Source organism: Nuphar pumila, chromosome 2 (assembly GCF_984573655.1).
Source record: "Nuphar pumila chromosome 2, dmNupPumi1.hap1.1, whole genome shotgun sequence".
In the NCBI taxonomy this organism is placed as follows: Eukaryota; Viridiplantae; Streptophyta; class Magnoliopsida; order Nymphaeales; family Nymphaeaceae; genus Nuphar; species Nuphar pumila.
Genome location: NC_143250.1, coordinates 138,365,827 through 138,419,967, shown reverse-complemented (window position 1 = coordinate 138,419,967; position 54,141 = coordinate 138,365,827). Strand labels below are relative to the sequence as shown.

General features: G+C 38.4%; 3 protein-coding genes across 3 annotated transcripts; 2 read left to right on the top strand and 1 right to left on the bottom strand.

Annotated features, from left to right (window-relative positions):
- The first annotated feature begins 8,699 nt into the window (after positions 1 to 8,699).
- LOC149847296 (serine/threonine-protein kinase SAPK7-like) lies at positions 8,700 to 12,013 on the top strand. The gene is made up of 10 exons (XM_089996915.1): positions 8,700 to 8,964; positions 9,107 to 9,267; positions 9,414 to 9,488; positions 9,638 to 9,739; positions 10,061 to 10,114; positions 10,246 to 10,338; positions 10,443 to 10,535; positions 11,013 to 11,117; positions 11,227 to 11,325; positions 11,433 to 12,013. Exons 2-10 carry the CDS (start codon positions 9,148 to 9,150, stop codon positions 11,775 to 11,777), a joined length of 1,086 nt encoding a protein of 361 aa, XP_089853041.1. The 5' UTR covers positions 8,700 to 8,964; positions 9,107 to 9,147; the 3' UTR covers positions 11,778 to 12,013.
- Positions 12,014 to 26,676: 14,663 nt separating this feature from the next.
- LOC149847295 (G-type lectin S-receptor-like serine/threonine-protein kinase At1g34300) lies at positions 26,677 to 28,687 on the top strand. The gene has a single exon (XM_089996914.1). It carries the CDS (start codon positions 26,891 to 26,893, stop codon positions 28,370 to 28,372), a length of 1,482 nt encoding a protein of 493 aa, XP_089853040.1. The 5' UTR covers positions 26,677 to 26,890; the 3' UTR covers positions 28,373 to 28,687.
- A 17,082-nt stretch (positions 28,688 to 45,769) lies between these two features.
- LOC149847294 (subtilisin-like protease SBT3.4) lies at positions 45,770 to 50,830 on the bottom strand. The gene is made up of 3 exons (XM_089993890.1): positions 50,628 to 50,830; positions 50,339 to 50,436; positions 45,770 to 46,321 (listed from the first exon to the last, which is right to left on the bottom strand). The coding sequence occupies exons 1-3, from the start codon at positions 50,828 to 50,830 to the stop codon at positions 46,248 to 46,250; spliced, it is 375 nt and encodes a 124-aa protein (XP_089850016.1). The 3' UTR covers positions 45,770 to 46,247.
- Between the last annotated feature and the right edge of the window lie 3,311 nt (positions 50,831 to 54,141).

Below are 54,141 nucleotides of genomic sequence, written 5' to 3'. Positions count from 1 at the left end.
GAGACTCTCTTTTAAACAGTATTTTCACTTTTCAAAAACACAACCAAACGATAATGCAATCACATTAAACCTAAGAGTGTCAACAGGTCGGGTTTGGTTTGGACCTAGGTGAAATTAACCAGACCTGGCCTCAATTTTTCGGTATGGCATCGGGTTCAGACCCATAATAAGAGAAACCATAACCTGAACCCAATAAGAACAAAATGAACCAGACCTGGGGCATACCCGGTAAAATAATATTTTTTATCATTTTTTACATTAAAAAATTATGGGTCTTAATCAGATCTCGGGTGTGGCCCGAGTCTATTATAAAATTTCACAAAATATACCCAGCTTCATTATTAATCGAACCTTATAGTCTGGCGGGTTTTGACTGGGTCTTCTTATTTATCACCATATCCAGACCTTATAGGGTCTGTTACGGGTCGGGTCGGGTCTGGGTAAACCCTAGCCGTAGACACCCCTAATCAATCACACCTGATTTCAATTCAACCGCCATAACTTATGGTTGTATACGCTAAATTTATGCAGATTTAATATCCTCAAGCAAAAACTAAACTTTGAATCACCTTAAGCATGTTCACTTACTATGTTCATGTGTTAAAATTGACTCTAAGTTGATGGTTTAGACCATTTTTAATATCTTTTCGAATCTCAAGAATCAAATCATTAAACATGATAAAGCATCTTGCAACAGTACGTTCGGTTGGATCATTCAGAACAGCTTTCCTGAGAAAGCGATTCTCATAGCCTCAAATCTCATGTTCAACCGAACATGAGTTTTTAGGCAACCCATGATTTCGATCAAAATTACTACAACCCATGAGATTTGGCCCTGAAATTAGGGGTGGCAAAACCTGACACGACCCGCCAACCCGCCTCTTAGGCGGGTTCGGGTTTGGAAAAAATGAACCAGTTTAATAAACGGGTCGACCCGCCTAACCCGTTTATTAAACGGGTCGGGTTCGTGCTAGGGGTACGCCAACCCGCCTGACCCGTTTAATAAACGGGTTAGGCGGGTGGGTCGACCCGCCAACCAGCCAACCCAACCCGTCGACCCGCCAACTCGTCTGCCAACCCACCAACCTGACCCGTCAACCCGACACGCAAACCTGCCTACCTGCCAACCCGATCCGTCAACCCGCCAACCCGACCCGCCAACCTGAAAACCCGTTTACCCGACCCAACCCATTTATTAAATGGGTTGGCGGGTCATGTCGGGTTACCCGTTTATTAAACGGGTCGGGTTCGGTTTGAGGTATGCTGACCCGCCAACCCCACCCGATTGCCACCCCTACCTGAAATCATAGAACCCTCACCGAAGAGAGAAAAACCCTAGGTGAGGCCTCATGACTACCTTTAACTTACGTGACCCACCTTTGAAAGCTACAAACACATCCATGTGTCATTGGGGTTTGATCTGGTGCTTTCACCTCATCACCCTCTCAACAACCCTACTGGCCACGTGGGCGACCTGATGGTACCTTTTGACCAACCATATCACTATCCATATTATTCATAGGCCAACTACGTGGAGCCTTCGTTGGTATTATGGTTGCCAGCCTAAATGGGGGTGCAGCTGTTGGGTTTGGTTTGGATCAAAGTAGAATCATACCCAGACTTGATTTGAGGTGATGGTATCAAGTTTGAACCCAAGTCTAATGGGATTCGCTATAAGAGAAACCATACCCAGATGCTAAAAGAATTACTTGAACCAGACTCAGAAATACCTGAAAAAATAATATTGTTTTATCAATTTAATCTCAAACAAAACTCAGGTTGAGCCCCGGTTTGGTATGAAATTTCACAAATAGTATCTGGCTCCACATACTAATTGAACCTTTTGTGTTCAACCTGGATTTTAATTGAGCCTTCTTTTTTATAACCAAACCCTGGCCCAATAGGGTTTAATACGGGCCAGGTCTGGGTCAAATCCGACCCATTGACACCCCTATGCATAGGCATGCACACAAGCATGAGTTCAACCTGGTGTTCGAACTCTGTCTGTTTTACAATTCCTGTGTTCAAGCTTGGCTCAAGTTTGGAGTCCAGCTTGAACAACATCGTTCAGACTCAGCTCAGTTCTTAGCTCGAGCCTAACTGAGCTTAGCCGTTGTTCCAAAAAAAAAAAATTACCAATAAAGGGTCCTGCAAACGTGGGATTCGAACTCATGCGAGCTTTATTGAACTTTATCGAATTCAAATACTTGATCAAACTCGGCTAGTTTATCTACACCGAGCCTGAACTTATGTTCAAGCTTGACTCATTTATTTTTTTGAACAAGTTTGAGCCGAGCTCGGTCGAGGTAGAACCGAGCCCGAGGTCTCACTTTACGTCCAATAAAAAATGGGAATACGCGAGGTCAGTGAAAAGGCGAAAAACAAAAGGTAAAATCTTACCTTATTTATCTTTATTATTTTTCGTTTGATAAACTAAAATGATACTGTTGTCAGGTAGTGGGTTGTCCTATTGGTGGCTTTAATGGGATGGGGCCCACATGAGAATTAGAATAAAAGATTCTTTTCGAATAAATGCAAGGAGAAGACGTGGTGCCACGTAGACCTCAATCTTTTTCTGTCTAATTTAAAAATACATGAATTCCGAATAGGGACCCAAGTTTTAACCAAATTTTCAAATGTAGACACATATTTTTAATAAACCACAAAACAGACTTAACTTTTCAAAGAAATTACCAAATGATGACCACCAGTTTGGAGTTTGCATCGCACCGGCCTGGCCCAGGCCCATGCCTAGGACCGTTTGAAGCTTGACCCATCCGTTTTTTAGGGTAACTCGGCCAGAAAACAACCCCGCCCATTTATTAATGGGCTGGGTTTGAGCTCGATCCTTAATGGGCTTGGGTTTGAAAAGCAGGACCAATCTGACCCAGCTCAAATCCGTTTGTAAGTTTTTTGAATTAAATTAATAAACTAATTCATGTGAGATCAAAAGCAATGAATTAAATTGAAAAATCATAAAAATTATTCTATCTTAGAGAATATCCAAATCAAAAGTTTACAGCAAAATATTTCGCCCATGCATAAAAAACAATTAACTTATAAATAAGCTCACATCAATTATCCAAAATAATATAAGCACAATCTAGAATCATAGCCCTCCTACACAAATTATCTTTAGTTTTTATTATTAATCAAGCACTTATCATATAGTTCTGACCCATCGAGTCGCCCCGATAGCCCGTGGGCTAACCCAAGCCCAGTCCATTTGTCTAATGGGCCGGTTTTCAGCTCAACAGTTAATGGGTCAATGCCTATTTGACCCAAACCCAGCCCATGGTGGGTCAGGTTGGCTTCGCCTACCGAGCTGCTTTATTTACGTTTAAATCAAGAAATCAGAACCCAAAAGATAAAGTATGGCGTTAATGGGTCAGGTTCGACGACCTGTACTAAACCCTGTAGGGTTAGGGTTTGGTGATCAAAGAAAGAGGTCGGATTAGAATCAGGGTCGGACTCAAATGGTTTGGGTAGTATATAGAGATAGGGATAGTTTGTAATTTTTCGTACCAGAACCGAGTCTGACTCGTGTTTCAATTAAGATCTGCAATTTTTTAATGTCAAAAAGGTAAAAAAAAAATATCATTTTAACCCGAGTATGGACTAGGTTTTATCATGTAATCTTTATAGGACTCGAGTATGGTTTTTTTTATAGTGAACCCAATTGGATCCGGGCCCGATGCCAGCATCTCAAAGCCATGTTTGAGTTAGGACCCACCCAGGTTTAAACCAGGTCTCATCCATTGCCTTCCCTGCAATGAAAACTCTCTCTCTCTCTCTCTCTCTCTCTCTCTCTCTCTCTCTCTCTCTGTGTGTGTGTGTGTGTGTGTCTGTGTGTGTGGAAAGGGATGGATGTGCAGGGCTTAGGTAAGCATGCTCCAAGTGCACCACTAAAAGCCATGGTCTATTTTTTAGAAATGAACCATTGGTTTGTGTTTGAATATTTAAAATTTTAAAAATTCTAAGCTGTTGATTTTTTAAAATTTGAACCATGGTCTATTTGCAAAATATGTTTTAATGAGGCCTTATCACTTCTTGATCATTTTGGATATATATATATATATATATATATATATATATATGTATGCAAATCAAAATCATCATGAATTGGACTATCTAATTTATATTACACACAATGCATTAATCTTGTGATATTCAATTAGCTTTTCATATAATAAACCATTTAAGGAGCTTAATTTATAATTATTTACCATCATTATTTCTATTAAAAAACAAAACTTAATTGTGCTATCACTTTTCTCATGCATATCACTTTATCAATGTAAAATATTATATATATATATATATATTTCTTATAACAAAACAAAAGTACTTTAATCAGTTTGATATGAATTATATCTAAACCCGATAGAAGATTCTTTTTTCATCTCATCATAATGATTATGTTAAAGGCTATAAACATATTTTTAAGACTTTTGACATATGAAATGAACACATGAACCTTTAGCTCCATATATAGATCTAAGAACAAGTTCATTGAATTTAATTAATATCCAAATTTGAATTGAGATATTCTCATCAAGCCAAACAAAATAGACATTAAGTTAACTGCAAAATATAACCATGTATCATATAGAATTTGACTATCGTCTAAATTCATATGATTGTCATCTAAGTCAAATGGACATAATATCATATCCAAACATAGAACATATCCACTTGGTTATACATTCAATTACGGGTCATACATGATTTGGCTATAGTTCAAAACCATGTTATCAGTATACCCATTCCAATTGATTGATATGGGTCATAAAATTCAGTTCATACAACCTTGAGCAATCCATTAAGGCTCATCCTGATTGAATCATCAGAACGGGTCTAAGTAAACTCTCATGACTCTAATCCAATCACAATAAGCATAATTGAGCCACGTTCAAACCAATTTGGCATACAATCCATCAGGTTTGAACTAAAATGCTGAATCCAAACTGATTTAGTATGAGATGCATTACTTAAATAATTATGATTAGATCTTCTAAATCCAAACACATCATATAGATCCAACTTGTTATTAAATAGATCAAAACAAGATTCACAAGATTTGATATGATCTAACTTTGGTTTAAAACAACCAAAAGGAATCTATCATGTTCAAAATTGAGTCATCCAGTTTCACATGTCCTGATTCAAATGGACCTAATGCAATACATCATAATTAAGTCTAGTTCAATTACTAATATAATCTAATGGATCTAATTATGTTCAATTTTGGATCAATATATACAAACCAATCCAAAATGCATGATTTGATCCAAAATGACTGAATCGATCCAATCCTAATAAGGTGATACAATTTTAATAGATGATTACCCAAGTTATTCATTAGGACCAACTCAATTGTGCATTTTGTTATGTCCACAATATATTTTATCAATCCATTTTTTCAAGATAACATGGTAGAAATCATGTCAAGACCAAATGCATTATCATAACATGATATAAGGAAGGAAAAACTTTCAACACATAATCATGTGTTAATACTCATTTAAGATATTGAACTAACCCATATTACATCATATGCAACATAATATGTATTTGATTATAATGGATCTCAATAACTGTTTTGGGTATGTGCAATCACATATGAATCCAAAACTGATCAGATTTATACCTACAACCAATTTCATTCCAGTTTGATAGGATGAACTTACTAAAACCAAAATTGGTATGTTTGTCATTTGCCTATACATCGAGAAATACTATGATTAACTAAAATAATTTTGTCTAGTAATTCTCAATAATATTTTCTACAAAAATGAATAATTTAAAGTTTTCTATCTCTATTCTAGTTTAGGCATGCATAAAGAATTCACACTAATTATCAAGCAATTCTAACAATAAACTAATACATATGTTTAATAAACAAAACCACTTATTCAAAGCACAATTAACAAATCAGAACCTTGAGCCCCAGACCTAAATTTTGAGTTTATCAGAAAAGAAAAACTACTTTTATAAAATTTCAAAATTTAGTAAACATTTTTTATGAAAAATAACTTGGCTCAACCTAATAACAACAATTTTAAACAATTTTCTAAGTTAAACAAAAAACAGTAATTATTCTATAAATTCAGAAAAACAAATCCACTGTTTCTAAAAAAATATTAATCAGAAACCTTGTTCTGGAATAATTTAGGCCAATATCTAATTAAAATCAAACTACTATTTAGCAATTTCTCAAGCCTTTAATTGAAAATATCAGAAAATAGTAGGCCTTAAGGCAATGATAACATATAATATTATAAAAACAAAATAAAGAGAGGAAGGATCTCAATTCTTCCCTCTTTAAAACCGAATGAGGTTCAGTCAAACTCCATTCTTGTATTCTTGAAAGGGTGCTGGATCGGGACATGTCCAATGAAGTATTTCCCTTCAACCCTAAGGGTTACAACCCTTGAACTAGACTAAGTAGCAATGTATATATTGGTAAGCATTGGAGCTAGTCCTTCCCCAATGACTACCTTATAGTCACATATATTCCTAATATGTATCACATCTATGTTAAGATTTATAAAAAAAAAAGAGTTTCTGCTCAATATAGTAAGAATTGTCTCAGACTTTGAATCGATTTTCAAGGAATCAAGTGATTTCAATTAAGGGCTGAATTGTTTTAAATCAGTCAACTTTGAAACACGAAAAGACAAATGTTATAGAATATTAAAATAATATTAAAAATTATTTTAACCATTTCAAGATATATTTAAAAAATACCCCATTCAAGTAAGTTTTTGTATTGATTTTTTGTCCATACGATACAAATTAACCGATTGGCAATTATAAAAACAACATTGGTTTTGCAGAGTCGATTGTAAGTACAATCAACTAGAAAACATATATGCAGTTAACTTAACAAAAGCCTTTGACAATTTCATCAAAAGCTTTGTTTATTTTTTGAAGTTTTATTAAAAAAATTAGGTATGCATTTGCAATATAGGGTAAAAGACAGGGCTCCAATTGAAATGTTAAAGAAACAAAAAAGTAGGTATGCACACAGGGTTCACAAGTATAGACCCCATGCCATAGTTACCATAAGCTTATTGCTACATGGGAAAGCTTGTTGGGACAAGAAACTCCTTGCTTCCTCAAAAAGATGGAGGCTTTGGGAAACCCACTTTCAAAACATGAGAAATTTGATTTTCTTTTATGGGAAGACAAATTTTTCCTCAAATTTTAAATTGAATCACTTTCGCTTTCTTAACGTTTTCTCTTGTTTCTTATCACTTCTCACTTGCTTTTTCATCACTTTTTATTTTTTTTCATATGAGAACATTAATTCTTTTATCATAAACTTGTGTGTTGGTTTTATATCTATGAAAAAATATACCACCTCTAATGCATCATAAGATTCTATTTTTTATAAAAATAAAAGCAGTTTAAAAAATGATATAAAATGTCATATTTGAGTCAACTTTAACACATAAAAATAATAATAGTTCATGATTTATTGGTTAAAATTTGCTTTTGGAGCTTAGATCTATGTAAATCAAGTGTGTTCCACCATAAGTTAGGACGGTACCACCATAAAAGTGTCTTATATTTATTTATATTTATGTTTGTGTCGTTTCTTATTTGCTTTTACCTGCGCTTTATATTGCTTTTTATGTCTCTTTTTTCATGTTTCATGCATTTACATAATCTTTTCATAACCGTGTCATACTTATCACTTCATACTACTTATTAATAGGGATGTACAATGAGCTGAGCTAGCTCGGGCTTCGCTTGGGCTCAACCCGTTAAAGCTCGGCTCAAACTGATTTAAAAAATAAACGAGCCGAGTTTGAACACAAGTCCAACCTCAGTGTCGATAAATGAGTCAAGCTTGATCAAGTCGTTGAGCTCATGATAAGGCTCGTATAAGTGTGTGTATATATATATATGTAAATTTTCTGGGTCATAATCATCACAAGACACAATCTGGCACAATGGTGGGTCATTTGGATTGAATCCCACTTTTTCTGGTAAATTCTTTTTGGAAGAATGGTCACGCTCCTCTCAGCTCGAGCTCGGACCGAACCGAACCGAACCGAACCGAACCGATTCTGGACAACACTGTTCAAACTCAGCTCCAGACTCGAGCAGAGCACATGCATTTTGAGGCGAGCCAAGTTGGAACAACCTAAGCTCGTCTCGTGTGCATGCCTATTTATTAATAAGCACTTTCCTGCTTCCCCTTCCCCCATCGTCTAAACTAGGAGGTGTCAATGGGCCGGGTATGACCAGATCCGATAGAGTTAGGGTTTAGTAACAAAGGAAGGGTTTCAACTAACTATTTGGGTCACACTGATGAAGTGTATGATTTATGAAATTTTATACCAAACCTGGATCTGATCCAAGTTTCTATTAAGATTTGTAATTTTTGATGTGAAAAAAAAAACTTAAATATTATTTTATCGGGTATGAACCCGGTCTGGTTTATGTGATCTTATTGAATCCGGGTATGATTTTTCTTATGAAAGATCCGATCAGATCTGAATTCGAATTTGATACTGACACCACTTAGTCGGATCCAGATATGGATCCACACATTTTAGCAAAGGTCCGACAAGTTTACACCCCCGCTCTACACACGCCCTCTCCCCCCTTGTTTTTTTTTTTTTACCGCGTTACTGCAGGTAATTAATCGTTGATACGCCTTTGAAATTTTGCAGAGGACCAAGTAGACTAAAATTCCCGGCAAAGATAAAAGGGAGAAGACAAGAAAAATAAACCAAAAGAGGAGGAGCATGTGTGTCTGAGAGAGAGAGAGAGAGAGGTTGATTCCTTGCTCCTCCGCCACATCCCGCACCGTCCCCTCTCGGTGAGCGAGCCCATCAACGCTTTCCCGACCACCCCCTCCTTTCGTACTCTCTCTCACGTGATCGATCTCGCCGTAGATCGAGGATCCGATCAGGGGTGCATGTGCTTTCAATCCCTTTCTCTCTCTCTGTAAGTTCGTAGATCCGTCAATCATGCTTCATCGTGAAACAAAGTAGTTTTTCTTCCAATTCCTTCCTCTTTTTTATTAATGAACGAGGAAGCAGATCAGGAGCCAATTGAATGACCCACCTTGATTTTTCTTCTTCTTCAGCTGGAGATGTGAGATCTGAAAGGTGAGAGAGAAGGAGAAAGATGGAGAAGTACGAAGTGGTGAAGGAGATAGGGGCAGGGAATTTCGGTGTGGCCAGGCTGCTCAGGAACAAGCAGACCAAAGAGCTCGTTGCCATGAAGTTCATCGAAAGGGGTCACAAGGTATCGGTCTCATGGATCTCCTGGCTGCAATTGCTTTATTTCTCTGTTGGTGTTTCCTCTTTTTTTGTTTGCCTTCTTTCTGTTCCTCATTTCCTGATTTTTTTTTTGGTTTTGGATCTGAATTTGTTTCGCGGACGGAGTTGCAGATCGATGAGAATGTCGCGAGGGAGATCATAAATCACCGATCGCTTCGCCATCCCAACATCATCAGATTCAAAGAGGTCAGTTGGATCGAGAATCCCGTAAATCTCTCTGTTTAAAGGGTTTGTTGGTTTCTTGTTTTTTTTTTCCTTTGTTTGAGGGCGAATTGCTTGAGGGAACGATGGAGGATATTGGATGATGATTTGGAAATTTTGGTTTTTTTGCGAAGGTGGTGTTAACTCCAAATCATCTTGGGATCGTGATGGAGTACGCCGCAGGTGGGGAGCTTTTCGAGCGCATCTGCAACGCCGGGAGGTTCAGCGAAGACGAGGTTTTTCGCTTCGGATTGATTCACCATCGTCATCATTTTCATCAAGCCTTATCCCAACTACATGGGGTCGGCTTTACGAGTCCTATTTCTCCACTTAGGACTCATTCTCATGGGGTGTGGCTACAGTTTTACGGCCGTTTGCCACTGACGCCAACCCTCCTTTATCCAGGCTTTCGACTGGCACTAGTCGGGTCGAAACCCCCCTTAATAGCGGGAGTTTCGCTTTGAATTGATTCATTGTCAATTAATTTCGTCTAATTCTGCAACTTTGTTAACCGGTTTTTTTGGTATTCGACCTTATTTTTGGGGGTCTTCGTTTAGGCAAGGTATTTCTTCCAGCAGCTTATTTCAGGAGTGAGTTATTGCCATTCCATGGTAAGATTTTCCCTGCTCTCTCTCTCTCTCTCTCCTGCCGATTTTCCCCCCAAAATCTTCTTTAGGCGGATTGGGTACATCAGCAATTTGATGTTTGAATCTTTGATTTTGTGGGTTTTGGTCGATGCCAGCAAATCTGTCATCGTGATCTGAAGCTGGAGAACACTCTGTTAGACGGAAACCCTGCACCTCGCCTCAAGATTTGTGATTTTGGATACTCCAAGGTCCTATCCGACCCTTTATTCCTGCAACTCTCTCTCTCTCTCTCTCTCGCTGAAGCTTTTTTCCTTTTCCCCTTTTTCTGGTTTGAAAACACAAACTTGGACAGTCTTCTCTGCTCCACTCGAGGCCTAAATCCACGGTTGGAACTCCTGCTTACATAGCACCAGAGGTTCTTTCCCGGCGGGAATACGACGGCAAGGTACTAAAGCAAAAACATACTTTCATTCAGTACGTTTTCAGTTAGGGGGTATTTGGGTGCGGAAAAGTGGGAAATTTTGGGATGTTCTACTCTTTAATGTCATGCCCAAGCTTGTCTGGGTCTTCTTGATAAGTGGGTGCATCCAAACACACGTTTGCAAGTCCACAATAATAGCCATTGAAATTAATGTTCTCCACTTCTCTGCATTCGCATTTAATCACAACTTACATTTTGTAGAAAGTGGATGCACTTGGGGACAATTGGTTGCATCTCATGTGATTCAAAATCAGGTGACCTGATTCCATCTCATATGATTCAAAATCACATGAGAAATGAGTAAAATGTCCCCTAATGTGATTTTTGAATCTCACGGACCATTTTTTCATGTTTGCTTGCACGTGAGAAATGGGGCAAATGAGAATCCATTCTCTCACAATCATCATGTGTTCTCCTATTTTGCTGTCATGGTATACATAGATGGCCGATGTCTGGTCCTGCGGGGTAACTCTCTACGTTATGCTGGTTGGAGCATACCCCTTTGAAGATCCAGAGGACCCCAAGAATTTCAGAAAAACAATTGGGGTAAGTTCCTTCTTCAACCACGCTTCCATCTTCTAGTCCTCCCTAATTCCCTGCTATTTCTCTCTGCTGAAAACTCTTAACCGCGTTCCCTGGATTTGATCGCCCGCAGCGCATAATGAGTGTACAATACAAAATCCCGGATTACGTCCACATCTCTCAGGATTGCAGGCAGCTTCTCTCAAGGATTTTTGTAGGCAATACTGCCAAGGTATCATTATCATGTCCTTGTATTTAACAAACACCATTCTCTTCTCCTCCCTTTTATTGTTAGGAGTAAACAGTGAGAAGAGGGACTCTGTTTCTGATTGTTTGCAGAGGATCACAATCAGGGAGATTAAAACCCACCGGTGGTTTCTCAGGAACCTGCCTAGAGAGCTAACAGAGGCAGCACAGGCTGTGTACTACCAACGAAACAACCCCAGTTTATACCCTCAAAGCGTAGAGGAGATCATGAAGATTGTGAGTGAGGCCAGAGTACCCCCTCCTTCAAGGCCTGTTCCTGGCTTCGGGTGGGGAGGCGAGGAAGAGGAAGAAGAAGATGAAGCTGAGGAAAAGGAGGAGCATGGTCAGGAGGAGGAGGAGGAGTATGGCGAGGAAGAGGATGAGTATGATAAGACCGTGAAGGAGGCACAAAAGAGCGGGGATTTCAAAGTTACCTAAGATTCATCAACTCTGTGGTCATTCTCTTATATATTACAACTGAATAACTGTTGGTATATGTGTACTTTTTTCAATGGTATCTTGTGTTGGGGAATTCTGCTGTGATGATTGGAAAAGGAACAAAATGAAAGGTGTGTAAATTATATTACTGGGGCAGCAAGATGGCGTGGATGTCTATCTGGTGTTCGGAACCCAAAATTTTAGTCATGTTTGTAATGCGTAGCTGGTTTTGCGTATTTGGTATGCTCTCTCTCTCTCTCTCTCTCTCTCTCTCTCTCTCCGCTTCACATTTGTGTTAATCTGAGCTTCTTTGGACTGTTTTTCTTGGTTGGTTTCTATTTTTATTATTATATTTAATAGAATGGTAGGGAACAATGGTAGGTAGTCTGGAAAGAGGTCGTAAGGAAGCTCATCATTCAGTTTATTTGTTGTTTTCTGCATCAAAGTTGACAAAATTAGTGGAGATATTTAGGATAGCAAAGTTTGGTTTCGCTTTTCCAAAGGTAAAAAGTTGATATGGGACCACGCGTGAGACCTGCTGTTAGGGTTCCCCATAAATGGCTGATGGTTTTGTTGAAAGAGGCCCTATATGTGGATGAAGGAGAAAAGTTGAACTTGCCACTGCAGGGTGTTCCAACGCAGTTTTCAACTCTCTCTCTCTCTCTCTCTCTCTCTCTCTCTATATATATATATATATATATATATATATATATATATATATATATATATATATATGTGGCTTTTCACTATCTTTTACGATGTATTGGAGATGATTAAGCTTTGTTAACATGGCAAATAACTAAACATGTCTGTATGGTTAAACACAACATTGGTAGCTGAATCCTTGCAAAAAAGACTCCATACACCACGGTGTATAAATTATTTAATTTTAAATATTATAGTAATGATGGCACCATTCGTTGATTTAATTTATTAAAATATTTTTGAAAAATAATTTTTTTAAAATATATAATTACTTTTAAAAGTAAAATGATTTTTCATTTTTTATTTAAAGCATATAGTTAATCAGGTAGAGTTTTTTTTTTTAATTAGGTAGAGAGTTTGTTGTTTTAGAGAAAAATGAAGCCAAAGAAAGTGACTTTTTTTACCTCAAAAGCTGCCTATGCAAAAACTCGTAGGACTTTTTTAATCTCATTTGACTTGTTTAACAAGTCCTACTAGTCATGTACGTTCTTGGCTGCATATTGTGGACAGAGATCCCATGATCTCTGAACTCCACTTTCGCAACCAATCACATGGCAGCATAAACTCATTTGCAGCCAATCACATGGCAGCATTGAATCCTGTCATCAGTGGATCTCGATTGTGAGTAGGAATGCAAACTGTTAGGATCTGGAACAGCTAAATACGTGGGGATTCTGATGATTTCATAACAGCCAAAAATTGCTAAACCTCCATCTTGAATCTGAGCCATTTGCATCCCTAGCTAATTGTAACCTACACCATACTACTTGCAAGGTTAAACCAGCTTCTACCAAAGGCCTGTTTGCATGTCACAGAAAAGAGAGTTTTTTTTTTTTTGCGAAAATGCATAGGTGCCAGTGCCATTTCTGCCCCCACAATGCAACACAAACATGGGAACTGCTTTCCTCGCAGAAAGCAGCCCCCATTTTACATGCTGGACCACCCTTTCTACGGATTCAGTTCCTGTGTGTGTGTGGATCACGGAAGAACGTGTCGCGACACTTTCTGTGACAAGCAAACGTGCCCCAAGAGTCTACTAAGTCTGAAATTTGAGATATGAATTCAGATGTTAATGGAAATGAGTGGATCCAAGGTGATTGGAGCCCAATGAAATATGTAGAGTCTGATCTCTGTCCTAGGCTTTATCCGGTTGTCTTCATAAGGAAAGTAGATTCAGATTGGGACATGTCTAATAGATCCGAATTGAACTTAGGCGTGCTTAACCAGTTAATGTGCTAAATATTGCTGATTTTTATCAATTTTGCTATTTTTTTTAGGATACCGGATACAGGTCAGATCAAGGCTCCCCTGATGATGTTAATGTCAAGGTAACCAGCATGCCGTGCATCGGTGTGATGAACGGCATCCAATTGCCTAGATGGATATTTTATTTTTATTTTTATTTTTTAATCTCAGCTAGCCATTTGATATATAATCTAGATGCTGTGCATCTAGACCAATGTTGTCAATCCATGCCAACTAAACCCTTAAGGGTTGTATAAAATTGTCAAATTGACTATGTGACTGCCAAGAAAAAAAACTCAGAAGAAAATTGAAAACATAGGTTTGAGTGATAGGTTCATCTAGTTAAGGGGAACTCTCTAGTAGTCGATGAAATCACGAGCATACTTATCCTTTTTGTTTCAAGTTACATACTAATAATTAGGAGTGCATGAATATTGTATTTCAATCGTTTTTTTTTAAGATGGTGATTCTACTATTGAAACCACTAGACTTATTATTAGGGTTAGAATGGATGAGGTCAAATAACTTTCCAAGAGAACCAACTGATCAAGACGTGGTTATTTCTCTAATATTTTGATCATTAAAGAACATAGATGTGCCAATCTATAGACCATGGAATCATTAAACTTTTTTAACATACGGGGTGTCTAATTAGGGGCATAGTCATACTCATTTGATAGAAAATTTTCAATTAATACTGCAAGTTTTCTTTTTCTCCTTTCTCAACTTGCCAAAAGAGTACGATATTTAGCTGCTCTTGCTGTTTTTCTAAAGTGCTTTTCATAACTTCTTTTTTTCCTTTCTTTTGACTCAAATATTTTCCATCTCTTTAAGTTTTGCCTTATAGATCTAGCAGCTTGCGACTCGGCTAGGCAGAGCCGGACCTGTCAAGAGGCCAATGAGACTTGGGCCTCAGGGCCCATGGGCCAAAAAAAATTTTAGGGGCCCATTTTTAATAAGAATTTCATTTTCATTAGGGGCCCCCAAAAATTGGAGGCCTTGCCCTCAAACTCCTACTATTAATAGGGGGCTCAAAAAATTCCAAGGCACTGCCCCCGAACTCCTATTATTAATAAGGGGGCTATTTTAATTAAGGAGCCCATTTTTAATAAGGGCTCAAAAAATTTTGAGGCCCTGACCCCGAACTCCTACTATTAAGGGGCCCATTTTTTTTCTCCGCCTCAAGCCCCATAAAACACAAGTACGGCCCCGCGGCTAGGTTTGTCTTGTCACAATCTCGTTCGAGATAGGCTCATACAGATGGTGAGCCGAGCCACGAGCATCTCATTTAACTTAAACAAGTTGAGCCCAAGCATGGCTTGGGTAAGCCCATGGAGATACAAATATACATATTTTTATGTCAGATACATATTTTAAGTGTAATATTTAGAGAGAAGGATCCATGAAAAATATACATGTAAAATATGAAGTATTCATTTTAATTATATAAAAAAACTATATTAAGTGTAATAAATAGGAAATATATATACTCCATGTATAAATAACATGAATTTTTTTTATGAGTCAGGCATGCCTTGATCAGGGAAGGGTTGCAATAATAGGACCTGTTTTTACACATTGTCTTCCTCTCATGTATTCATCTTCTTCTTGAGGAACATGATTCTCTTGTTCTTGGAGCCAATTTGCTCTTAGTCCATTTTGGATATTTGCCTGTGGTTGAGATGGGACCTGATTTGTTCTCCCTTGATTATTTTCATTTTCTATCATGATCATGACTTGATTAATAGTAACCATACAAATAAGGAAATTTGCAGTAGGGTCTAATTAAATTCACCTTGGACACAAACCATATCTTTTAATCAGAGTTCCTTATATCAGGTTTGATAGCCTTGAATCTCATATCCAAGGTGATCTGGAATCCATCTATTAAAGATCCTATTGGGTTGGGTCTATCCTCATTTGGGTGGTCCACTTTTGTAGAGAGTCAAACTTGGTTTCACTTATAAAGGTACATTTTTGTTCATATTTTAAGTGGTGGTTTTAAATTTTAATTGTCTTTAAGTCTTCTATTGTTGTTGAAAGACATGTGAGAGATAATAGAGTGTGAGGTTCCTCTTCTTTGTGAGAGAGAAAAGACAAGGGTTTTTCTAACACCAAGAGAGCATATGGGAGATTCTTGTAAACAAGAATAGTGTATCCTCAAGCTTGGAAAGTTGAGAAAAAAACATTGTAACCCTAATTCACATAGTGGATTTGTTGCAGTGGTCCTATGATTTTTCTCTTTTCTCTTGAAAAGTTTTTTTTTTATTTTTGTAAATCGGCATATTCTTTCATTTGCTTGGATTTCTCATGTGTGTTTTTTTCATTTATATTAGATTGTATGTTTGCTTTGGTGCAGGTGATTGCATCTAGTTGGGGTTTATGTGATTGTGCCTACCAAGTGTTTGTTGAATTTCTTAAGAGATCAAGTAGAGGAAAAGTATTTTTTGCATGTTTTTGCTACTCTTGGTTTCTCCTCAAGAGATCCTAAGATCTCTAACACATGTTTTTTTTTTTTTTATTTATAATCAAGCTGGGGTTGGGTGGATCCCTACCAGAATAACAGCCACCCCATGTGGCAGAGGGATTCAATCCTGGGCTTCAGCTTGACACAGGACCCCCTTACCAAATGGGATACCACCTCATTGGTGTCTAACATTTAGATATTTGCCAACTAGCAATCAAGCTACAAATCCAGTGTATTTAAGGGATGGGGTGTCTTAAGGAACTTAGAAGTCAGCCAATTGTTTGAGAGTTTTTGTTTGCCAAACATAAGATTTCACGTGGAAATTTGTTATGAGATATGAAACAATCAAAGGCCTATTTTAGCCTCTTTAGAGATATCTATGTTTCTTTCAAGATTTGTTATGGATGCTATTAGGTTAAGATTCTCACTTAAGTCAATCATGCAATTAGGCAAAGTTCAGTTGTATCCAGTGGGTGAGGATGCATGTAGCTCATTGCATCAAGGACTTGATCTTAATTGGGGTAAATGTCATTTTAAAGAAGGTGCATCGAATGCGTGCCGCCGAGCTTACCTTCAGGCAAAGCTCAGTTGCCGGATTTTCCATGTAATTTTTCAACACTATCTATCAGGTTAATTATATGGTGTTTGAGTTGCTGTACCAACTGCAAAGTACAAGTGAGGAATCCAGAATCAATCTAAATCTAGGGCAAAGAGGGATTTAGAAAAACTTCAATGTAAGAAAACAAGAAGCTCTAAGCTCATGAGGGCTCCACAAACCTGGTTGACTGGGTTAGCTTTGAAGGAAGTCATGAGTTCAATATACAAGGTGTATGTGTACCCGTCACTGCAAGGCTGAAGTGAAGGGGAGAAGTTCCAAGAGAGTGGAGGTATGTGGGATGATTGACGAAGGGACAGGTAGGAATCCTAAAGGGTCATTCCCATAAATCCATCCCTAACCATCTTGTGCAAGTGGTTTCCTTTTCTTACAAAAAAAGAAATAAAGCAGAAAGCTCTCGTTCACCATGGGAGATGTATAAATAGGAGAGAAGAGAACACGAAGTAAAACAATGTTTGACACAATGAATTCCCCTATATTTTCCAAGTGTCTCTAATTATGATAAGAAACCAGAAAATGAGATCTGAATCCCTTTAAGTTTGAGGTACGGCGAGAATATCCAGATCCAATTGAATGCCCAAGTCTAATTGGAGTTATCCCTCGTCAGTCGAGGAGGAACAACCCCAGCTTGTAGGTGCGGGATCCCATAATCTTTTCAAAAGAAGGTGATTTTTCTAAAACCATGGAGGGACCTTAGGTATATATAGGAGTGGCAAAATCTGACACGACCTGCCAACCCGACCCCTCCAACCCGCTTCTTAGGTGGGTTCGGGTTTGGCTTAAACGGGTTCGTGTCGTAAATGGGTCAACCCGCCTAACCCGTTTATTAAACGGGTCGGGTTAGTGTTAGGGGTATGCCAACCCGCCAACCCGGCTGACCTGTTTAATAAACGGGTTAGGCGGGTGGGTCAACCCGTTTACCCGTACTCGACCCGCCAACCAGTTTACCCGACCCTGACCCGCCCGCTAAAACGAACCCAACCCGCCAACCCATTTACCCGACCCGACCCATTTATTAAACGGGTTAGCTGTGTCGTGTTGTGTCGTGTCAGGTCAGGTCACCCGTTTAATAAATGTGTTGGATTCGTGTTTGCCACAGCTGACCTGTTTAATAAACGGGTTGGGTTCGTGTTGAGGTATGCTGACCTACCAACCCGCCGACACGACCCGATTGCCACCCCTAGGTATATATAGGGTTAAAGTTTGCTACAATAGTTTGTATGCACAAATGACTTAGCAAACTCTACTTTTTTTATATTTTTGTCCAAACGATACAATTATTGTTTTAAATGAAACTAGAATCCGCCTAGCGTATAAGTTTTTCCAGCTATGCAAAAATTGATAGTTGTAAATACACTACTTTTCCTTACTTCAAAAAACATGTTTTTTTTTTTAACGAACATGATCTATGAATCATTTTCCACTAAATCAAGCATGCAAACACATTTACCAAATGTGATTTGAGTAAAAAAAACAACTTGCGTTGTAAACTACCAACTAAATTGTAACAACAAGGGGGATGGTCCTACCTTTTTTTATCATTAGGTTCAGTTAAGATCCTCTAAAAGTCATACTTTCATGTATTTTTTTTGCTGGATTTGAATCATTAGTTGTCTTTATCATTGCTTATTTACTAAGAAACAAACTTTCTTTCAAATTGATTTGATGTAAAAATATAAATATTTTATCATCAAGTTTTAGTATAATATCAACCATTAATTTTTTTGCCTCTTTAAATTACACATCTAAGCATAAAAAATATTAACCAAATACATGCTATCTATGTAGTAAATAATGACAAACACATCTAACGGTTAAGATCAAGCAAAAATACTTGAAAATATGATTTTTAGAAGTATTTTAAAACTTAAAAAATTAGGTTTCAGATTTTTAAAGGATAAAAAAAAATAAAAATAGTGAAAAAATAGGTCATCATTTTTCGGCCAGTAACTAATCAGAAAATGGCCTAGTAGGTGCCGCCTGGTCAGGGAGGCACTAGCCCGGTTATTTTCTGGTCAGTGGATGGTCAAAAAATGGCCTAAAAAGTAAAAAAACTGAAAAATGTAATATATATATATATATATTACATTTTTTGGCTGGCCATTGGCCAAAAAAAGACCCAAGAGCAATATATATATATATATATATATATATATATATATATATATATATATATATATATATATATATATAATAAAAATTTATCGTCCATTTCCCGACTAGTGGCTGGCCAGAAAATGGCTGGATGAAGATTGGAAAATCAAAAAAGAAAAAGGGTGAATTTTGGCCATTTCCAACCAATCGCTGGAAAAATGGCAGCTCGTACAGCCCGGTAAGGGTATACCAGGCTGGCCATTTTCTGGTCAAACATTGGCTCGGTGTGTGTTGGCCCTAGGTAGGTGATAAGGAATGATGTGGGGGCGTGAGGGTAGGTGGAGGGGGAAACCTGATAAGCCAGGTTAGCGCACCTGAAAAAACTGGGGTAATCCAATTTTTCAGAACTTAGTTTTAACCAGGTTTTGCCAAACCTAATTTTCATGAAAGCCAACTTTGGTGTCTTCCAAACAGCCACCACAAAACTAGGTTTACACCAAAAACCTGTGTCATCCAAAAAGCACCCTTAATTAGGAAAATGAAAACCTACCCAATAGAAAATACCCAATAAAAAACATTTATGGGATTTTTGGTGTTTTTTCAAAATTCTGACCTTAAAGATGTGCTCAGAATATTTGATTTACTAGAAATCGACACTTGAATCATGCATTTTGGATGAAAAAAATGGTATTTAGAGTCTAAAAAATTTAAGAAATTGTAGGCCCTTGATTTTTGAAACCTTATAAAAACATAACCATGCATCCGAATCAATTTCTCCCAGAACTGATTCCTATAAATTTAAGCACATAGATCACATTTTTAAGGTCAGAATTTTAGAAAAAACACCTAAAATTTGATAAACGTTTCTTATTGGGTAGGTTTGGGAGGTTTTCTATTGGTTAGGTTTTCATTGCCTTGGTAGTATTCTACATAGGCTCTTTAAATGCTTCATTGGGCTTTGCACCACTCTCCTTGCTCAATTTTTTACTCCTGAATTTCACTGTTCATTTTGGATGAAACTCCACGCTCCATCAATTTGAATCTGTCTTTTTTTAACCTTACGAAAATATAAAAAGGGAATATTACTCAAAAATGTGAACCAAACACATATTGGGAAGGTATCATGCTTATGGTTTTATAAGGTAAGATATATCAAATATAAGTTGTGGTATTTAAGTGCAAGGGCTTATTTTTAAAATGCATTGCCACATCAAGATATCTTCTTTTGTTTATTTTTTCTCTAGTAACACCCAATAGTAATAAAAGTTTGAGGCCTACCAACGGGGGGCTCTCATTGCTTGGTAGGAGCTGTTAGTGAACTTCACCTTGTGTTGGGACGTTGCAAGTTCAAATCCTAATGGTACGTTGTATAACTGGTGAGGGTCTGCCTAACCTCAGCTTGCCTATCAAAAAAAAAAAAGAAGAAGAAGAAGAAGTTTGAAGCCTACAAGGGCTCCGATCATCTGGTATTGGCGACTTGTGAATGTCACCAAGTTGACGGGACGTCACAAGTCGAAACCCATGGTTGGCGTCCCTTTGCCACAAGGTCAAAGCTGGGTTTACTCCCTGATTGGCAAGGGAACCTCAAGGGTTTTACCAACAGGAGGCCAGCCAATGTATGGTCGGTGATGTAGGGTTTTTTTCCTTAGACTATCCAAAAAAATGTTTGAAATTAAAAAAATATTGACAACAAAAATCTCAAGAGAATTTAACTTTTTTATTTTTATCAGGAGAATGTTTTTAAAAACAAATAAATTATAAAATTAATTCCTAAAAAGGATTAAAAATAATATAGAACCTAAGAGTCTTAAGGCTTCTCTTGCTCATAAAGGGTGGCATGATATGATGCATGAGGAGATGCATGCTCTCGATGTCAACAATACATGGGATCTTGTGCCTAAAGAGCATGAAATGCATATAATCCGAAGTAAATGGGTCAAAAAAACCAAATTAAAAAGTGATGACTCATTAAAATGGTTTAAAGCTCATCTTGTTGCTAAGAGATTTGATCAAATCCCGGGTGTTTGACTTCATGAAAACTTTTTCTTCAGTTATAAAGCCAGCTACTATACGTATTGTCCTCACTATTGCTTTGGCCTATAACTGAGATATTCGACAGTTAGATGTTAAAAATGTCTTTTTACATGGTCATCTGAATGAAACTGTGTTTCTTGAACAACCTCTAGGATTTGAAGATCCTAAACATCTAGATTTTGTTTGTAAATTAAAGAAAGCCTTATATGGACTAAAGCAATACTCCTCGAGTCTGTAATGATCAATTTGACAATTTCTTCTTGTCTCTTGTTTTTTTCTCAAACATTGTTGACCCCTCATTATTTATTTGCAGAAGTGGATCAATGATAGTCATTCTCTTATTATATGTCGTTGATATTATTCTTACTGATAATGATAGTCAATTTCTTAGTCATTTTATCAAAACTGCAAGTCAAGAGTTTGCAATGAAAGATCTAGAGTTCTTGCACTGTTTTCTAGGAATTGAAGTCCAACAGTTCTTAGGGGGTCTATTCTTGAATTAGAAACAGTATGTTTGCGAGCTACTTGATAAAGCCCAGATGATTGATGTCAAGCCTGTATCTACACCCATGATGACTTATGCCACAAGTTCAAAAAATGACGATTTGTCATTCCATGACTCTACTTTTTATCGGAGTCTTGTTTGAGGCCTGCAGTATCTCACAATGACTCACCCAGAGTTATCATTCAGTGTTAATTTTGTCAGTCATTTTATGCATAACCCGACCAATGCTCATTTTCTAATGGTCAAACAAATTCTTTGTTACGTTCATGGCACTATTCTGGCTACTCTCTCAAACCTCTTTTTTATCATATACATTCTCTGATGTTGATTGGGCAGGTTGCCCTATTACTAGGCACTCTACCTCTGAATTTTGCACGTTTCTTGGTAACAATTATATTTCTTCAATTGCCAAAAAGCAACCTATTGTTGCTAGGTCCAGCTCTGAAGCATAATACAAATCCATAGTATCAACCACTACTTAACTTATGTGGATCACATTTCTTTTGCGTGATTTGGGATTATTTCTTCATCAACCACCAATTCTTTTCTGTGACAATATTTTGGCTCTTCAGACTACAATCAAGCTTACGTTTCATTCTTACATGAATCATGTCGAAATAGAATATCACTTTGTTCATGAAAAAGTTGTAAAGGGCACTCTAATTACTTGTTATGTGACCTTCTCCAAACAGATTGCTGACATCTTTACCAAGTCTCTTCTGTGCACTCTTTACCAAGTCTCTTATGTGACTTTCTTGATTTATGAGTCAAACTGGGTCTCTCTGCTCCACCCGCGACCAGTTTGAAGGGGACTGTTAGCAAATAAGATGCAGCAGGTCACGATAATTTTGCTTCAAATGATAAAGTCGAGTTTATCAACTTAGCAGCAGGTCACGATAATCCTGCTCCAAATGATAAACTTGAATTTATCAACTTAGGTCAAGAAATTACTAGAGATAACAACAATAAACTCGAGTTTATCATTCCTGCTCAAGAGGTTAAAGTTACTTAGGATAATATCAGAGCTCAAGAGGTTAAAGCTAATGAGGATAATAATCGGAGCTCAAGAAGTCAAAGTTACTGAGGATAATATCAGCCCAGATCAAGAATCCAATAATACTCTTATCATGTTAAGAAGGTGTAACCGAATAGATAATGATAATCGACTAAAACATAAAAAGTAGTAGACTATTTAACCAACCCGGTAACTATTTTTAATAGTGGAAAACTCCACACTTAGTTGTGTTGAGTAGAGTATGGACGTAGGTGATTAGTTTACCCAACCACGTTAATATCATGGTCTCCTATTCTTGTGTGTTTCTCTTTAGTTGTGTCCTCCGTGCATAATCTCCACCACCATTTAATGAGAAATGTCATAATCCAACGGCTAATGTCTTTGATTCTAATGCACCTATGGAGTCGGATCCAAGACAGTTCCGCTAAAAAGAAGGGCAAGAAGATGGTGAAAGAGTATTAAAGATCTTTGATCCAAGTCTTTAGATTTTATTTTTATTATTTATTGTGTTTGGAAGACATTAGATCTATCCAAGATCCGTTTGGGTCAGGGTTTCTATTTTTCTTCTTATAAATATACTTTGTAGAGTAATGGGTCAGTTTGGACCGCTGATTTTCCTCTTATAAATAATATATATAGGGATTAATGGGTCGGTGCTAAATGAGTTTTTTATATATTTTTTTTTGTTTTATTTTTAAATGCTGACCATACAGATGTGATCTATGTAGTTGATTTTTATAGGGATTAGCTCTTGAAGTATTCAATTCCAACACATGGGTGGGTTTTTATAACATTCGAAAAATTAGCTTTTTTCAGAGGTGGCTAATGGGCATCACTGTTACATGGTAAGCTGGGGTTTGGCAGAGCCCACCAGCTATTATTCGAGGTACCACTGGGGTTTGAACCCGACGTGCACCCACAAGAAGCCTCGATTGGTGGGATGGGCATCACTGCTACATGTTCATACTAAAGTCCTCTTTTTTCTTTTTCTTTTTATGTAAGCGAGCTGGGGTTAAGCAGGCCTCACCTCAACCACAACCATAGCATAGGGTTTTGAACCTGCAACCTTCCAATACAAGGTGACATGTAATGCTCCTACCAGACAAACGGAGCCCCTGTTGGTATGTTCATACTAAATTTGATAGACCGAAATGAGAGAGAAAGTAACAAGCGAGACACCAGACATTATATATATATATATATATATATATATATATATATATATATATATATATATGTGCTTCAATTATAAATGAAAACTAAACATATTAGGCCCCATTTTTCGTTCTGCCCAATTCTGCTTCATAGGTTTTAAGTGTTTTATGATAGATCTGAACCGTTAGATGTGTTTAGCAAGCTCGATTTAGGGGAATTGTCTCTTGGATCATGTTTTTTTGACGAAAAAACATATTTTTCTAAGTTAGAAAAAACTATTATCTTCATAGCCATTGATTTTGGATAACCCGAAAAAACTGTATACAAGTTAGATTCTGGTGATCCAAAAGCCCGTTCCCACTAAAAAAACCTATAGGTCACATCTACGGTGTTAGATGTGAGAAAAAATTACTTAAAACTATGATTTTTGAAGGAACCTAACTAAAAAAAAACATTACTCAATATAAATTGTTTTAACAGTTGGTGAGCTTTCCAAAAACCAAAGTTAGCATTGCTAACTATTTTTAATAAGAGTGCAGCTGTTCGCTTATAACAAGGACCATCACATGAAAAGTAATTACTCGGACTAGGCTCTGTTTGGAAGCTTATGGATAAGTAATCAATGAATGAAATTCACGAAATCCCCAAAGCTGGCTACTGTTTGGGGTCTTGGATATGGTAAATCCCAAGAGATGGCCTTGAAGATAAGATCATGTTTGGTTCCCGTTATTTTGAACATGGGGAATCCATCCATGAGGTTGAATTGGATCAAAACAAGTTGCCAAATGTTACCTCTAAAACTTACTAAGACTTCAACTTAATAGATGTTGTGGTTGGCAACTTGACCGTTGGACCAAGCTTTGTTTCGTGGTGTTTCCTACGCCAAACGTGACCGGTCTCTTTCCATCTTTTCATGCCTTACAAAAGTCTATGCAAATGCTCTTTCTTCCACCTATTGAGTTTGGTGCAACTCACCAACCTTGGTCATGTTTTGTTAAATTAAGTCACAAATAACGTTAATATATTATACAAAAAAATAGATATTTCAAAACATCGCTTACCATATTCTTATCACAAAATTAACCCCATAAAAACACTTTTTTAACAAGTTTTCATACTATTAAAAGTTTATATGTTCTTTGATATTTTTATATAAAATAAATATTTGGTATAATGAATGTAAGAAACTAATGAATAGAAGTCACCTTTTTTACAAATAGGACCTAATGAATGTACCTAATGAATGTGTGATGTACCATGCTTGTTTGGTAGGAAATGGTTTTTTAATCATGTGATTGCTATATGTAAGCAGGTAGGGGTGGCAATAGGGTCGGTTTGGCGGGTCGGGTTGGCGTGTCAGCATACCTCAACCCGAACCCAACCCGTTTATTAAACGGGTAGGCTGTGGCAAACACGAACCCGACCCGTTTAATAAACGGGTAACCCGACACGACCCGCCAACCCATTTAATAAAAGGGTTGGGTTGGGTAAACGGGTTCTCAGGTTCGCGGGTCAGGTTGGCGGGTTGACCCACCCGCCTGACCCGTTTATTAAACAGGTCAGGCGGGTTGGCATACCCCTAACACGAACCCGACCCGTTTAATAAACGGGTTAGGCGGGGTCGACCCGTTTATTAAACGGGTTCATTTTTTCCAAACCCAAACCCGCCTAAGAGTCGGGTTGGCGGGTCGTGTCAGGTTTTGCCACCCCTATAAGCAGGTTTTTCAAGGGTTTTAAAGGATCTTTTTTAGGTCAACAAAAAAAAAAGGAATAAGATCCAACCCTTAATAAACAAACTATACCAAATAAACCTATTTAGTGAGATTGAGATCACACAGCTTGCACATATGATTTCCATATCAATATAGTTTCAGTAATACATTAGTATCAAATATGAACCTTTTATATATGGATTTGTAAATTATAAGAGATTTTTAATTTTTTTTAAAGCACTTTTGAAAGGGAAAGCAGATTGCAGAAAAAATGGCCTCAAAACGCAGACGTGATTTACGGGCGATGATTTCTCGTCTTCCCTGCAAGACCCGCAATCCAAACAGCGACCATTCCCAAGTCACATTTCCTCCTCCTCCTCTTCCTGCTTCTGCTTCTTCCTTGCCATCATTTATGGCCACCCATCTCTTCTTTCCTACTTCATCCGACCATTGCCAACTCCCATTTCCTCCTCCTCCTTCTCCTCCTCTTCCTGCTTCTGCTTCTTCCTTGACATCATTTATGGCCATCCATCTCTTCTTTCCTCCTTCCTCCCTTATTCTTCTTCTTCTGCTGCTGCTTGCAGCTCCCTCGCTGGTTACTGGTGCGGACGTATCCCCGGGCTCCGTTCTCCGCGCGTCGGAGCCTTCTCAGTCATGGACATCCCCAAGCAAGACCTTTTCCTTCGGCTTCACCAAATCCCAGCAGAAACCCATCTCTGTTCCTCTCCGGAGTAACCTATTCATCCTCCTCCATCCTCGTCTGGACAGCTGATGGTGCCGTCGACGGCGCCGCCACCCTGAATTTCTCCTCCGATGGCAACCTCCGCCTGCTCAACGGCTCTGGCACCGTCGTCTGGGAGTCCAGAACCGCGAACAGCGGCATCTCCGTCGCCTCCCTCGACGATTCCGGCAACTTCGCCCTGAAAAACCGGGGCTCCACCGTTTGGGATACCTTCAGCCGTCCCGCCGACGTTCTGGTCCAGAACCAGAACTTCACCGTCGGGAAGACCCTCCGCTCGGGTCTCTACTCTTTCTCGATGTCCAATTCCACCGGGAAGCTGTCGCTCAGGTGGAACGACAACATCGAGTACTGGAGCGTTCAAAACGATACCTTCGCCAGAAATCTCACCGCTCCCGTTCTGATGCTGGGCAGCGAAGGAGTTGTGACGCTGCAAGACCCTTCCTTTCCGGCGCCCTCGAGGTGGGTCTACAGCAGCGACTATTCGTCCTCCGCCGCATTCCGGTTCCTGAGATTGGATTCCGACGGCAATCTCAGGGCTTATAGCGTCGTTTCTGCCGGCGGCGGTGCAGGCCAGTAGTGGTCCGCCGTGGAGGACCAGTGCCGCGTTTATGGATGGTGCGGCGATATGGGGATGTGTAGTTACAACGATACTCAACCCTTCTGCACCTGCCCTTCTCTGGATTTCGTTCCCGTCGATCCCAACGATCAGAGACAGGGATGCCGGAGGAAGCAGCGGCTCGCCCATTGCTCCGGCAATATGTCCATGCTTTAGCTGAAGAACACGGTAATCCTCGCGTACCCGCCGGAGACGCAGAACTCCAACATGAATTTCTTCATCCCCTTCTCCCCCTGCAAAACCAATTGCCTCAGCACGAGCTCGTGCTTCGGCTCGACGTCTTTCAGCGACGGATCGGGGCTGTGCTTCTTCAAGATCTCTGGCTTCCTCAGCATCCACCAGGCTTCCACTGTGACTAGCACTTCGTTCTTCAAGGTCTGCGGCTCGGGCGTCCCGAATCCGAGCAGGAATTCTGATCTTGGTCTTGGCCAAGACGGGAATCGCCGACCTCGGTCGAAGAGGCTCAGCGTTGGTGCCATAGTGATCGTGATCGCGGCGACGCTCTTGTCTTTGATCGTTCTCGAGATGGTTATTTGGTGGTGTATCTGCAAGAGCAACGGCAAATTCGGAGGTCTGTCTGCTCAATTTGCTCTTCTTGAATTTGCTTCAGGTGCGCCGGTTCAATTCTCATATAAGGATCTCCATCAAGCAACCAAGGGATTCAGAGAGAAGCTCGGCGCGGGCGGATTCGGGCAAGTGTACAGAGGAACGCTTGCGAACAGGACTGTAGTTGCTGTTAAGCAATTGGAGGGGATAGAACAGGGGGAGAAGCAATTCAGGATGGAGGTGGCAGCCATCAGTAGCACCCACCATTTGAATCTGGTGAGGCTGATCGGCTTCTGCTCGGAAGGCCGGCACCGGCTTTTGGTCTACGAGTTCATGCGAAACGGTTCGCTTGATAGCTTCCTCTTCTTGGAGAATGCTGCAAGGCTGGACTGGGATGCCCGCTTCAATATAGCATTGGGTACTGCAAAGGGGATCACGTATTTGCACGAGGAGTGCAGAGATTGCATAGTTCACTGTGACATCAAACCTGAAAACATACTTTTGGATGAGAATTACAATGCCAAGGTCTCTGATTTTGGCCTTGCCAAGCTGATCAATCACAAGGATCAGCGGTATCGAACCTTAACGAGTGTCCGGGGCACCAGGGGCTACTTGGCGCCGGAATGGCTTGCCAATCTTCCGATCACGTCGAAATCTGATGTTTATAGTTACGGGATGGTATTGTTAGAGATCATCAGTGGGCGTAGGAACTTCGATGTGAGCGAGGAAACAGGCAGGAAAAAATTCTCATCTTGGGCTTTCGAAGAATTTGAGAAGGGAAACATTGAGAGAATTGTGGACAACAGAATAGCGAAGCAAGTGGATGTGGAAGAGTTGTTGAGGGCAGTTCAGGTGAGCTTCTGGTGTATACAGAAGCAGCCATCCCAACGGCCAAATATGGGAAAAGTAGTTCAGATGCTCGAAGGTATACTTGTTATTGAGAGACCTCCTGCTCCAAAATCCATGGATGGGACTCCCAGCTGCAGCAGCAATAGCGCTAGTGCTGTGAGTGCTTTGTCGACAATGGCAGCTTCAGCACCACCACTCTCGTCGTCTTCTTCGTTCAAAGCATATGGTTCATCAGTTTCTGGGATGAATGCAGACCGAAACTTTTCATCATCATCATCATCTGTATTGAACTAACAGTCCTCTGTTTGGTATGCTGCTTGTTGTATCTGCTCTGTGGAGTCAAATGGGTTACTACTCTCCGTGGTTAAGAGTTCCTCCTTGAAGCCCGTAAGGAAGTGGCATTAGGCAGCTTTGTTTGTTTCCTTATAAAAGTGTGTGTGTGTGTAGAAAATAGCACCTTCCGTTTTGATTGGGAGGAACATGCTATTTAGGTTTCTTCTGTTAATTCTTCAGGTTCCTTTTAACAAATTCAACTATCGGAATCTGCAATATAAGGTATGGGATCTTGTACATTTAGCTAAGTGTGCATACATGGAGTTTTACTTCTTGGTTAGACAAATTTAGTGATATTGATGTTTCCTCTCAACACAGTAATGCTAGTATGTATCATGTGTATGTGTGTGACATGTATATCCTGCTTATAAACGTGAAAAATATCACTTTGGTCCTCATCAAACTTCTATCATTTTCAGTGGAAAAACTTCTCTACTTGAAATCGCAAGTGGAGAGGCATGGGTCACTCATTGATTAGAACACCTGAAACATGTTTTTTATGCTTTTGACTTCATAACAGAGCTCTCATGCACTCAGTTATGTCAGTGTTTTACCATTATCTTTTTAATGATCATTTACCTGCAGTTGTGCTTGGATATCCGAACATTCATGTCAATAGACATGAAGTCCTGATGCTTGATAATATCAGGGGATAAAAGGTTATGCAAGTTCATGAAGTCTATGTTCAGAACCTAGTGACTATGTTCAGAAGTCTATCTTGAATTTTCTTGTGCCGGTGATATATATATATATATATATATATATATATATATATATAGGAAAAGTGGTAGCTGCCTACCATGAGTGAACAGGCATTTTCGGATTGTTTTTTGCAAATTTGACCCTGAAGATGTATTCGGCATGGTCGATTTGCTAGGAAATGACACCTGGATCATGTTTTTTGATAAAAAACATGATTTTTAAGCCTTGAATATTTATAAAAAATTTTAAACCATCAATTTGTAAATATGAAAACCTACCTGCGTGTTGGAATCAGATGATCTGATAGTCTATTTCTATAAAATCAAGTATGCAGATCACATATTTATGGTCAGATTTAAGGAAAACATGGACACTTTCTTCAAAAGTCTGGTAGGTTGGCATTAGGCCAAAAAAGTGGTATGCAGCTATCACTCTCTCTCTCTATATATATATATGATTAATTTAACACTAAACTAGTTGTGTTTAACATTAGATGGATTCAACCTTACCAAAATTACTAAACTACTATTGAAAGAATAATACTTTTTAAAATGCATGGTTACTTTTGAACTTGAAAAAAATTGAAAAGTCAACCATCCTTTTTCAAAAAAATAACTTTATGATGCTATCAAAGTTACCTTTTTTACCTCAGTAAGTAACCTTGCATTTTATAAATGTCATTATTTTAAGAGTCTTAGTCATTTTCATAAGGTTGAATCCATATAATGTTAAACACAACTAGTTTAATGTTAGATTAACCCATATATATATATATATATATAGAGAGAGAGAGAGAGAGAGAGGAATGAAAACCCACCCAATAAGAAACATTTACTGGATTTCGGTGTTTTTTCAAATTTCTGACCTTACAGATGTGATCTATACGCTTGTTTTTACAGCAATTGGCTCTTGGAGCATTTGTTTTCAATGCTTGGATATTTTTTATAAGGTTAGGTTTCAAAAACCAATGACCTACAATTTCATAAATTTTTAAGGCTCCAAATACCATTTTTTCATCCAAAATCTATGTCACATAGGTGCGGGTGCGGCGATTCGGCACTTTAAGAAAACTTGGGTGCGAGGGTGTGGGGAGGGTATATATATAATTTTGAACAGTTTTAAGTTAACCCTAAGTGTATGTGTGTGCATTTATGTATTTCTATACATAATATAGATATAACTGAACTTGGTTAGGGTTAACCGAATCCACTTTTAGACAAAAATGAACCTCAGTGTGGTTGACTTCTCCTGACACAAAGGAAGCCATGTCCAAGTGTCACACCCACATGGGTGCGGGTGCGGTGCCCTGGTAGAAGAGTCCGTGTGACATAGTCCAAAATGAATGATCCAAGTATCTATTTCTAGTGGATCAATCATGCTGAACACATCTGTAAAGTCATAATTTTGAAAAAACACCAAAAATATGATAAATATTTTTTGTTGGGTAGGTTTGAGAGGTTTACATTTTCCTATATATATATATATATATATATATATATATATATATATATATATATATGAAAGTAGTATCTGCCTACCACATTTTGAGCCTACCGCCAGCGAATAGGTATTTTCAGGTTGTTTTTTGCAAATCTTACCCTTTAATTGTGTTTGGCATGGTCGATTTGCTCGAAAATGACACTTGGATCATGTTTTTTTTATAAAAATAAGATTTTTTAAGCAATGAATATTTTTGAAAATTGTAGACCATCAATTTTTAAATCTTATAAAAACCTACCTGCATGTGTATGTCAGAATCGAACAATCCAATAGCTGATTCCTCTAAAATCAAGCTTGTAAATCACATATGCATGGTCAGCTTTTAGAAAAAATAGAAAAAACCATTCCAAAGCCGGGTAGGCTGGAAAAGTGGTAGGCAACTACCACCTAATATATATATATATATATATATATATATATATATGGTACTATTACATAGCTATTGAGCTAGAAATCATAGTTGCAAACTGTATCAACTCAATTTGAGCACATAGATGTATTCAGCATGGTTTGTTTGCAAGTATCAAACCTGGGATTGTGGTTTTTCAATGTAAAAATATAAGTTTTTTGTCACAAAATGTTGGCACATTGTGGGCCATTGACTTTTGAATTCTTTAGAAAACCTACTTACATGCTACAATCGCGTAGAACCATGGTTGCCCGTCGAGGAAGCGGGAGCAGAAAGCGATACGGGAAGTGGGAGTGGGAAGCGAGGCACTTTCAAAATTTTAGGAAGCGGAAAGCGTGGGACGACTAAGAATCGAATCACGAACCGTCTCGGAAGCGACCTAAGAAGTGAACTGGAAGCGACCTAGGAAGCAAGGGGGAAGCAAAAATAAAAAAATAAAAAAAAAAATGAAAAAAGAGAGAAGCGAGGGAGAAGTGCGCTTTCTATAAATAGGAAATGTGTTTCCTATAAAAGGGAAGCACACTTCCCATAAAAGGGAAACGCTTTCCTACGCGTTTCGGAAGCGCGACGTTTTGCGCTTTCGAAATGCGCTTCGGGGAAGCGCGTTTCCCCATATGCCTAGGCGCTTCCGGTAACTCTGCGTAGAACTCATATTCTACGAAACAAACCTTGTATATCGCATTCATAAGGTTGGATCTAAAAAAAATGGAAAGAAGGTGATTTCTACTCGATACTTCTATACCTTCATTAGTACCAAAAATATATAAATATATATGTGTGTGTTTATTTGTTTATTCATTTGGCTACACTTGTGGATTCCAAATCCGTAAGTGAAAAACTCTTGGTTGCTTTTTACTTTTTTTCTCACATCTGTCCCTCCAGATGTGTTCCACATGCTGATCTGATTTTCAGGAAGTTGGAAAAAATGGCCTGCAATAGTGTCAATTTTTCACCCTGCAGAAATTGTACTTTTACATCAACAAAAATACGATTGAAGGGTCGATTCCTACTATTTTTACCATGCCGACACATCCTTGAGGTCAGATTTGGTTAACATGACGTGCCCCTATGAGTTTCAGCTAAGGGGTTTGGAACCCACGAGTATAGCCAATATTTTCTCATACACCCCACACGCCCATGCTTTTAAGTTTTAAAAGTTCCCATGTTGTACACTATGTACCTGCTCCTGTACCTATGAGATATAGATTGCAAGGCTATTTGCTATATTACAAGTTTTCTCCTGCATATCATTAACTTCTTTTACATCTTAACCTAAAACATTTATGTAGTTGCAGGACCACCAAGTGGCGTGTCACTTGGCATTTTATTGGTGCAACTTTCAGATATTTGATCAGTCAGTTACCTTGGGGAGAAGTGCTCTGTTCTCTTGCCTCGACATGTTTTATACCCTTATTAATGTCTGAGATGTGCACTTGTTGAAAAGCTGACTGCTTCCTGCATTGCCACTGTCAGCCTATAGGTTCCTTCCTGCATTGTTGGCCTCTTATGGTAATTAAGTGAAAGCAGCCATGTAAATTATGCGCATTAGAAATTCTTTGAAAATGACAAAATTTGTCTTTAAGACGATGGCATTTTCAAATTATGTGCATTAGAAATTCTTTGAAAATGGCATAATTTTTGTCTTTAAGAGGATGGGAATTTTAGGATTGGTTTGTCTTTAAGAGGATGTGCATTTGATAGACTTGGTTTAGTTTAACTAATGTAGCCATAATAGCAGAGCATTTTGGTTATTTTGATTTAAAGAAAATGCTGCTGATTGGTACATGACTGTTTAAAGCAGAGTTACCAAAAGCTTCTTAGATAGGTGGGAAGCTAAGCTATGTCACATAGGTGTGGGTGTGGGTGTGGGTGTGGGTGTGGATGCTGCGATGCAGCACTTTAAAAAAACTTGGGTGTGGGGAGGATATATATATATATATATATATATAACAGTTTTAAGTTAACACTACGTGTATTTGTGTGTATTTATGTATTTATATATATAATATAGATAAAAATGGACTTGATTAGGGTTAACTGAATCTACTTTTGGATAGAAATGGACCTCAGTGTGGTTCACTTCACCTAACACAAAGGAAGTTGTGTCCAAGTGTCGCACCCACCTGGGTGCAGGTGTGACGCGGGTGTGGTGCCCTGTTAGAAGAGTCTGTGTGACAGGTGGGAAGCCCTCTTTCCGGAAATTCTCTTTGTAAGCGTGATACTCTTCACTTCCGAAACTTAATGGGAATCTCAACTCCTATGCTTTCCACACGCTTCATCTATTTTTCTTGTATGTTTTCTTACTCTATTTTTTATATTTTTTGTGTTTTCTCTCACGCATCTCAATCACTTTCATGTGCTTTCTCTAAATTGGCAGTCATCATTTTTAGATTTTGTTAAAAATTTAATTCTTACACTAAAAAATCATGATCCCATTCAATTCTTATATTGTTTTTTATTCCTCGCTTCCCTCGCCTCTTGCTTCTGCTTCTCGTATCGTTTTTCGCTTCCGCTTCCGCTTCTTAATCTGGTAACTTAAGTTTAAAGTTGCTTTATGTTATTTTTGGGTCAGAAGGAAAATCATTGAGGATTCTGTATTTTAGATTGGGAATTTTCATAAAAGAACAGCAGACTTCAAATTATTGTCATTATATGGGTTCAACTTTTTCTTTTTTCTTTTTCTGTTTTCTGTTTTCTAATGATTTGATATTCCCAAGTCTTTTTCTCTTTTATGTGCAGCCTCTGTTATCTGTTCATCTTGGTTCATTAAAAATTCTTACAAGCTTCCAGTACACAGCTTAGTTTTTGTAAAGATGAAAAATGCGAGCCAATGGGTGTGGATTTTCTATCCTTGTGGCTATGGTAGTGGGGTTGGAAGCTGTACAATATCAAGAGTTTATGTCTATTTGGTGGCTCTTGATTATGATAATAATAAAGTTGAAAACTCGATAGAAATGATTGCTGGAGGGCTGAGCTTACATTGTGGCTGTACTTTTTGTTGGCTTGGTCTTTGTGATATTGGATGTCAAAGACATGGTTGTAGGTTAAGTTGTCCGAAAGTTTGGAGGATTCCAAGGGTGTGATTTGATTTCTCTTGGGGAGGGTATTGCTTGAGGCTACCTGTTTTCAGTTGTTGGTTATTGTTTACTTTCAAACGGATCGGGTTCGGGTCTTGTTTGGGCTATGATGTAATAGGCTATGACTCACTTGGGCCTTGTAATGGGGATTTTTAGCATAATGTAGGAGTAGTACCTAATTCTCACCATCTAAACTTCATCCCAATCCCACCTAATATCATATTTGGCAATAGATCCATTGGAAGAGGAAGTAATAGATTTGAAGTGTAGCAAAAGAAAGTGAGCTTATCATCTCGATTATTTGGCTGAAGAACTTTCTCAAAACATGCATGAACTTGGCAAGAGTCCTTCACAAGAATAGGGATGGCAGTGGACCGGGGGGATATAGGGTGGGCCCTGCCTCGCCCCGTTTGGACTGGGGATGGAATACATGAAATGAGAATGAAGGCGAGGATGGAGGTTAAAATCAAAACCTGTGTGGGGACGAAGGCAGGGATGGAGGGCAGAATTTTGAGATGGGGCGCAGTTCACTACCATCCCTACACAAGATGAAAATAGTGCAGCTAGGGGTGTCAATGGGTCAGGTTTGGTTCGGACCTAAGTGGAACCATACTTGGACCAGATTTTTGGGTATGGTATCGGGTCTGAACTTGGGTCTAATCGGGTCCACTATAAGAAAAAAACATACCTGAACCCGATAAGAATTACATGAACAAAACCCAGACCATACCGGATAAAACCATATTTTTTTATCATTTTTACATTGAAAATTTGTAGGTCTTAATCGGAACTCGGGTCGGGTCCGGTCTGGTATAAGATTTTATAAACTATACCCGGGTCCATGTATTAATCGAACCTTTGGGTCCGAACCCAGGTCTTAATCGGGTCTTCCAATCACATTTGTCTATCTGGCCTTGTACTCTATGATGCCGTCTTCTTGTTTCCCAATGTTTTCCAGGCATTATGGTTAGGGCCCATTTGTTTCATATAGTTTTCATGGGAAAATGATGAGCTGGTGTACATTTTCTTTCCTATGGGTGAAACAAATATCCAACTATCCTGGTAGAAAAGTGTTATACTAGTGGTACAAGTTAGCCCCAGTTTTTCCTAGCCCTCTTTTTACATGAAGGGTATTTACATGAAGGGTATGGTTGGTTGCATCTCATGTGGTTTGGGATTACATGAAATGGAATCAAATTTCAAATCACATATTCCACTATATGATTGTAGGAGGATCTTCCATGGAAATCATCTGTTATGATCAAAGTCTATCAATGTATTTGTCATGATATGCAGGACCCTTTGGTCTAAATTTGCTATTACACACTTTGCTCTAAGCAAGCCCCAAAAGGGTTAGGTGTAGTAGGAGGCGGCCTTGTCCACTAGTCAGGTGGTCAGGTTTTCATTCCCATGATCATCTGCCCTTTGCATATAAGAAGAGGCAAGGGCATTATGTCTGTTGCTCATGCTGCAGCAAGGCGATTTCCTAGAGGCAAAGGTTGTGCCACCGGTTTACACCGTGAGGGAATAACTTGCAACAGTATCTCAGATTCAATTCAAACATTTACCATTCCTACTGTAGGGGGCCGAATGCGGGGACCGGGGCAAAAGTTGATTCACACTCCATGTTCTAAGAAACTTTTACCATCTTCAAAAAAATGGAATCGTTTTCTAAAGAAATGCGTTGAGAAAGGGCAAATGTATAGAGCCTTTCAACCAGATAGTGTTTTTTCAAATCTCTCAAAAATGGAATCTGTTCTAAACGTATATGCCATGGTTCCTTAGTTTGGCAGGGTGCAAAAATATAAATTTCATCCTTTTAGAACCGGCTACGTCTCTTGTTCTGGTGGTGGTTTTTTCGTTTTTCATTGGAAAAAAAAACTGTCTTACCTGCTATTTGCAAAAACCACCTAGCATTTTGGTTATTACATGTAACTGCCTGCTTTTATAAGTTATGCTTCGAAGACAGTCTTGGTCATATATAAAATCAGTCGGTTGACCTTAGTTGAAAATGCGTTCATTGTTGATTTGTTAAACAGAGGACCATAAGATGGCCTAGGATGAGTTGTTTAATAGAGAAGGGGAAAAAATGTCATCTCATAGCTCAGGTGGCTATTCGAAATGCATTCATATAAAGTAAAGTGGTTAAGTGTAATAACTCAAACGTTGGGTATTTTTGTTAATATCTAATATTTTCAGCAGTGTTTTGTAAATTACTATCTTTTAACAATCGTTCTTGAATTTTTACTTTCAGGTTTAAGGTGTAGTGAAACTGGGTTGACATGTTCACTGTTGTTTAAAATGCTTGGACTCCGTTGAGAAGGACTGCTTATAGCTTGCAGAGACTCGATATTTGACTCCTTTCATAAGTTTCTTTTTTTAGGGCATTTTTTATTCAGTGGCGCTGCATCATGCAGTGCCGCTGCCACCACTGACTAGGGATGCACAACGAGCCGAGCTCAGCTTGAGCTCATCCATGAAAGTAAATTAGTCGAGCTTTTACACAAGTTCAAGCTCGATCTACGTAAACGAGCTGAGCTTGATCAAACCACTAAACTCGATAAAGCTCACAAAAATAGTATATGTAAAATATGTTTGTAAAAGTATAAACAATAGTTAATGTTTATCTAATGGACATGCTTTCAACTTTTCTTTTTTTTAGGGTATCGAATCTGCAGCCTAGGGATGGAAGTGGACTAGGGGAAAACGGGGTCTCGCCCTGCTTCGCCCCGTTTGGACCAGTGATGAAGGACATGAAATGAGAATGGAGGCAGGGATGAAGGTTAAAATCAAAACCCGTGCAGGGATGGAGGCGGGGTTAGACTTACCTTTCCTCTGCCGTGCCCCGCCCCGCCCCGCCCCGCCCCGTCTCCGATCCCCGTTAGTAAAATAACTAAATATCTTTAATGATTTAATAAAATTTCATATAACTCCCTTATATATATTCTTAATTTCTAACCCTAAAGCTAAAATGACCCTCTTCTTCTTTGGGTCGCCGCTTCTCCAGTAAGCTCTTCTTACTCTTATTTTTTTGGTCGGCAGGGTTGATCCTTCGACGGTTCAACCTTCTTTTTTATTGATGGCGAAGAAATGGCGCCTCACCTCGCCCCGTTTGGACCGGAGATGGAGGACATGAAACAGGAATGGAGGCAATGACAGAGGTTAAAATCAAAACCTGTGCGGGGAACGAAGGTCAGGGTGGAGTGCATAATTTTGAGACGGGGCGGGGGTGGAGACCTTGTCCCCCGCATTTGTCCCGGTCTACTGCCATCCTTACTGTTGCCAGTATAACTTTTCACGTTTTACAATAACTTAGCTCGTGTTTTTAGAATATGTAATTTTTTTTTTCATATTGATAAAATTGTCAGCCTGGCCTAACGGTGAAGCATTTGTATACATTTTGGAGAGGTTAGTGATCGAATCCCACCTCTTCAAAAGTGAAATAAAGATAAGTTTTTTTTTTAGACTCGGGTAAAGCTTGGCTCAGCTTGGAACCCAGCCAAGTCTAGACAAGGCTGTTCCAGCTCGATTCCGAGCTCCAGCCAAGCTTGAACAAGGGTGTGTCTGAGCAAGTTGAGTTTGAACAACCTAGTCTCGGCTCATGTGCACCCCTACTGATGATAGCCTCCCATCTCAACATTTATGAGATCCTGACTATTCCGGGTCGCTGAAAAAAAAAGAGGTGATTGGTGATATCTCTAAATTTCAATTTTACCGATTTCTTTGACGTATCTACAAGTAGGGTGACTAGTGAATCTCAATCACCACTATTTTGTGCTTGGATATGACTGGAGCACATCATTAGCTCGCAACCTCTGTTCGAGAGTGGTGAAATCCAGCAGTCAGCACCATTCTACTTGGGCAAATTAATGCAGCCAAGAACCAATGCAACTTCCGAGTCTTCACAATGAGAACGGGGAGGTCGATGGGTGGTTGGCTTCACTCGTAACGTTTCCCTTTCAACTAGGAACACGGTGGCAACATTTTTTCTTAATTTATATGGTATGACGAGAAACAGGCCATATTCATCTCTCTCTCTCTCTCTCTCTCTCTCTCTCTCTCTCTCTTCCAAATTCTCTGTCTTATAAAGATTCTTGTTACACCAAATAGACTCATTAGAAGCAGAGAAGATGATCCAGAATCTCCAAGTATCAATCCGTATATTCCTGATTGGAGCAGTTTCTCCCGATCTTCCAATACACAGTTCCTTCCTGCTGGCGTCTCGGAGTAGGCAAAGAAGACTCCACCTCTTAAAATATTCTTCAACACGAGCTAGAATCTCTCCTCCTCCTCTCCCCTCACGACTATAAAAGATCCAAGATCTCCTCCCTAACTCCCCCATCTTCTTCAACGAGTTCTTGGACTCGTTAAGTGAGAAGAGATGAAAAAGAGATAACACGATGATGTATGTGGTTCATCTAGAATGCCTACGTCCGCGGGTAATTTGAGACTTTTATTCTTAATCAGGCTAAATGGCACCATTACAGGTTTTTATGCTTCTTTCGAGTCACGATCAATTGAGCCCTGATTTACATTTTTTCTTATCTAAACACATTTTCTTTTTTATTGGACTCCTTGTTATCTTGATAACCATCTTTCTTTCTTTGCAGGTAGCCATACACTACAAGAAAAATGCGCATTCGTTATCCGTCGCAAAATCCATCGCTAACGTGTTTAGCGACAAAAAACATCTGTCGCATAATCCTCATCACTAAAATGTGACATAATTTATATATCCTGAATCCGTCGCTAATTAACGATGGCTTAGCGATGGATTATGTTTTTCGCTAATTAGCGACGGATTATATACGGATATAATCCGTCGCTAATTTTTTGTCACCAATTTAGCGATGGATTAAATTTTGTCACAAAACATTGACTGATTGAAAATGGCGACAGATAATATCCATCGCAAATTTAAAAAATAAAATATTTTTCTTTTTAAAATATGAATATCGAGAAAAAATTCTCGTTATACAATTTATATATCCTATGTATAAAAAATAAAGTACACATAAAAAATACATTTACAAAGCAGGTGAAACAAATTTAACACAAGTTATAAGTTAAACAAATTTAACAACTAAATACAGTCCTTGCCAAGTTATAATTAGTTACAAGTACATGAAACAAAATAAACACATGAAGCTAATCCTCGTCAAGATTCGGGGTATCATCCTCTTCATTTTCTCGATATGCCCCTCCCTCCATGCCTCCATCAGCTCCTTCACGCTGATCATCTCCAGCATCCTACAAGAGAACCAAAATGTTAGTATTTATAAACAAAATATAATGAAATAAATTATATGCAATGCACCTAATCTAATGCAATAAAGTAAATGGCTGAATGACACATAGACTAGCAATAAACTGAAGGACATTAACAGAATTCAGATATGTGTTCTAAGAATGGAAAAAAAATTATAGTGATTCAATCATGCAGATATGTGTTCTAAGGTTGTCAAAGAACGTCAAAGTGATTCACGCATGCATATATGGTTTATAAAGCTGTCAAATAAATGTGTTATGTATCACAAACATGCATATATGTGTTACAAGGCAGTCAAAAAACTTTCATAGTGATGAAATCATGCTTCTATCTGTCCTAACACTATAAGAAATCTGTGGATTAGCAACGACCTCAATCCATCGCTGAACATATTAGCGACGGATTAGTGTCGGCTTAGCGACAGATAACTTTCATCGCAAAATTATAGTAGCTAATTAGCGATGAAAACTGTATGTCGCTAATTTGCGATGAATTAGTGAATGCCATGATTCATCGTAAGGTCGTCATTAACATATGAAGATTTTGGTTTGGTAACGAATTAAAATCCGTCGCTAATTATGATTCAATCATACTTATATGTGTTCTAAGGCAATCAAAAAACTTTCATATATGCTAATATCATGCTCTTATGTGTTATAAGGCAGTAAAAAAACTTTCATAGTGATTCAATCGTGCTCATATGTATTCTAAGGCAGACAAAAACTGTATATGTGATTCAATCATGCATATCATATTCTAAGGCAGTCAAAAAACTTTATACTAGCTTGAAATCTAACGACGTGAAACAAATGACATGAATTTTTATACCTGACGGGCACCGGAGCTCATGTTGAATGCAGAAAAAGTTCCCCTATCTTGAAAAAAGTTGCATAACTCATTATGGACAATGTTGGGAATAACTTCATTTAAAAAGTACTGCATTTTGTACTCAAGACGCTGCCAGACACCATCCCAAGACATAGTAGCGTCAATCGGACGTTGGGAGTTGATGCTGGCGGAAAAACTCCAAGAGCCATGACTGCAGGAGGCAACTACTGTTGTGGTGTTCATGTTACTGTCAAACCTGAATACACAACCCTTTTTGGGTTCACCGGTTGCAGTCACCCATGCTGCAGGATCAAAAGGCAGATGCTGAGTAGAGTCATCGTCATATCGCTCTACCATTTGCTGCTCATATGACTCCTACAAAGTAATGATTATAATATGAATTAAGAATTACAATGATTATGATAACGTAATTTATAGTAACTTGTATACTACAATGTTTATTAATACAATAAATACATACTGATGTCGCTCTCGCCTTCTCTGATACGAAATCTCGCGTGCTCTTACATTTATGTGTTTCAACAAACACATCCTTGTAAGGCACAATGTCTCCTTTTTCTGCTTCCTACAATATTAAATGATAAAAAAATCAATTAACAAGTATGTAAAAATACTTACAAATTTGAAAATATATATATATATGTATGTTGATGAGTTACCATTTTCTTCTGGTAGCTCCCAAAAGTCTAAGATCCACCTGTGTGTAGATAGGCATCAGGCATCTTCGCTCGATTTTGTGCAGCCTTTGCTGAGCGGTTTCGAAATTCATTGCTCGCCCACTTATCGCACATGCCCTCCCAATAATCTCTTCTGATAGTAGAAGGCACATGGCCCTTCCACTGTAGTGGATCATCTATTCCACCAACTATTTTTTTTGCTGCAGTCTTCATATTATGCAGCATGTCGACAAATCGATTGGCAGCTACCTTCTGCTACACTGCCCTCGCGTCTTTTTCATCGTTCGCAGTAGCGAAGCGATGAGAAGCCTACAAATACTTTCAGAAAGTTAGCACACATGAGTATAATAAAAAATTAAATATGAAACACATTAGTTATGATAAATGATTGCATACCATGAATGAAGACATTAATCTATCCAACAACTTCGTCGGGTACTCTTTTTATTGCATGATCGGTCTTGGAAGATGTTGCAGTAGTGACTTCCTAATTTCTCGTATTACTTCTTGCTGCTCAAACCTCGCACTACACATGAATTGATACACATTAACAATCGACTATCGATATACACTATTTATAAGATAAGTATTAGACAAGTGACAATAAAATACTTACGGTCGACTATCGATATACACTATTTGAATGAGTCATTGTGTGTCACACTGAGAAAACCCTGCATCCGGCATTGTCTCATGATGTGTATGAGTAGCTAGTGTAGGTGGGTCATGTGTAGGCGAAACATCACCTACAGAACAATGAGTCAGAAATTCACAAATGCACATTTAAACTAATCAAGTATACAATTATTTAAATTATATACCTATTGAAGCATTACATGAAAACGAAGGCTGAGATTGCCTATCACTGAGTTGAGATTCTATAAAGATGATTAACAAGTAACAATGTTTATATCAACATATAAGCAAAAACATAATGAATGCCTAAATTTAAATATAACACAAAGACATTTACCTAATGATGTCCCACGGCCTCCACTTGGTCCTCGATCACTGTGACCTCCATGAACCATATTCTAACAAATAAAAATGTTATTTAGATCAGTTACATGATATGCAATTTCATGGATACATATTCAAATTGAAAATAACTTCATGCAAGCATGGATACAATCACATCAAACGTGACAATACATTAAAATCATTCATAGCATATCAATGTCAAACATGTACCTGCAGCAAACACACTCCAATATTTTGCTAACTACTACCTCATAACTACTACCTCATCAAACATTGCAATACATTCAAATAATTCATAGCACTCAAACATGTATTTTACTAGATTGAGTATGTTTCCTCATCACTTGTTTCACTTTCATATTCTTCTTCTTCCTCCCCCTCTTTGTCCTCATCGCCTTCTTTTACATTGGGTGCCCATCCACTTGGTATATCATTTAGATTACATTCTTTCATACATGTGCCATCGGATAATGGAGATGTGGCATGCAGACCATGTGTGACATCATGACCATATGAGAAGTCATACATATCATCTGATTAATAGTAATCACTCTCTTCAGTTAACTTGTCTTTCTGTAACTGATCATACTCGGGGTATAGTTTAAATTTCACCTTACAAACTGTCTACTATTCATTTTTATCTGACTTCCTTGTACTCAGATATGAAGTATAGTAAACTTGTTGAGCTTGTGAGGCTAATATGAATGGTTTATAAGTGATGTTTCTTTGATTGGTTTGCCTAATGGTCTTCCCTTATCCTCATTAGTGTTCAAAGTTGTTTTGATTTGAGAAAAGAGAATTAACTAAGGCTCTAAATGAATAATTAAACTGACAGCAGAGGCCATACATTGGAGCAGAAGGAATCCAAAAGGATTCTCTCTCTCTTGGCAAAATGCTTCGAAAGAAGAGCCATCACACAAGGAGCAAAATGCTTTGAGTAGTAAGCAAATAACGTAAGCATATGGAGCTAGAAGGTGGGTCCACATTTACGAACAATTGAAATAGGAAATGTTTAGTAACATCTTCTGGAACCTCTTTAAGGATAATCAATTGGACTAAATGTAACTCTCATTAGAATTATAGGCTGCCATGAAGCAGGGATATGATGTTGGTCTTTTAAGCAAGAATATACTGAGATGCATGTGCTAGTTGGGTCTCTGCAATGCCATATTTATCTTATTTGAATGTTGCATTATTCGTTGTTGATGGAGATGAAGAATGCCTCTACAAAACTGACCCAGATCTGACTTAAAATGATGATCCAAAACTGACCCAAATTCAAAATTAATCCGATTGAATATATCCAAATCCAATCCAAATATACATTAGGATTTACTTGAAGGATTCATATCTGGAAATATCATGTCAGACTGATGGAATATTCAATCCATTTGGAGTCAAGTTATTGCCTGGTGCAAAGGCAAGTGCTCATGCTGACAGTCTAGAGATGCGGATTAAAGTTCTGAAGGAGGCCTTCTTGTTAAAATACAAAAGATTAAGGCTCACCCCATTATGCCCCTCCCAACGATTGGAGGGTCTGCTTCTATGGAGTGGTAAGATAACTAAGGATATAAATGGTTCGAATTTGGGTCAGATGTGGTCAATACAAGATCTGACTAATTGGAAATTTGCTATACAGATTCAGATGGAAAAAATCTCATACCAAATATGTTTTTTTTTATGTAACTGGATTTGGGCATTCATCAGATTCATTAACAAAAATTTAAAACCATACAGGAACCGGATTACAGTCAAATATGACTTTGACTTACCAAATCCAATTAAACAGATTCAGATTAGATCAGATATCCGGTAAAATCTGATCAGTTTACATACCTAAGGGCGTGTTTGATAACCTCTAATGGGGTTAAAACTAGTGTCCCCTTTGATAAATAGTGCAAACCCTTACTAATCCAAGAAACAAATAGGGCTCATCAACTGAATGAGAAGGGTTTACTGAAAGGGGATTCTACGTTCATTTTGACATCTCTGTGAGCAAATAACGGCATTTACTGTAAAATTGCAAATGGACCCAAGCTGCAACCTGGATCCAACCTGTATTTTTGGATCCGGATAATACGTACCAAAATCTGGGTTGGTTCCAAAAGAAGCATGGGTTTTCATATTTTTATTTGCTGATCCAAAATAAATGATGGCATGAAATGATGTCATAAAAGAGACATATTTTCCCTTTATGCACGCAAGCGATCCCAAAAGGGTCATCGAATACCATAGCCAATCCATTGACTGGATGTCATTCATGAAAAACTTTCAACTCTTGCACATCACCATTGCATAAAAAGAAGTATATCTCGTATAACCAACACCAAAGAGCTTTTCTATAAAATGAAGAAAAGACGCTTTATTTATGATCAGAAATACAGGATCATCATAACTGTCACGAAGATTTACACAACCAAATGATGGTTACCGATAGTCACTTCAGTGCTATACACCAGTTACTGAATGCAGCTTATATGACATGCTTTGTTCCACACGAAGAACCCCTGGTATATCTGTCAAAAGATGATGCTTATCAGAGTTATAAATCAACTTTGCAACAGCAGCAATCAAAATATGACCTCTACAATATAATGCACAATGCAGATCTCAGTATATGAACAATATTTGAGAAATTTGCATGCGCAGCACAGCGAGCGTATAAAGTTTGTTATATTTGTAGTAAATAAAGGAATGAACATTGAAATGGAGCACCATATTCGAAACAAGTACGCAATTTCTAAACTGTGATATGCCCATAAAGCCGATCATAATGACCACAGCCAAGAAGCAGAATATATGCCACTCAAATAAAATACAGAATGGAAGCCAAGCAAACAAAAGTGCACTTCTCTTTTGGCCAAGGGAGAAACTAGCCCAGGAATTCAGGGGAATGACAATGCATGGTGAACTCTGCGTAAATAGCAGTAATTGGCATTCACGCACTAGCAGCTTAGAACCCCAATGAGCCAAAACAGCTTGCAAGCTCAGTAAAAGGTTTGGTTGAGTTAAAACAGATATATATCAGCCGGTGGGAATGGTGATAGGGAGACATCTAATCCCCAAACATTAACAGAAAATGTGCAAAGTCAAAATGCAGCAGCCTTCAAGAGTGGCGAAGTAGAAAGAAGTAACATAATGAATTATTCTGTAACACTGCCTGCATGAGAACAGCCAATTCAGTTAGGGCTTTGAAGGTAAAACCATCAGTCATGAGAAGAACAATAAGGAGATCGTTAGCTCTTGACAAAGGGTTGGACAATGCACAGAAGCCACTTCATGCCCCAACACCATCTCCATCAATAGTCTGCACTTGATGCCCCTTTCAGTATATTCTGGGATTTCATGTCACAAACTTCATGTTAACCAAACATAAAGCCTTGGGCTTAATAAGTTCCCCATGTTTATGCATCTTGCACTATCATAAATTGACACAGCTTCATATCTCTTACGATCTCATAAAAGTTAGTATTGTCAAAGAGCTGAACAAGCACTTAAAGGTGCTCATGCCAATGGGGTATGGGCCCAAACTCTCAATAGGTTCAAGCTCTTAGGAAATTCCTACAAGATCCCTTATAGGTTCTCTGAAAAGATATGAAAGTAAGTAATCTACATTATGCAACTTCCAATAAGGGAAGTACTTTGGACAACCAATAAGGGAAATACCTTGGACAACGTCATATTAACCAATGAGGAACCCATTCAAGTACCAAAAAATACTTATTTTCATTAGGGCCAAAGGTGCCTATTCATATAGTCCAAGAATAGAAAGAACAATATAACTTGCGCAACAACAACAACAACTACGCCTTCATCCCAAAACAATTGGGGTCAGCGATATGAACCAAAAAAGAAATTCATTTTGGGTCTTATACACAGGCGGAGTTAACAATATAACTTGCGCAAATTTTCTTATTCTATTTAAACCATATCAAGCAAAGGGACAGAAGATGTCCGTTGTGCAGTGATGAGTGATAATGTGTCAAACATGTTAACAATAGAACTAGTGAAAACATCTCAAAAATCCCAAATAAAACAAGGCATCATATCAACACGGTGCACATGTCGGAGTTCCTTTATCTCATACAGCATGTACTCATCCACCCACTAATTATCATCAAGAGGCCATGTCTCACCAGCATGTGCTAGAACTACATTTATCCTTACCCACCCTCTAGGAAGCAAAAAGTATAAACTGCAAGCATAAGCAAGGTTGTTTTAACTTTTATCTATCACACTTGTTGAGAATCTTTGTAGTAATAATATTCACATTACAATGATGAACACTTATTTATTTATATATATAAACTAGCTTATAAGATGGCAATTCAGCATCTTCATCATTGAGACTGCACTCCATATGATTCTCTCATTAGATCACACTGTCAGTTCCTGTATGAAGCTCATACTTGGTGTCTGGAACTATCTGAAGAACCCCTGGTTGTTCTACAAAGAGATGAATAACAAAACATTTATCACTCATAACTTCGCAGCTTCAAAACAACAGTTTGTGCATAAGTAAAATCAACTAAATGAATAGGGAAAAATGCTGAAAAGAAGCAGTGTATTCTTGAAGCAAAGAACTTATGAGGTGGTCAAATGACTTGGTAAAACCTATTGACACCACATATTTGAAATTTTGAATATTTATGTCAAATCAGGCATTGAACACCAGACCAAGATTGGAGATTCTAAACTATGCAATTCATGCCAAGAAGCATCAAGGAAACTAAATTTTATAGAATTCTCATTTTAACAGCACTACAAGAACATATCAAAAGTTTCAGTAGAAAGACCAAAGTTGGTCTTTTCTTCATTGCTTAAAAAAAACACACGAATGGAGGGGCTTTCTAGTATGGCAGCAACATCTTAGCTAATGAGTATCCATAATATATAATAATTTTAAGATTGACACAAGTACTTTTTAGAAATGTACAACACAGTTTCTGATATTTCCAATAGAAAGGATGAGTTTTGGCAATAATTAGAGTGGTGAACAGGGACATGTCTCTCCACATCATTCATTATGACTTGAATCAGTGAATATAGGAGCTAAACCATATGAGAGTTCCAAGAGAAGGCCATCCTCTATCGATGCTACTGTTTAGCCTTGTTCAGAAAACCATTAGACTAGCAGTTCCATTAAGTAAATCAAAGTCATGAACATCACCCCTTTGATTCACCTGAGCACAAATGACTTGCAAATACCTGATGTTTGCAAAACAAGATTGGAAAACCTTGCTTTATCCCAAGTCCTCAAGCAAGCAGCCCATTTGAAAATTGATAGGAAATATGGCCCTTATGCCATTCTCCTTTAATACCATCATAGAAGGTTGTTTGCAATTAACTTTGGTTCTATGTCACAGGGACTCGGCCAACTAGGTGCCGCACCCGCGTCAAAGCGAAGCGACGCGGGTGCGTGCGGCACCCAGTGCGGTCAACCTGACCCTGGGTGCGGTCAACACACCCAGGGTCATTTATGTCCAACTTTTTGACTTTATATATATATATATATATATATATATATATATATATATATATATAATTTTTTTATATTTTTGCTTCACCCCCACACCCCCGCACCCATGTTTTTTGAAAGTGCCGCACCCCCACACCCGCACTCGCACCCGCACCCATGTGACATAGCTTTGGTTGTATTCTATGAGGAATCTTCTTATCCACTAAATGCAATGGCCTATGATAAACCACTGTGGGCTAAGATTGAGAACAGCAATAACAAAAATCTCCACTCATGGAAGGTTGGATATATTTCCTTGAAAGTGGATGACCTTCAGAAAACATGCATCAGACAATCAAACCGGTTACCTTTCATCTCTTTAATTATGCCTAAAAGGGTGATCAATAGGCTTAACAAAAAATTCAAGGCATTTTCTATATGAAAGGATACCAAGGCAAGAAAAGGAATTTACCAACTGATGCAAGTTTGGTCACCTTACCAACTTACAAGGAGGGAATAGGAAGAGTTCAATTGATGCATTGTGGATGTTCGCACTGAGATGGTGATTATGGCCAAGGCTTCAATGATTCAATGTACTCATACATGAAAGACAGTAAGGCAAATATGAGGTCCCTAATTACCCCTTGGTGTTGGGAACAACATATTGCTATGCTTGAGAAATCAACATTCAAAGGTAGAGAAGTTGGATATTATTCATGTTCATTGAACGATTGTTCTAAGCCTCCGTGAAAGTTCAACATTAGTTGGGGGAAATTTAATCAACAAGAAAGATGTACGCTTCAACAAGACAAAAAGAGAAATAAGAAGCCTATTGTAACATGCAAAACAAGTAGCTGAACAATGCATGTAACTCCTTTACCCAATCCACATATAGATCCAACAAAGAGAACCTCCCAATAAGAAAAGAAAAAGGCTAAAAGGAAAAAACTAAGCCTAAGGAACTTGAAACATAGGTAAAGATCAATGGTAGTTGTTGAAATATAAAACTGGAAAATAATATAATCCTTCAACATAGTCTATGAAGATTCAAGAATTAACACAAGTTCTTTATGACATGCCAATGCACAATGCTGATATAACTCTTTAGCATCGTCTATCAAGATTTCAAGCAACTACCAATGCACAATGTTGTCCTTATCGAGCTCCAAGTACAATCAGTCATTTACTTGATTGTTGAGAGGCATAAGAACACACCCAAGCATGGTCAACCATACAGAATTGAGAACGTCGAAAAATGTCTTCGAAGTGAATCGATGAAAAAAAGGTACTGTAAGCAGTTCCATGATAGACACTCTGGTGGGAGGCATTTACAATTATCCTAGCTAACAACTACATGGGCGAGAAAAAAGACACTTTACCTCTCCCACAACACAGGGACCATCTAACTGTGGAATTCATATAAAAGTATGCAAATAAAAACTTTAGAAAGCACTGGTTTTAGAAGCCTAATACACCTGAAAACTAGATTGTCATTTAGTTTTAGCATCAGTTTCCCATGATACATTACAATGTCATAAGGATACTCAAGCCACATAGGTTATGGCACAGGGACCACATACCACACCCAGTTATAGGAAGTGTGTGAAGGTGATGCGTGCATGCTCAATCATAGGACTCCCATGGTTCGAATTCCAGGCCATAGGAAATACAATCATTTTGAGTCTTCAACTGAAGCTTGGTAAAAGTCCTTGCCATTCTTACACCTCCTCCACCCTTTAATATTGAGTAGTGCTCCAAAGGGTAAAGAGTTGGTTATGGACCCCATGTTTTAGGTCACTTCATGAAATCTGCAGATGCAGCTTCCATCCTGGCATTTATGCCGCCATGAAAGCTCTGTCCATCCACCACTTCCCTTGATCATTCTCTTTGTTTCCTTTTTTTCAAGGACTTCCTTGCGATAAGTCTTTCGTCCTTGCTATTTAATATATTCTTCAGAAATTCCTAACCACTTTCTTTGAAAGGTCCAATCCCTCCTAAGATTTAGTTGGCAAAAAGGCTCTTCAAAAGGCCTAAAATCCTTTCCAAAACATTGCATCAAACAAGCAATGAATAGCATTTAAGCAACTTAAAAAGCCTTAAATATACCAATAACCAATTTGTAAGGAAATTGATAAACCTGCCTATGGAAAGAGAAAACATGAGATATAGGATTGCGGCTTCCATTTTGTATAGCCTATTTTGGAATACTTATAGCATCCCTTCACTACCAGTCTGTCTATTCAGACTGAAAAAATTTGCACTTAATCAATTTATTTTCTTCCATAGTGTACTTAATCAATTCATTTTGCTTCCATAGATCATCAAGCATTTAATCAAAAGCTTTGGTCTACCATGCATTTATCTTTGCAGTGGAGCTGAAATTTCTCTTTCCCATTCAATTATCTCAACAAACATTTGAAATCTTTTTTTTCATCATGGACACTCATATTCCCTAATGAAGCCTTAAGACTAAACCCACAATAGTTCAAAGGAACCCCACCTCAAAGCTAAAAAGGATTGGTGAATCAATTTTCACATACACCAATCCCATGCCAATCACACACCTAACAGAAAATTTTGGGGACCTATGCACCATAACGAAAAGGATAACAGACGAACCACGAATAGAAGCAGATGGTCAAGGAGTTTTCTGGTGCAGCCAAATTATCTGGACGAGTATGATAAACGAGAAAATTGCATTGGTTGAAAGCATACAAAAACCTCAATTTCATCCAACTTTAACTGATAAAAAGCGGATGCCTGCAATTCCAACGGGTAGAATACACTTCCAACGTAATCCAGAGAAACTGACGATTGGCAACCAAACAACAAGAAGGCACACGATAATCTTTCCCCAAATAAAGCCAAAGATTATGCCCCATTGTGTACCATAAGAAGCAAAACCCAGCACACCAACAAGACAAAAAATGAGAGAGAAAGCGAGCAACAATAAAAATGACGAAAGATAGAGAGAAGAGAAGGGAAACAAGAAACAAATAACCCACTTGAGAGCTTGGAGACTTGTTCAGGAGTGAGCTTCGCCGAGAACCCGCTAGCGGCGGTCTTGTAACTGTAGAGAAGAGCCTCCTTCGCGGCCTCTTCGCTGCGTTCGTTCAAAGAAAGAGAGAGAAAAATAGATCAATAAAAACCCAAAAAGAGGAGAAACTCGAAATGGGTACTCATCAAAACGAGCAAGGGATCGATAAAGAGAAAGACAGATCAATAAACCCCCCCAAAAGAAGAGAAACTCGAAATGGGTAATCGTCAAAACGAGAAAGGGGTCGATAACCCAACCTCCCCAGAACGGAAGCGAGAGTTTTGATGTGGTAACTCTCGACCTCGCCCTCTCCCTCGGGCGGCCTCTCCATGTAGACGATGTGAACCGCCGGCTTCCCTTCCGAGGGAGAGCAGTCGGCTTGCTGCTCGGTCATGATGATGGTGAGGACGAGGAAGACGCTCAGGAGGGAAGAAGATCGAAGCAATGCAAAGTATCCCATTCTCTTCTCAATTTATTCTCTTTCGTGTTGAAGAATATCTCTTTTGTCGGCGTCTATCCTTTTCACCGAAGAGGAAATTGCTTCAGCCTTAAGTATTGAGCTTCCGTTTTAATCGAGAGCGTTGGTTGCGTCAAGACCGGTATGGCGTGTTCATCTTTCACGCAAGAAAACAATTGGCTATTTTTGAATCGTGTCAAACAAAAGGGCCATCCAAGAACAACCGCAACCACTTTGGTTTGTAGATAGATTGGTGTTGGCACTTGGCTGCCCATCTTCGTGGATTATCTTCCTTGACAAATCGTGATTAATTCTTAGAAATAATTAAATAATCTTTTTGATAATTTGACTACAAATTGATCCCACCTTCCAATTGGATTGGTAAATGAGCCGAGCTTGAACCAAGGTTGTTAAATGCGATGATGGGAAGCGAGGAGTAAGCCTCGAGGCATTGAAGTGTAAGCTTCATGATCAAATTAATAAAATATATAATATTAATAAAATATATAATATTAATAAAATAATAAAATTTTTAAATAATAACTACTAATCAATGAACAACCGTGTAAATTTCAATCGAAGATCAATATAAGGATGAAAAACTACAAGTCGTTCCCTCAATTTAAACATCAAAGTAAATCGAATTCGGTTAATTACACAAAAACAAGAGGCTTGTTTTCTCGTCTCCCATACGATACCAAAAGAACACCAAGAACTAACTAATGCTTACAGAGAAAAAAACAAATAGCAAGGAAGAGGAAAAAGATAATTGCCTGAAACAATTTGCTGCCCTCGTTAGTGAATTGGAGGAGGACCTTGGCCGATTCGAACGCCGATTTGAGGACGACGAGGCCAGCTACGACGTCTAGGCCGATGGCGCCATCCCTCTCCCTCAGCTCATTGAAGAGAGGGCTCAACAACTTCACCCTCCTTGACAAATTGGAGGTCTGCTTCTTCAAGGGGCCGCGGCAACTTTCCGACACAACTTAGATCTCCCGAACGAGGTCGATCAACGACTGCACCACCTCCCTCGCCTTCGATTTTGACTCTGTCGCCTCCAATCCAGAGGGAAACGTTTCCCCACCTCCCATTCCTTCCAAACGAAATCAAGTGGCGTGTTTGGAGATTCCTTCCTCTGTTCTGAAAGAGGAGGGAGCAAAACGAGGGGAAAAGATCAAAGAACTCTTTTCTTTTCCACTGTTTGAACTGAGTAAGGGGATGAGTTCCAGAAGGCCTTGCTGATGGAAAAAAATGGAGGTATGAGAATTGGGAGGAGCGAGGGGAAGGTGCAGGGATATTTTTGTGCTCGCACCAGACTACATGATGTGCACGCCTTAGAAGCGAAGCGCGCCTCAATACGAGGCGTGGGCTTCACCCATGTGAAGTGTACGCTTCAAGCCTGCAAACACCTCATACAACACCTCAGTACCTTGAGCTTGAGCTTCGCCTTTGAGGCATATGCTTCAGGCACTAAGGCATAAGCCTCTCACAACACTGGCTTGAACTGTTCAAATAACGTTGTCAGTATCGGCACAAATAGGCTTGAATCGACTCATAAAATCAATATGGCTTATTTGTAAATAATTTAAAATTATTAAAATTATTTTTTAATATTTTAGTATTATTTTAATAATTTGTGACACGTGTCATTTGCTGGTCAAAATTTAGCAGATTCAATTCGATTCGGTTCAGAATTGGAATTACCCTGATCCCTTGAATCATTTTTAAAATTGATCCGGGGTCGTATATCATTTTGATAACATTGGTTCCACCTTAGCTCAATTTTGTGGCGAGCCAAGCTGAATTTGAGCTCATAACTAACTCAAGTTAAATGAGTTGAGTTCAGTTGGCTTGTCTATAGAAAAAATACATCATTTCATATTGGAAATAATTAGGATTACAAAAGGAAAAAAAAAACATGCATTGCTGCATAAAGTGACAAGATTTTATCAGTAAACCTATTTTCTACAAATCAAATAGTTTAATCATTTTTTGTTGATAGGCAAGCTGGGGTTAGGCAGACCCCCCACCAGTTATACAACCATATACTATTGGGATTTGAACTCACTGCTCCTATTAGACAACGGATCAAATAGTTCAATCATATGTTTTACATATGATGTAAAATATATCTAAAATATATAATTTAATATTTAGCTTGCCGACTCTATTTTTTGAGTTTGAACGAGCTCTTTATGAGTCGATCCACAACCGACTCGACTTGTTTCTTGTCCCAAATTGCAATACTTCTAGCCATTGTGCTGATGCATGTGGACGGTTATGCTTAAATGTGTGAATGTGGACTAATCCTATTCATTGGTTGAAAGTAGGGGTGTCGGGTTTGGTTTGGACCCAGGTGAAACCAGACTTTGATAAGATTTTTGGGTATTGTATCAGGTCTGGGCTCAGGTTTAATAGGGGCTATTATAAGAAAAATTATTCCCAGACCCGATAAGAACTACATGAACCAAACCCAAACCATACCAGTAAAACCATATTTTTATCATTTTTACATTAAAAAATTGCAAGTCTTAATCGGAACTCAGGTCAGGTCCTATCTAGTATAAAATTTTACAAACTATACTCGGGTCCATATATTAATTGGACCTTCAGGTTTGGATCCAGGTCTTCTTATTTATCACCATACCCAGACCCTATAGGGTTTGGTTTGGGTTAGGTCCGCGTAAACTTGACACCACTAGTTGGAAGGCTTGCATAGATATATATTAGGTCTCACCATATGTAGTATGATGGGATCCATGCTCCAAGAGGACTCTTGTTTTGTTATCACTAAATAAATCATAAATCTTGACAATAATAAGCAACTAAATTTCTAAAGGATAAATATATAAATAAGTTAAATTAAAGCTCACAATGTCATGCACACCTAACTGGAGGGCCAACACAAGGCACATAATGAATTAGATACCCGGTAAAGTCAAAAGACTGCAAAATTTTTAAAAAATGTACAAAACATTTGGCCTATTTACAAACACGCACCTATCCTTTTGAAACATTATAAAAACATGCTAAGTTACCAAAGTAATTCTTAAATGTCTATAGGGATGTCAACAGGTCGGATTCAAATGGGAAAAGGTAAAACTGAATCATATCCCACCTAATCAGATTTGGAGTCAGACGGAAAAAAGTTAAAACTGGATCCTAGCTTAAAGCCCAATACTTACACTTAATCAGGTTCAGGTTTTAGTTGGATTCGGGTTTTAATTGGATTCAGATCGGGTTTCATTGCAAAATTCAATACCAAACATGAATCTTATTTCTAATTGGAAATTGACTATGTTGGATTCAGATTG

Bases quoted from the DNA above. Each gene is read 5' to 3' on its own strand.
- LOC149847294 (XM_089993890.1), bottom strand. From the start codon at position 50,830: ATGGGATACTTTGCATTGCTTCGATCTTCTTCCCTCCTGAGCGTCTTC. The intron at 50,437-50,627 runs GTTGGGTTATCG...GAACGAACGCAG, and splicing joins CTCGCTTCCGTTCTGGGGAG to CGAAGAGGCCGCGAAGGAGG. The intron at 46,322-50,338 runs GTGGGTTATTTG...ATCTCTTTGTAG, and splicing joins ACAAGTCTCCAAGCTCTCAA to AACAACCAGGGGTTCTTCAG.
- LOC149847295 (XM_089996914.1), top strand. From the start codon at position 26,891: ATGAATTTCTTCATCCCCTTCTCCCCCTGCAAAACCAATTGCCTCAGC.
- LOC149847296 (XM_089996915.1), top strand. From the start codon at position 9,148: ATGGAGAAGTACGAAGTGGTGAAGGAGATAGGGGCAGGGAATTTCGGT. The intron at 10,339-10,442 runs GTCCTATCCGAC...AAACTTGGACAG, and splicing joins GTGATTTTGGATACTCCAAG to TCTTCTCTGCTCCACTCGAG. The intron at 11,326-11,432 runs GTATCATTATCA...GATTGTTTGCAG, and splicing joins TTGTAGGCAATACTGCCAAG to AGGATCACAATCAGGGAGAT.